This window comes from Oxyura jamaicensis, chromosome 5, assembly GCF_011077185.1.
Source record: "Oxyura jamaicensis isolate SHBP4307 breed ruddy duck chromosome 5, BPBGC_Ojam_1.0, whole genome shotgun sequence".
Classification (NCBI taxonomy): Eukaryota; Metazoa; Chordata; class Aves; order Anseriformes; family Anatidae; genus Oxyura; species Oxyura jamaicensis.
Genome location: NC_048897.1, coordinates 44,242,325 through 44,312,534, shown reverse-complemented (window position 1 = coordinate 44,312,534; position 70,210 = coordinate 44,242,325). Strand labels below are relative to the sequence as shown.

Genomic DNA, 70,210 nt, shown 5'->3' with positions numbered 1-70,210 from the left:
TATACTTCTGATTTAACTACATCTAAGTTCTGCTCTGAAGTGTCTTCTTAAGGCAAGTTAATGTGCACTTAACTCTGGACAGAAAAATGCAGTCACCCCCTCCCTATGATTGGCTAAGCTCAACATCATTATCTCAGTTCTGCTACATAAAGAGCAACTAACCTGAAGCCCTACCTACCTACCACTAATGGTAAGTTACCTTGGCAATCAGACGGGGCATTTTGTAGCGATAGAACTGATCTGAAACACTGCGGTTGACGTTGACAGACATTTTGCCTTATTAGTAGCTTTATCAATAAGATGAAGAGATCTTTGATTGCAGTTTTTTGGTATCTTCTGTCTGGAGAAGACGGGATGACATAAACGACTGCAAGAGTTCTCGGTCTCTGACATGAAAAAGTTTTCGCCACTGAGGCTGTAAGGTTCTTGCTTGTATGCTATGTTTCCCCAATACAGGTACCAGTGGCTGCGCAACAGCTCTGCAAGTGTTAATAAACAGAAAAAAAAGTTAAATTTATCTTTATGTACACCAATAAAATCTCACTACAAAGCTATATATAGGGACTTTCTGGGAAGGGGAAGTAGAGTTCGTTATGCTGTGGCTTTCATCAACTTGTGAAGCGTAAGACAATAGCCTTGAATTGTACTGCCAAGCTGCTTTGCCTCACCTACACCAAAAAGCTTTCCACCCTCTCCTTTCTTACGACCCCAAATCCACTGAACAGCTTAAGAATATTGTCTGCACAATTAACTCCTGAAGGAGTGCCATGATCAATAAGGAAGGGAAAGAACACTGCTCAATTTACAAAGACCAATGGCTCTTGCACTGAAAGGGTCACGTGGTATGTTTCAGGCTGCAGGGGAGAGAGAAGTGGGAGAAAAATCTGGAATGGTTTCAGATTTCACATCATAGCATGAGCCTGTTACATAAACCAAAGCCTGTCAATGTTGAGAAATGTCAGTAAGATGAAGCAGCAGCAATCTGTAGCCCAATATAATTTTTACATGGCTTACCAGTTTTTTGGATCGGAGTAGAAAAGAGTTGAAAATTAGGTAATTCTCCCTCTCACTTATGGATTCTCATAGCAGCTTCTGTTGAGTTTTGACTTAACAATAAGCCTGATAAAGTCTGACATAAGTTGCTTCACTGTAGAAAGCCTAGCAATGCAGAGGTACAGAGCAGTGCAGCAGCTTTTCCAGTTGATTTTTTTCTTGGGGGAAGGGGGGGGAGGAAGGGGAAGGAGGATGAATCCTATTATTAAAGTTGCCTTAAGCAGTATTTACATATTTAAATTAACATGTGTCCCTATAATCAGATCTAACATTACGTAAACCACAACTGGTTAAGTTGACTAGACAGGCAGCCCTGACTACAGCATGGTTATTCTGACACGTCATCACATTATCATTAATGGCAGATGTGTTGACACATGAAAATAGCCTCCTTAGTATTTAATGGGTCAGAGCATGCCTATCGATTCCACGCAGTCCAAGTCCCTCTGGGCAGGTTTACAAATCCTTCCACAAGAAGCATGCTTTGTGTATGCCATGTATTCTACATTAACCCTGATGCAGCTTTACCCTTCAGCAAAAACTGCACCCCAGACTTCGTTCCAAGCACAAGGCTTCCTTCCACAAGACGTCTAAAAATGAGCCACCATGTGATGAGACCACGTGCTTGCAGAGGCATTGAGGAAGCAGGTATCTTGGTGAATGAGCATGAGGTTTTCAGAATGCGGGGTTTCCCCTCCTTCCACATTACAGCTTTTGTCTGTCTGCTGTAGACTAAAGCTCCCTCTCCTGGTCTCTAAGCCTCCTCATCCCAGCATCCCCCCCCCATATTTATTGTGCAGAGACCAAGAAGCGGGAAGGCAGACAGCCTCCCAGCTTCAAAGCCCCGTTTCCCCGCCCCGCTCAGGCCCGCGATGACTCATAAATGCAGCAATTAAGCACTGAGTCAGCCCCGGAGAAGATCGGGGGGGGGGGGGGGGGGGGGGGTCACCTCCAGCCACGCATGCGCTCCCTAGGAAAAAAGGGAAGCTCCCTGGCCGCCCCCCAGCCTCCCTCCCCTTCCCAAGGGCTAACCCTTGCCGATCGGGCGCCCCCTGCCCCCGCCGCGGGGCTGTAACTGCGGCACAGCCTCCCCAAAACGAGCCGCCCCCCCCCCCATCCCCGCCCCACCCCCCAAGCACGGGGAGGCGCGGCCCAGCCGCCGCCATTTTGTCTCGTCGCATGGCGCGGGGAGCTGGGGGGGTGGCACCGTCAAAGGAATAATCCGCCCCATAAATATAAAAAATACGAAATAAAAAATATAAGGGGCGAGCAATCGCTGTTTAAGATACCCCTTCTTTCCTTCTATGAAAGTATCGCGTATTTCGTTATATAAATCCGCCCCCCGTCAACAACGCGGCGCCCCAGCCCGCCCGCTCCCTGCCTTGCCCCGCACCGACACCGTCCTTCCAACCGCCTTCCCCCGCTCCTCCTCACCCTGAACGCTCACCGTTTTCGTCCAATAAAGACATAAACCCAACGCTGCTCGCCCCGGGCTGCGACGAAGCCGAGTGTGCGAGGAGAACGAGGCCGTGGGGGCGCTTATATCCAGCCGGAGGAGGAGGCGGAGGCGGACGCCGCAGCCTCCGGGTCCGGGCGTCCTGAGGCGGGCGTTATCAGCAGGGACAGCAGTGCCGGACAATCTGCGGGCAAGACACAACCAGGGTCATCGTTAGCAGCGGCACCTGTGAGGAGAGGGGGGAGGAGGAGGGGGGAGAAGAGGGAAGGGGGGAGGGAGCTGCGGCGGCCGGCGCGCAGCTCAGGCAGAAGGGGGCGGCTGACGGGACCCCGGCAATGGCTGCCCCGTACTCACCTCTAGAATGTTCTCGCTCTGACTGAACAACGCCAAAGCTGGGATCAATCAGCCAGCGGCGCGCCCCGCCCCCCAGGCCCCTCCATTGGCTCGCCGCTCGCTCCGGGGAGAAATTATTGGCTCGGGGCTCGGCGTGCCCTTCGCCCAGTGGTTAAGACCGCCGTCAATCAAGCCGCCCCTCGCTTTGCTGCCGTCCTCCCTTCCTCCCCCCCGCCAAATGCCCCAAAGGACATCGCGTCTACGCGACGCGGCTCTCGCGAGACTTCGCTGAGGGGTGGCGGGCGCGGGCTGAGGCGGGGAGGCCCCGGGTCTCCCCCGGCTCCTTCCCCCCGTTGGGCTGTGGGGCGCCATTACACGCGTCCCCCGCAAGCACCCCCCAGAGACACACAGACCGCTTCGGGAAGGGCCCTAGTCCCTTTCTCGCTTCTGTTTCCCCACGAAAACGTCGCCGGCCCTCGTGGCAGGGTGCACTGACCAGGCCTGGCCGTGGTTTGAAAGCACCACCTGCAATGCTGGAGGAATGAAAATTCGGGGGGGTGCAGCTCGTCATAGGCCGGCAGCAGCCGAATGCTTGGCATCGCAGCAGCTAATTTGTGTTACAAACACTTTTAAAACAATTAAAATGCTGATTATGTTGTGTTTTTCCTGTATGGCCTGCTTTTGTGTGCAGGAAAAGGCCTATTTATTGTCCCTGTCATAGCGACTCAGCTTTGGATACCTCTGGGTGCTGGGGCTACCTTTGTCTCTTACAAAGGATAATTCAAATCCCTGTGTGCACCTAGTTTCAGTTCTTTACATAAAATGTTGCCAGTCCTCCTTAGCTTAATCGGCACACTAGATAAAGCAACTTTGGATTTACATGTTTAAAAGCAGGAACATTGTGCTCTGTTCTTTCCCCATCTTCCCTCTTCAGCCCTCCAATATGACAGGATTACATACTTTGGATGTTTTAGATCACTAATAATGTTGGCAAAGAGCCTTTTTAAACTTTACCAGTCAAGTGATCAGTCAATTCTCTTACCTCTTTCTGCCAGGCAGAACAAGAAGACTCCAGTTCCTGTCACTGGCTTAATGAACAATGTTGGGAAGCCTCTTGATGGCTATGTGGGTGTATAGGGAAAAAGAGGGAACGAAGATAAAAATGAGTAGAGACATTATATAATGTCATATACTCTAAGTTTCTCCCTAAGTTAGTTCTGAAACATAGGTTTCCCAGTTGACTTTGATGGCATTTTGGCATGGTCAGAGGAAACCCCTTATATTGAGCCTTTAAGTATGCCTTGAACATTTTTGGTCTGATATGCAGAAACACTGCATTTGAGTACTAAGGTGACTGATAAATGAGATTTTCCTAGAAATCATAAAAGAAAACCTGGGCTATTGTTATGGGCACTTTCTGTGACACACAATAATAAAAAACTTGTTCTTTCAGCTAGAGCAGCAGAGCAACAAACCTGGAAGAAATAAATGTGTGTATCCCTCAATACTTTCTAACAAGACCCTCTACATCATCGCTGCTGCTCTAGTTGATGTTTTTCAGCCCATGGAATAACAAGTCTTTGTAGCCAGGATGTCGTCTTGTAAAACATCATATTAAGTCTGTCTTGGGCTTCACTATCTGCATTTGAAAAAGTTAAAAATCATGATATTTTAAATGCCTCCTTGCCTACTTCAATGCCAAGGGTGGCATCCCTGCCCATGGCAGGGGGTTGGAACTGGGTGATCTTTAAGGTCTCTTCCAACCCAAACCATTCTATGATTCCATGATTGATAAATACACAGCAACACTTTTTAAACATGAGACAGTGTTAGCACAAAATAAGGAAGTATCTCCCCAAAGTATGCGATGCTTGGAAGTTATCATGAGGGAGAGAAAATAATCATAAAAAAGTGGGAGGCAAGCAAAGCACAGCAGGAACTGCTTTGCTGTAAAAATATGCAGCATGTATAATTTGCTAAATGCCTCCTTTCTGTGGCTTTAGTTTCATGCTACAACACCTCTGAGGTTAATAAATTACAAGTGTTAAAGCATACTGCTGCCAACACCACTTTATTGAACAGAAAAAGGGAAACGAGCCCCTGGATTTGGTGCTATTTGACATAATGAGTAACTCTGAAGATTTATGATTAGTAGTACAGCGAAGGATTTTTTAAAGTTTTATAGTATATAAATTGACATTGAGTTAAGAGTAACCTTTTTAGCTAGTCTTCCTTCTTCAAACAACAAGTCCCAAAAACAACAAGATGAAGTCAGAAGATACTCTCTCACATTATACAAAATAGACTAAAATTGTGGATTATTGTCTCCTTAGTCCCTAGTTGTTTTTCTCACCGGAAAAAATCATTGATACTTGATGTTGGATCCCAGATACTTTTACTGAATCATAATATTTATGGTTTGTTCACTTTAGTATCTGGTGGCTTGGACAAGACAAAATCTCCTCCTCCCACTCTAAAATGTCATGGTTTCATGAATCCTGAAGTTCGTAGTTCACATCGCTTTTGTGACCTTCAAAATACAACCGCTGGTGTGCTTTGCATTTCACAGATGAAAACTAAGCAGCTTTTATATCTAACCCTCCCTTGTAAAGACATTTTAAATGGCATGAGTATGTCAGGTTTTGGAAGTGGCCTAATGTCTGAGCATAGGAAGTTTTCGGCAGTGGGTCTTACAGTGTGTTTCCTTATCACAGGAATGCTTTATTATGGTTCAGTTCAGCCTTGGGCTATTCAAGTTATTTCTATGTTGCCTTAGTTTTTATTAAAAATATTTTTTATTAAAAAATAACAAAGAGTTAGTGTCTGTGATAAGGCAGCAAAACCAACATTCAATAATTAATATGTCTATATTTAAAATGTAAATCTTCAGAAATTGGCATTTAATCACGGGCATTTATATTTTCACATAGACAACTGTGCATTCTGTCTGCAGTTTGTTCTTCAACTAGTTTGTCATTGTGATGAGGTTGGCTATAAACGTTACCCCCTTTCAATACTCAGCTGGTAACCTTGGTCTTGAAAAATATTTTTTTCTCTGCTGTAAGCTGTGTATGTTCTCTTCCAGTGGCTGGTTCAGAGCTGATACTTTTTCCAGGGTGGGCAGGAACCCCTAGCAGCCGAGGACATGATTCCTCATTGTGCCATCTTCACAGCTGTTGCTGCTGCAGGATGCCCGGCACACGGTGCTGCCTCTGCTGTGGGTTCTGCTGTGCCCTATGTCTCTGGGCTCCCCGTGCTCCTGCAGCAGGGCCCCTGAAGGCACTGAAATACAGCCTGTCAGGGCGATGTGGCTGCCTTCAAATGTGGCTGATTCCTGACAGTGAAGAGGACTGCTACGTGAAAGCAACTCAGACATGCTACTGCTATGTAGCATGTATCTATAGGGATTTCAGAAGATGGAAGGCCAAGATGATGTACAGTTACACTGAACCCTGAATAGCAATACCCCTCCTTCTGCCTGTCTTGGAAATGTGTAGAGAATGTTTAATTATTTACATGCCAGATTTGAATATGCAACCTCTGTGGAATCACAAGTCCAAATTCCTTCAGGATTGGTATTTGGAAGATAAATACATTGAATAGCTGTGACCTTACTGTTCAGCAGTCATTCCTGCTTTTGAGCAGAATTGGACCCTGATCAGTGGCAAGGGCAGAGGTTTGTTCTGTTCTTACTGCTCAGGAGCTCTGCAATAATTGCTGCCCTGCAGCAAGCACACTGTTTGTCTTTTGTGCAGACTCACTTCATAAAATGCCTTCCTTTCCATGCTCTGTAACATTATGGTTAGCTATTCGCATTAGTAGATCAGGAATTAGTAAACAGAGAAGAAAAAAAAACAAACAAACAACGATGAGAGCAAGATGCACATACAGCCATTGTTTTCCAGTAGTTATTTTTGTTGCTTCTATATCTATGCAGAATTGCTAAAATACCCCAGCTCGTGTTTGGGTCTGAGTGCTCTAGAAGGGCTCGGTGTTCAGCTGGCAGCATGAGGCAGGCTCTGCCCCAAATCTGTTGTTATTATTTCAGAAGACACCATGAAGCTCCCTCCTGCCCTCCCTCTTTCTCTTGCAGCGTGTGGCTGTGCGTGTAAGGGAGGCCCCTCAGCAAAGAGAAGCAGCCAGCCTTCTCTGCAGAATATAAACTAGTGTTTGAGAGCTGTAAACGTTGAGGGAAATGGACTTTTTTTCTGTATCCCATTGTTTCCTATTAGGGTGCAATGAGAGGTACGAATACAAGGGAGGGGAGCAGTGCTAAGGGATGGTGAGCCTTCCCCTGACTCTCCAGCTAACACTGCTCAGTGTGAGACCCACACACTGGGTTACTGCTGAGGAGCACTGCCTACCTGTACCAAAACTATTCAAAAGCAAGTGCAGTTCACCGTGCTGTGTTAAACAGAATAGGGAGTGGCTTCCAAGGGCATTGTTAAATCTAAACCTAAACCTAAATCTAAATCTAAACCTAAACCTAAATCTAAATTGGGCAGAGAATATCCTGACTCCATCTGGATGTTTGTTTGCTGGAATGCCCTTTCCTAAATAACAGTACTAATAGATCTTTTCTTAGACCAACTGATGGATCTGGAAAACTAGCAAGCTTCCTGAAGAGATTATAAAAATACATTTGTGTGTGCTGAGAGACGGGCTAAGGGCTGTCATGGGGTGACCACTGGGTATTCCTCATGGACATTCTCTGCGCAAGTATGAATTTTCTAACAAAAGCCACGAGCAATAATACAGTGCCTGGGGATTGGCAGCTCCCCCACGTTGTTAAGCACACATTTCTGGATTTTAAGCAGCACATGCCTTCAGCAATGCATTAGGAAAGAGGGTGTTTGAGCTACGTGTACTCAATGGCTATCAGAGTGGTCTTGCTGTCTTTGCTGGCTACAATAACATAGATTTTCACCGTGGTATTCCTTTGTTTGTTAACATGTATGTGCCTGCTTTGCTTCGCTTGTTATTTTTACCATTCCTGATTTTTCAGTCGTGTACCTTTACCTTTGGCATTGCGCTTGGCTGGTTCTTTGTCTGGGGGAGGAGTCTGTTGGGAATTTTACAGACAGTAGTTCTTCGGAGGACAGGACAAAATAAACTATCCTTTTGAGCAAATAAAACCAGATTGTGTTTAAAGAGGCAAATAAATGAGGATAAACTCACAGAAATGAATGGGAGTGCAAGTGGAGTGGATGTTCAATTAAGAGGTGAATTCAGCACAGTTTGGAAGTCTGTGAAAGAGGAATGCCCTGGCCAGGAGAGCTTCCTTTTATCCAGGTGTCTTAGCAATCGGCGGAAGTGTTGGTGATGGGAGTCAGAGAAGCCAAGTATCCTTGGCTTGTCCAGGTAGCAGCTTTGGCTACAGGCCTACCTGGCAAATACTAGCATTATCCAGCAGCTGCATGCTTGTGGTTGACAAATCTGCCAGCAACATTTATATGGTTGCTGAAAGAAGTGGATGTGGAAGATAAGGAGTCCTTGAGGAATATAGCTTCCAGCTGAGAACCTGCTGTCAGAGCTGCCTGCCTGTTCATTATGCTCATTAGCAGCCGCTGCATTTGCATTTCCATGCTACTTGTCATAGTCGGCCTCAGACATCAAAATCTGTGTGTTTGTGAGTTAAGTTAAAGCTCTCTTCCAGTAGCATTTAGTGATTTACACTTTTATTTCCATTTCATTAAACAAATTGCTCGGGTCCTCCTCAGCTGTCATGTGCTTTGCCATCACCTCCACATATAGATCTTCTCCCACCCTTTTCCTTTGGTCTCTGAGCCTCTGGCAACCAGTGCTGTGATTATCAGTATTGATTTCCCAGCAGATGTTGACTCTTAAGTAGTAAAAAAGGGTAATGAGTGCTTTGAGTTACCTATTGGCTTTCCATTTTTCCCAAGAGGAGTGTGTGGTTGCCTCTGATATTGAGACTATATCTCCAGAAACTCTTCCCAATCTGGGGACACTTTTGAGATCTTAAGTGCTCTTAATCCCTTCCCTTGTGTTCAGAAACGTGTGGCTGCTGAGCTAGTTTTCAGGGGTCCGCACTACAAATCACATCTTCCTTTGCTGTTCTGTTCTGCTCATTCAAACACGGAGGAGCGTCTGCTTTAAAATAATATGAGCACGTTGCTGGGAGAGTTGGAGTTTGGAGGCAGTGCTGAGGTACAGCTAGTGATTATGTTCATGCTTCTCCTGGCAGATCTGGTAGAGGAGAAGATATCCCTGATGCTTGTGCTGAAAGCAAAGAAAGGTCTGTTTTAAAGGCAAAGGAGAATCTCCGTGTTCTCCAGAACTAAGCCTTCAAAGGGGCTGTTTGGCTGGGAGGGCAGAGTCATGTATTTAGAAACAGACAGCTAGAGAGATAACAGAAAAAGTTTTGTCTCCAAAGTCTGGTTTTGTATCCCTTGCAGACTTGTCTGTATTGCAACATCAAAGGTGTTTTGCAGGGCACTGCAGGCTTTTAGGCGGATAATGCTGAATTTGTAGGCTGTAATTTAGAATTTGCTGCTTGTTTGGCATGTTTTGCCTTGAGCTTGAGTACAGCTGGTGCAGCTGCTTAATAAAAATACAGGGATTACCTTTTGTAATGAAGCAAATAATACATGGCTACGATGCAGTGCCAAAGTCTTTGAATGCTCTGGTGGCTTGCAGCTCAAATATTTATATTACTAATGTAAATTATTTGCCAAAGTGGGGAAAAAAAAAAGGAGTGGTACTCAAAATAAGAAAATAGAGGCAGAAACTGTGTTCTATGGTTTGCACATGCCAAGTGTTATGCATGCTAAGGCTATTACTCAGACCAGTAACAATATGAATACAGCTGATAACACACAGGGTTTCCAAGAGTGGTGGAGTGAATTAAGGCTGGCATTGGCCCACGTGGATTCTGTGATGGCTAATTAAAGCTCGCTTGAAGCACTGATGATGTCTCACTGTACCCAGCTACCTGTGCCTCACATACCTGGGTGTCAGTGCGTTTGGAAGTGCCCGCTGGGCTCAGGAACGGGTAGATGGGACTGAAGAGACAGGCAGGTGTGCGCACGCCTGCAAACACAGGCACAGAATGCAGTCACTTAAATCTTCCTTATTTAAGAAACCAGGCTGAAAATGCCCTTGAACGTGAATCCACGTCAATGGTTTTATTGACCTTATGTAGATTTTTCTTTTTGAGAATAACCCAGGGGACACACTGAAGGCCGAAGTTTCTTACAGGAATATTACTGCCTTGAACTGTTTCTCCAAATCAGTTTTTGAAAGCTCTTAACACACACAGTGAGGTCAGTGAGTGTTCAATGCATAATGGAGGCAGAATTCTATCTTGAAGCTGTAGGATGTTATTTTATGTTTCTTTAGGAAACAAATTTGTCCATATTGATCGTTTTGGAACTTTTTACCTGAAATGGTTGTAGGAAACAAACTTCAAAAACATTTCCTGAAATAGGCCTTTTCATAGAGTCAAAGGGATCTAAAATAAATGGTAGTAACATGATTTGTGACGAGTGTCTCTGTTCACACCGATCTAGGAAACTAGAGCATCAACAACTCCATTAGATTAGGTGGTGTTTGTGAACGCTGTGGTGCAGTAACTCTTTCAGGGCTTGATTTAAGGATTCCAAAATGATCGTGTGCATATTAGAGAGATCACTAGTGTATAACATTATTCAGCCCCAGGGAGTCTAATTTGTTCTTCTCTCACTAGTGCCCTTGACGTGCCAGCTAAGCCCTTTTTGCATTAGCAATTTCAAGCACGGTAGTTATTCTGCATCAGTTCCTGATGGAGTCATGGGGTGTGTGAATTAATGGTAACTTGCAGTCGTGCAGTTCTCCCTGGATTTTGTAGCTGGTACATCTTCCCTGCACTGGCCACAAAGTGGGACTTGTTAGGGTTGCTCACAGCCACTCCGCCCTCTGTAAGTGCAGAGGTACTCAGGAAGAATACACGAGCTGTTTCCAGGGTTGTTTGGCTGCACCTCACCCAGAGTTTGTTTTTAATCATTCTCATGAATGATTTACTGCTCCCTTTCTATCATGTTACTTTTTCATTGTTGTCTCCAGCAGGCAAAAGGCTTTCAAAGGGTTCTTTAGGGCTTAATGTATTGTTTGTCCTAGATATCGGGCATGACTTATTCAGAAATGTGTAATAAATACACAGCTCCTCTCATACCTGATTGTTTGCACAGTGGACAGATTAATGGATGACTGGGTGACGGATGAATACTCAGTTCAGAATATTTCTCCATTCTGGATTAAGTTAGGGAGGGTGTGTGGGTGCAGGTGGGATCTCTGAGGTCCCATGTAAACGTTTGTGAGCTCATTCAAGCCCACAGAGATGCACCGGTTAATGCCAGTGGATGATGGACCTGTTTAACTCAGACTTTACTTCTGGATAGTCTTTCCTGGCAGTCAATTTGTTCACTTATCCTGGATTATGCCATGTAGATATACTGCTCTGGTGTATCTGGAGAGGATATTTTTACCTTTTAGGTAACCGGTTCACTGGTTCTTTTGACTATTAGCACCTGCTGTGGCTAAAGAAGGCCCTTATTTTTCCTGCTTGTTTTTTCTTTCTCTTCTTTTTGTTTGTTTTCCTGGTGCACTGAGACGAGGAGTGCTGTGACAAGGACTTTTGATAGTTTAGTCTATCTGCTGCAAGGGCAAGCCTCTGTGAGAGTCAGTGCGCTCTGGATAATGTTTAGTCGTATACATTTGATAAAACTTCTTGCTTTATAGATAACTAATTTTGAATCTCAGTGCCAGTGCTGCTCCCACAGAGGCCTGCAGTGAGCAGCTCATTCACACAGATGAAGCTTTAAATATCTTCCCTTGCAGATGCAAGATTTGGATTGCCTTCTCTGCAGACAGTCCCGTGCAGACAGTCCCACCGCATTCTGCCCCCTGGAAGATGTTCGGGTGGGCAGGAGAGGGTGAATGATTTGGCCCATGCAGCTTGTCCGGCAGGGTGCTAATTCTGGTGCACGGGGAGGCATATGCTATGACGTGTGCAGGCAGATCGCTCACAGTTTGCTCAATTCCTGGAGCAGCAGGGAAACGGGCAAAGTAGCGCTGGGCTGCCAAGTCACAATCTGCTAGCTTGATTGCTTGAGAGCCAGCCCAAACCTCCTTATCCCCTGCTGCAGAGTAAACTGCTCAGTAACATTCTCTTTTCCTAGCAAAGGTCTTAAGAAGGCAGCTCTGCAGCTTACTGCAAGTTGTGCATATTTGCTGATTGTGATCCGGACCTGCAGTGGTGTGTTTGCCACAGTGACCTAACCTATACGGGGCTGCTGAGAGATCTTTGGAAAGCAGTATTGTGGAGGTCAGTCTCTGTACATACACGGACTCTGTACAGGAGTATTGTACAAGAGGCTGTGCAGTGTATTCCTCCCCAAAAACTGCTAACAGAAACGAGTGAATCAAAGGAGAGTTATTAGTCATGGGTTTCCCATAGCAGTCTCTTTAATGGATTGCTGATGGATGGCTGCTTGGCAAGAAATAAGCAAAAATATTGGACGAAATGAAGTCAAATTCTTAAGTCTTTACTCAGGACCAGCTAAACTTCAACTATTCACTCTGAGAACTTTGGAAAGCTTGGCATGCAGCAGTTGTATGAGAGAGCTGTGCCAGACCTGTGAAAAGCCCTGCTTGTCTTACCTCTTGTCCTGTGTCTTATATCCTCCCCATTTCCCACTTGCGTTAACTGTCTAAAGCTTTTCAGTGCTCTGACATCATCCACAGTCCATGCTAAGGCATTAAGGACAAACAACAGGATTCTGTTCTAAAATCCTGCTTTGAAAATCTCTTCATAATATGTCCCTGGAAGAAACTCCTTTGCTGTTTATTTTCATTTGTCCTTTGGCTGCGCCTGGACGCCTGGTCATTGCCCAGAATCTCGCTGGCTGAGGACCAACACGGAGCAATTTGCAGCTACATGTAAGCGACTTCGGTTCATTTTGGCCCTATCTCCACAGCATTTCCCAGAGCCAGTCATCTGTGTTTCAGCTGATCAGGGTGCAAACTGAACTCTGACTTGCCTGGCTGAGCCTGCCAAGAAAAGCATTAGCTAAGCAGAAACAGCTTGTAGCTGAGGGCAAAGGTGAGAATGCATTAAGTATCCACATCTTGACACAGAAAGGATGCAGCTACAGTCAAAACAGGGGAAAGGGGACTGGGCAGACACACAGCCGGCTTATGTGACCCGGGAGCACATGCCGCACTGCTTGCTGAGAAAGGCCTCTTTGTCTCTGAGCATTGTGCCTGCCTGTTTTGTCTGGGACGCAGGACAAATGCGAGAAACGCACCGATGTGGCCTTGATGACATTTTTTTCTGTTTCTTGGCACTGCTTTGTTGTGCTCAGAAAGGCCTTGACTATGTTAGGCTGTTGTGTATCTCTCTGCTCCACCCAAGCAGAGAGAGCTGTACAGCTGACTTTGCAGTTCCCTGCTCTAAAGTGCAGGCTAGAGGATAGAGAGGGTGGCTGAATGCTGCAGCGCCTTCCTAAAAAGAGAATTCACTGCTGAATCACAGATGGGAGACAGAATAAAGAGACTGAATTCTTGGTCTGTGTCTAGGAAGGAGAGGGGAGCAGAGGTGGGGGGGAGACCTTTAACCATCACTTGCCCCTTTAGTGCTGGCTGGTGTGGCTGCCTGATCCCATGTCATAAAGCATGAGGCTATTTGTGTTGCTGTCCTCTTCCCATTTAGATTAGATCTTGCCCAGTGTGACCTGCATTTCCAGACTTTATTTTGAACATTGCTGATGCAAGCCTTGCTTCAGCAGAAGCCCTGCTGTGTCCATGAGTACCCCTCAAAGACATCACTTCTTATCAGTTTTACAAGGAATGGTCTTATCAGAGTTCTCCAACTTCAGCTGGATTTGCACAATCCTTTCTTGTTCTGATGAGGCTTTACCACTTTGATGTATTCTGCCTAAGACATATCCCCTCAACCCACCCCATGGGCTACAGATGGCCTGATAAAATGGATTTGGCTTCCATTTACAAGTAGTTTTCTTTTCAGACTGTCTTTCATACCTGTTCCTGTGATGGCGAAGTGATCGGACTGTGGGTCTTGAAGCTGTAAGACTAAACATTACAGACACCAGTTCTATATTTCCCTGAATTTTGACAGCATTGGGAAGACTGGATTTATGGCTTGACCTCCATATCTACCAAATGTCTGTTTTACAAAGCAGTTTGCTAGGGTGACAGGCCCTGATTCTTGATTCAGCTGTATTTGGTGGGGCTGTTTTGTGGGAAAAGGTAGCTTTCTGGTCCTGCGGTGAACTGAGATCCAGCCAGCTGAGTGCTGAGTGTTGGCATAATGTCCTACAGTCCTTTAGCCGTCCTGGTTGCTGAGAGGCAGTTCTAGCAACAGAGAATGCCTGGAATGTAATGCTTATTTCCTTTCGTTGCCCCTTACCTCGGTGTCTAGCAGAGACAACCTCTGAGCCCGTTGGGATGACAGTAGCTTTGGTCACTTCTGGCAAGTTGGGACTCTGTGGGCTCAAAGCCACTCCCTTTGCATGGGAAGGCTGAGATAAGCCCCAAGAGTTAGCTCCAATCTTGTGCCTTAATTCAATACTTCCCATTTCCCATTAGCTGTGGGGCTTTAAAAGTTAAACGAGTCTCTTCTCTTTAGGTCCCCTTCTTCCTTTGTTGCTATCACATTAGTTCTCATTCCAGCTTCCTAAGGGGAAAACCAAATGTCATTTGCAGTTCATTGCTGCGTATTACATTTATTTCCTCCGTGTTTTCCTTCAGAGCATGAGCCCAGCCAACCAACTTCTTATCAGTTTGACAGGCTGTGACTGTTGTCCTGGTGACCGGAGGAGTTGCACTATCATCGTGTACAGAAGGCAGCGAAAGAGATGCCTTGACCTGTGGGTGTAGCTGTGTGTGCACATGATATGATAGTAAGTCGCTTGGATACATGAAGATAAGATCCAAGTCTTGGGCTATGTATGTGAAAGATGAAGCAAAAACAAAATGGAGAAGCATGCAAAGTTAAGAACTAGAAAAGAAGAAATGAGAATATGAGTAGGAGTTGCAAAATGCTCAGCTCTTCTTGGCATCTGGTCTGTGTTCCAGTCATTTAGTGCATTTGTATTTGAGAGATGCTTGCCTGCCAGCCTGCTGTCTCTTTGCCTTTTTGTCTTTTTCTACCCCCCTCCCACATTTCTCCCATTTCTTAGGTTTATGGACATGAAAAAGAGTAACGTTAGTAACACTTATGAGTCATGCTTTTCATCCAGGTGCACCGTGCTTAAAATCCATTCATATACACATTCCTGAACAACGTCAACTCCGATTCTCTAATTACTTGTTTAGGTGAGTTAATCAGACTGGTTTTGTGGAGCCCTGTCACAGATTAGCTCCTAGGTGGTGGGTGCTAGAAGAAAGCCCTGCTCCGAACAGCATGCAATCCGAGTGGAAGGCGAGGAACAACAGATGGAAGGAGAGAGATAAGGGAGCACAACGAAACAGTGAGACACCGTTACTCAGCACACAGGCCATGGTGTCAGCACACCAGCTGCCTGGCACTTGGGAACGTTTTTGCAGGCTACACAGCATGTTCTTGTTTTAGCGTAGTGGTATTGGCTGGTTCAATTAAAAACCGGCAGCTTTCAGCCATCAAAGATAATGTGGGGTGGGTAGCCTGGATAAAACCAAATCCTGGCTAGTACAGGCTTTATATTTGCTAGGGAAAAGAGCATATTCAGGTCTTCCACCTTTAAAAGGATCGTAAGGAGCCTGCTAGTTTCTGTGCTGAGCAGGGACAGCTTTAGGCTGCTGGTCCCCCAGTGGGATGTGGCCCTGAGGCTCGAGTACCCTGTGTCACATATGCCATGGCACTGTGTTGTAGCCATGCTTGCTCTGGGAAGTGTCCAGTTAATCCCAAACCCAGTTAATCTTCCATGGCTGAGAGCTGAATATGGTTGGTTATTGTAAAAGCTTGCCTCCCTGAACACGTATTACCAGACATAGCTCCACAGACATGATCAGAGTCCTGCACTAGACCCAAAATGGTGGGAAGGCTAGGCCTGCCCACCCTCAGCAGGTCTGAGCCCCCCAGAACAGCCTGCACTGGGGGATTTCTCTGGGAAGCATTGGCAGGGGGAGCTGATGCAGCAGATCCGTCTCCCAGGAAGGTCTCTAATGCAGCACTTCAGTTTGGGCTGAATTTCAGCGGTGGTTGGTGGGGAGAAGGGATGTGCTGGTGAACAACATGACCCAGCCCCATGCCAGGGCTCCCCGTGGGAGATACCACGTCTCATGGCTGCAGGATCAGAGCCCTGCTGACTAACATGGAGAGGCTGGAGGATGTTGGAGGATGGAGCTGCTGTCATGTAAAATTCATGGTGTTAGCAGGGCATCTTAAATAAAATATTACTGTCCCTGAAAAAGACATGAAGTCTTCATTTTGTGCTTGTAAAAAAGCAAAGAAAAATGATGTTTAAAGAACAAGGGAATTCAGGGCTGTCTTGTGCTAGTCTGGTGTGACCCTAAATCTACTCTCCCAGTAGTTTTGCACTGGAATGACCACCCATGTTGCCTGTAGGAAATGCAGCAGTGAGGGAACATTACTTTGGCTTAGAAGAGGACTCATGCTTTTTGATAAGCAGGAAAAAGAGCTGCATTTCTCACTGCTGCAGTAGCTACAGCCTCTGAGGCACCTAGATGAACTTCGGTGACATAGTGCGTGATGCTGGTGGATGGCCGAGCAGAAGTGGCCCAGCTCTCTTGTTACAGGACAGCTGATAACATGGCTCACGTTACATTTCTGCTTCTGCTTTTTGTTTGCCTGCCTGACTATGCCTATTGTCCTGCACTCATTAGCACTTCTTCTGTTACTAGGCTCAGACAGTTTTCCTTGTGATGTTCATAACTTTCCTGGGTATTGCGTATTACTGACATCTCTAAGGGATGTGTGAAAGTCCCGTGTACCTTGAGGTAGTGAGGAACAATTATGTGGCCCTTCCTTTGTGACATGAGTTCTTCCTTTCATGGTAAACCTGATTAAGAAGAAGCTATTGTTTGTTGTTGTTACGAAAGGCTCTTGTGATAAATGGGAATCTGGCACCAATAACTAACCGCGTAATTTCAGGAGGGTGAAACTGAAATAACTGCAAAGCAGTTTTTGCTATTAATGAATGCAGTGAGTTATTGTTGCACTCAGTTCTTTTTTCAAGGCAGGAATAATCTGCTGGTTTTAACATTAAGATAGAAAATGAATGTGTCAGTGACTGATAAAGTATGTTTTATTTTTGTATGAATTGATCCCAAAAGAGTACAGTTACAGAAAATTCAATGCAACTCATGTTTGTCTCCTGTAAGGTTATTCCCTGGATAGCAAGTTGCTCTGGCTAAGTCAGATAAGCATATGGCTTTAAGAAAAAAGATCTGAGCTCTTCAACTTGTTTTCTCCAGTGTTTTGGCCCGTATCAGACAGGTTGGACAGATGGGTCAAGATCTCTAAAGTATGAAAATTCTGACAAATTTTGTCAAAATCAGCTGCTGGAAGAGGAGATATTGTCTACTGCCCAGACTTATGAAACATCCAGTTGATAAGGCAGTTCTGAGCAGATTCCTGTTCTGTTCGGCTACTCAGTCTGCTGCTGGCTCCACAGTACGTACGATGTGTTGCAGGTGATAGGTAGTGGAAGTGACCCATGTACAAATCTTATGTGAAGGTGTAGGGAAAAAGGATGGTAAGTCTGGGGTAAAAGAAGACATCTTTATGATTTTTATCCCCAAACACTGGTTTTCCTGGGAGCAATGTTAGAATCATGTGGCATAGCAGCATTAGGTGCTGCTGCTGCAGTGCACGGCTAGCCCATCCTGCCAGCTTGTGTCACCCAGGCCATTCCAGCAAGTTTGCAGGATACGTCCCACGTTCTTAAAACACCCCTAAGCATCCCCGCATATGAGTCCCACTCACCCCTGGAACACAGAGTTGAGTTCCCAAGCTGTGCTATGTTTAGGTTGGCCTAGCACGAAGCCTGCATTTCCTCATTCATTTGTACCACTTCTGTTTGCAGGAAAATCTGCAGTTGCCTGCCCTGCGTGGAGAATGCAGCTTGTGTAGCTTTAGCTACAGCTCATACCTAATGCTCTGTGACGGCTTGGTCTTTGCTTGAGAAAGAAATGTTATTTGTAGCTTGGAAGTTGAGTTGGGTCTGGTCCAGTCGTCTTTGTCTCTGCCTACCTTGTTTCTTCTGAAGTTGTTTCTTCCGGGGGGAGACACCGAGATGGTACCAGCAGTTAGCTCAGGGAGGCAGGCTGACTGTGATGCAAGCTTCTGAGCTTGAGATGAATTAGTAAGGACAGAAGAAAACAGTTTTTTCCAAATTTAAGTGTACACAGTATGCTGGTGGAAGTGTCTAACTGAGGGGCTTGCAGTGCTCTGTTGGTTATGTTCACCATTTGATTTCTGCTTTGTAGGCGTATGTGCAGGCTGGTTGCTGCATGATGATTCCTCACTTAGAGAAGCTGGGGAAATTCAGAGCTTTAAGTTTGAACCCGCTGTTGGAAACATCCTGGTAATGGAAATAGCTACCTGGTTCCCCTCATTCTCATTCCAAACACAACATAGTTTTTCAAAGTCCCAGTCTTCTTGACAGTGCAGAGAGAGGGCTGATGCTGCTGTCTGGGGAAGAAGTGGGCAAACATTTCATGTTGATTTCTGGAATCTTGTAGTGAAAAATATCAGGAGCTCTTGTGTTACTAATCAAAGGAAGAATGGAAAGAAGGAACAAATAAGCACTTCTTTAGAGCAAAATCCAGTGACAGGAGGACAAAATGAACTGAGGACCCTGAAAGAAAACATTTCTGTAATTATCTGCATTATCTGTAAGCTTATTCAAGGAGTCTGGTTCACAAACAGGAAAGCATCAGGAAGAGCTCAAGTTGTTCATTAGAGCTACCTGAACTTTTGCAGTCTGGTGGGCAGATTTGCTTGATGCAAATGCAGAAATCACTGGAGGTAATATTAAGGAAGACTGAGAAAGACAGGTTCAATATCAGCATGACTCTTGTTTCCAAGGAAGAAAATAATTCTGAATGCTTATGGATGAGTGGTCTAACGTATAATGCAAGAGGCACAGTGACTGGTACCTGCTGCAGTCTGCAGGTCACTGCAGGGCCAGCTGCCAGCCCCTGAAGTGACATGTCCGCAGCTCCACTGCTGCTGCTGAAGTGGCCTGGGGAGTTCTAAAAAAGTATACACAGGAATTTCCTAGTTGAAAATGTGTCATAACCTGTTCAGTATTACACAGACTTCAGGCTGAGGAGGAGGCACTGATCGCTGATGAATGGGTGGTTGCTTAGATGCAGGTGCTTATTATGGTTACACGTAAACAAACAACGTGTGAACAAGGAACAGTGGACAGCACTGTATAGTCTTGATGTTTTAATTAGCTGCTTTCATAATGATGAAAAGCATGAGGTGGTTCAGGTGGCAGGAAGACCTTAAAGAGTAAATAGGCATGAAAAGTGAGAGCTGACTAAGAATATTTTAGTTTATGATCAAAAAACAACAAAGTGCAGAGAGGGTTGTGCTAATTTAAGTCCAGTCAAGCTACGTGGAGTGAAGTTATAAAAAATAAAACAAAGGCAAATTCTTACACATGAAACATGGGAAAAAGGTGATAGTAATGAATAAAACCCAATTGTTAAAACTGCAGAAGTCAGTAAGGAAAACCAAAGAACTTCCAAAGAAGTGTTTGGTCCATTGACTTAGGAGCTACAAGGGTAATGTTCAAAGTATATTAGATAGGCAAAGGCTTTGAGAACTGATAAAATTTCCAGATACCAGAAACTCTCAATGGATATTTCAATATTGAAGAAAAAAAAACAACAAAACAAAACAAAACAAAAAACAAACATAAAAAACAACCAAACAACAACAACAACAACAAAAAAAAAAACAACAACAAAAAACACACAAAGTGTTCAATAAATGAGGGAAAAGGCCAGAGGACACAACCATATAATAGTACACTAAAATCCTCTCCATCTAACAGTAATTCAGGATGTGCTAAATAACACCTGCTAAAGCCAGATGCTTTAAATTAGCAATAACTAATAGATTACATCAGCGATTTTAGGAAGACTAACTGAGTTTCTCAGCAGCTGAGCCAGATTTTTTAAATATCTTGAGAAACTTGCAAATTCTGCAGAGCTGGAGAATTATTTTTAAAAGCATTAACAGGACACTGAGGTAATTTGGTGCTTGATCTCAAATATAGCTAGGCAGATGATACACGCTTGATTAATAAAGAATTAGAGTGTGATAGAACCAATGCCAATTAATAAAGCTAGAAAGAGCGTGACAGAAGCAATGCCAATTAATGTGGGACTGCAAGTTCAGTTGGTAAAGCAATAAGTAGGTTGACACAAGACACTTTCTACCAGGCATTTGACTTAGAAAAAGAATGCTAAGTATTATAATCATAATGGCATTTCTGAAATAGAATACAACTGGGCTACTTTATCTCAAAATGCAATTAGAAATTATGAACTGTCATTAAGAAAGAACATTTTAGTGGGATCTCCCAGCAACTAAATGGCTTGACAAAGAACTTGAGGAGCTCAGTCTCATTAGCTATCAAGCTAATCTGTATCTTTTTGCTGGTTATAAAAGCAGACTAGATTATCAGCAATGATGAAGACTTCTTCACACTGGCCACATGAGGTTAGCAAAATGATTTGTGTCCCCAGGATGTGAATTGTTAGTTAGCTCACACACTGGATGGAGACTCTGGATTCCCCAACAGGCCGGGTGAAAACCAGGTGGAGATCAGACGCAGAGGGTCCCCGTTAGGCACTGGCCATATAACACAGGATGGGGATCTCCTGAGGACACATCCCTCATGGCTGATCCCTCCCACCCCATGGTGGTTGTCCTGTGGGTATCGGTTGGTGTTGTGACCACTCACCTCCTGAATGCAAAACTGGTGAAGGGTTTTGTTGCCTTGAGTTGTGTCACTTGGGGCAAGAAGATGAGAAGAGGCCATGGAAAATAAATGTGTACCTCTGGACAAGTTTTCTTTTGATAAGCTTGGATCTCCTGTTGACTTTTCTCAGGCTGCTGAGATCTTGGGCCTACCCTTGCAGGTGTTTTGAAGATCTAAGCGTGATGTTTTCTGTCATCTTTCACACTGCCTGATTCCCCACCTCCCCAAATCCCCTGGCATCTTTTCTGCTCCATATCCTTGCCTCTCATTGCCTGCACCAGTGCCTTGCCTTTTCGTAGTCCCTCGGTGCACTTGTCTGGTTTGCTTTGCTCACTGCTGCGTGCGCTGTGTTCATAGGCCACTAAGGCATGCGAACTGCGTGGTCTCCTGATTTAGTCTGACTTGCCTTTTAAAAAGAGGCCAAAGATCTCAGCAACAAATCCAAAGAACTGAAAAAACAAACCACCCCAAACAAGACAGGCAGGAAAATATACAGTGGATCTTTCTGCGCACTCATAAATAAAAGTCAGACGATCACATGGCTTTCTAAAAATAACACCCATAGCGAGTGTTTCAGTAGGAATAATACTGACCTAGTTTGCATGCTAACCACATGCAAAATATAAGATGGTGAGGAAAACCCAATTGCCTGATATTTGCAATTGTTGAACCAGATTTGATTTGAGAGGTGGTTAATTAGATGTTATATTCTCATCTGGTGGCCCCTCTGGAGGCTTCAGGGAAGAGGGGAAGGGTGGATGATTGCTGACAGGATGGCCCAGAGCAGTTCTTTCCTTGGGCTATAGGTCCATATTGTGCCTGGCTCTGAGAGCCTTGAGGGGCTGTTTGCTCTAGTCACTGAGGGTCCATATGAGCAGAAATCCTCTTCTGCAGACACAGTCCAGGATGTTCACACCTGAAGAAGAGGCAGAATATGTCTGTGGTCAGAGGGCACTATGTATTTGAAGTTAGCTTTATATCTCCATCCATGAGGCAGAGCCAGATGGAAACATTTTGTTAAAAGAGATGTTCTTTGGCTGCCCAGCTCCTAGCCTAGGGACTCGGTCCATGCTGCAACCCTTGTCCCCGTGGCCAGCACTGCAGCAAGGCCCTGTGGTGGGAGCTGTACGCTGTGGGGCTGAGAGAGGCCTGCACTGTGCCAGCCTGCCAGCTCCTTCTCACCCTTCCCAGGGGGTGCTGCTCGTGTGCTCATGGGCCTGGGGCTGCTCGCTGCAGGCAGCTCAGCATCAGTGACTGTAGCCACCGAGGGCTGGCATTGAGCTGCCAACCCTTGTGGCGACACACTCTCTGGGTCCCCTGAACACCAGTCTTACTGGTATTGTTGGTTACTATGAAAAGTTATCGGGATTTCAGTGAGATGAGGGGCAGTAGCAGCAAGAAAAGGACTCCTAAGGTCCTTACTCTGTGATTGACCATCCTTTCTCTGTCCCTCTTAGTCACATACCACAGTTACTACATTATTGAGTGCCACAAGACCTGCTTCCCTTCTCTTGGAGAACTGGGAGGTGGAAACCTGTCCCATGAGCTATGTAGGTATGACATAGCTTTGCCTTATCAAGGCCTCCCTAGCTTCCAGGGGGTGATGGATGTGTGCTGCGTGTGCAGCTGGATCCCATCAGGACCTGGCCGTGTTGGGCTCAGCAGATCTTGCAGGGTTATTTCCTCTTGGCATAGCATTAACCAGCAGTCCTTGAGCTGCCAGCCCAGGGACTGACTCTGAGCTGCCGGAAAGCTGCAGGTGGCTCAGGAACGGCAAGCTGGTCAGCCCGCTGTGCAGTCCTGTCCTCTACGACTTTGGCACATCTCTGCCTCTCCAAGGAGCCAGCGGCTGCCTAGCCTGCTGCATGTGCTGAAATGAGGGCTGTGGTCCTTCCCAGACTCCAAACTGAGAGCAGAAGCATGTCGGGTAGTGCTTTGTGCAGATGTGGATAAAGCTCTTTTATGACTAACTGATGCGGTTCCTTTCCCTTAAGATGATATCCTTTTTATTTTTTTCCTCTCTCATGATAAGTGGTACATGAATTTCTGACTCTCTGAGCAGCCTCAATGCTGGGAAATGCTCTCATTCAGGCAGAGAATCTAGGTCAGCTGTTCATAAGAATAGATCAAGCCTTCATTGAGCAGGGTGGATGGATCTCCAGCAGGACTGGATATTTTTCCTGGCTTGTTTTCTTCATAACAAGCCTCTAAAGTTGACAGGCATTTTGTGGACAGCAGCTATAGCTTCCTGTCAGCAGGTTAGATGCCGACATTACTGATTCAGTGCCATCACAGTGGAAAATCAATAATATGAAATATTAATTGTGACTTTTTTTTTTTTAAACCTAAGATGGGGCACTCAGTAATGAAAATCCCTACCTATGTTCAAGAGGATCTGATTCATGAGACAATACACTATGAGGACTGGACTTAAATTTTGCCTCTGATTCTGCACCTATAAATAACATACGCTCTTACATATGGCAACTAATTATGTAATTGCATATGCAGATTAGATAGTCATTTGCATGCTGTCATTAATGACAGCAACTAATAACACTGGCAGTTATTTCCAGGCACATATGGTAATGCCAAAGGTTTTAAATATCAGTCAGTACCTGCTATACAAACCAATATCTCTCTCCAACTCTTCTCTTCAAATAATGCTAGAATAAATTAATATCACAAGGTACATCTGCTTCCTGGAACAAGTTGTACCAAGGCAGATCTGTTGTGCTATATATTTTGTCTAAGACTACAGTCCAGCTTGGAGTTCCTGATATATGTGTGTGATGACCCCCCTGAAGCTGTGAAGCAAGGAGAAAGAAAATGTTTTTTTTTTTTCTCAGTCATGTTTATACATGCAAAGGTGGCGGGAGGCAATTGCTGACACAAAGGACCCAGGTCCCACTTGCGTTTGCGTGATCCATAGCTGTTTTGGTCCAGGAGATATTTCACAGCTTTTTGACTTTCTCTCTGCGTAGACCTAAATGGTTACCCACGATAAGGTTAATAGGAATCTGGTCTAGTGAGTGACCAGGTCATCTTCTTATCCTCATCAACCAAATCAGTGCCATCTTCTTTTTCCTGATGTGAAAAAGGTTTTGAGCACGAAATCTTAATTTTTTCTACCATTTTTTTCCACCAAAGTTGTATTTAGCTGTAAACAGTGTGGTAACAGCGAAGGAGACCTTAGTGAACACGTAACCACTACTGTGCCTGGAACCTCAACATTAAAAAATTGTGCAGAAAATACCAGTAAAACCCCAATCATTCAAGCAAACAAGCTCCAGACAGATGCCTTAAAATACAACAATTTAGTGCTGTATCAAGATCAGTTACATTAAATTGGTTTACAATTTGTGTGACTTTCAACGTCTCTGAGTTAGTTATTGTTATGTAGCCATGGAGCACATAAACACCTCTCCAGCCTGACTTCCTGCTCATTAAACAGATGTGTACAGCTAAAAGGCTGAATATTCTCTTTGAAACTAAAGGAAACAGTCATGCACTTAAATCCTTTGTTGGAATGTAGCCTTAATGCACTTTTATTAATTGAATTTCAAGAGTCAAATAACATGTGCTGGAGACCTCAGGTCACAACAACATGACGGATAACATGCTTGTGTAGGATGGGTTAAAAATGCCGATTATTTTTATTTTCTTGATAATTTAGAAACATCCTTAAAAAGGTTTTTAATCTTGGTTCCTTGAAGACCACATCTTTATTGCAGGGGAGAGCTCGCTGTGAGTGATGAAGGCCGGTGGTGGTGTTGTGATGAGCACAGCAGACGAACACTGCTCATGTGCTGGCAGTCGGTGACGTGCAGATCTTGGGAGCTGAGTTAGTGTTTCTGAGTCTTTATATAGCACTCTGTGCTTTGTGCAGAAGTAGGAAGCAGCAGAAAGATGGGATACATTCAGACACATTTTCTTTCCTTTACCTTTCCTGTATCTGATGCCTCCTCATAGCCCAAAAGTTTTGCCGACCTCTTGTTGTGTTGGTATTTATTTCTTTCCTGTAAGAGAAGAAGGGGTCATAATAAGTTGAAGACTCTCACAGAGCTTCCACATCATGCAGCAGTGCAGAATTTTCTAATGCCACATCTCCTCTAAATGCTTTTCTGATTGTGGAAGAAAACACAGCGGTGTAGTGTAAATGTTTTATCGCTATGCATTTGGGAAGCCTGCTTTATTCAGCCTGAACTCTTGCTGATAAAAGTTTAATGCTTCTCGTTGTGATCACGCAGACTTTCTCCGCAGTGGTTTCTGAGGATGATTAGCTCTCTCTTAGGACCGTTTTGGGTTCCTGTTGCAAACCCATCACTGTATCTTGCTTAAGTCCAATAGTTTAGAGATGAGAGAATACAGAAAATAGAGATTGCAAAAATATTTTTAAATTGACCTTTTTGCAGTGTGACATGACATCTTGTTTAATATCCTGAGCTCCATCAGGGCTGGCAGATAAACCAACTCCATGTTTACTGTTGGATGGGAGTGGAGTTCTTACACAGACTGTCCAGAAGTGACAGTGGGAAATGCTGGATGCTGAGCATTTCTGAAAATGTGAAAATATAACAACTTCTTTGGCAAGATGGAGATTTCCACATTCTGCCATTACTGCAGGTGTGTGGGCTGTTCCTCCCTGCTTCTGTAGCCAGAGATACCTCGTGAATGATGCATTCACAAACGATGAGTGTAGAGACACTTGAGTTCTGATCTTAAGTTACTATTAAGTTGTGCACAGCTCCTATCTGACAGGTTTCAGGATGTTCAGGAAACCAGTCTGTAGTTATGATTTTTAGCCTCCAGATGGTGTCTAACATATGTGCCTGTGGAGCCATGTCAGTACAGTGTTGGTGAAACACTAGAGAGTAGAAATTATAGAATCACTGGCCTCTTGTGGCAGCAGGAAAAACATGCAAATGACTTTGGAGTGTGTAAAGTGAATTTTCAGTTCCAAATCTCTGCATATGCCGCTCCATATAGGGCTGTGGCTGTAGCCATGCTTGGGAAGTTTCCTGCAAAATTGAACCTAGATTATTTACCACTGGCTCGGATCTATGGGAAAAAATGCACAGAGGAAGCCTGTCAATCTAAGCCAAAATAAAAGATTTGAATAAAATCATTTTAGGTTTGTCTCTGTCCAAATGGAGATAGAATATTCATAACACAAGCTTCTAAGAAGAGAAAAACCTCTGGATAAAATCATGGAACGTGGCTGAGATGATGCATTCTTTATCATGCTAGCAAACAATATCCATAATTCATTTTTTAAAAAAGCTCTTTCCAAGTAGCATTTACGTTGTAGTTTTCCTGTCTCAGACCTGCCCCTGGAGCATTCCTTGGATAACTCTTTGGCTGGCTTTTAGGATTACACTTTTCTGAGATTGGGATTAGAAACCAGGCTGGGTAGCTGGTCTTCTAGGGATGTGATCAGACTGACAGCCCTGCAGTTACTTCTGTAGCAGAAGTATTTTCTGAAACTGCTATTACAAGACCATTCAGGACTTGGGCTTTGCAAGTGCTGAAATAACAAGGGTGGACATTGAGTATTGGGAGATAAGGGGTGAGCTGACTTCTGTGGGTATTTTTTGTTCATGTTTTTCTGCTGCTATCTTAGGCAGAGAGGCCAGTTTGTCTGTCCTTCAAACCTCTCCTTGGTTTCTCCTGCAAAGTACACATACTTCACAATTTGACATGTGGTATATATTGTATGTATTGCTTATATAGAGGTATGTATGGTAGGAGAACAAGGTCAGACAGTATCTTGTCTCCACTTACTGCCCATGCAGGACTCTGGGGAAACAGAGACTTCGTCAGTCTGCCTCATGTTGTGGTCCTGATATTTTTCCTGTTGCTTTTCCTGATAATTATCATCTATCGAAAACTTGGGAAATTATCATCTATAGAGAACTTGGGAAATAGCCCTCAGAGCTTTACAGAAATGACAGTGTGCTCAGCCAACACTGCAGCAAGCAGCACAGGGCTTTTACCAAACCAGGCTGCCCTGCGGGGCCTGTGCGTCAAGGGAGGCAAGAAAACCCAAAGGCGAGGAGGAGGCTTTTATTCACAGGTTTTTAAGGCCACCACATGCCCTGAACATGCCGGCCTGCACAGGCTGAGGTGTGTTTCTGTCCTTCAGCTTGACACCGGCTCTGCCCCCTCTCTGACCCAGGGCTGCTGGCCCTCTCCTCTCCCCATGTCCCCTGCAGGTGCTAGTGCCACTCTAAGGGCTGCAGCCCTCTGTCCTCCCACACCAGTAATGCAAAACCAGACGCTGGCCTGTGTACAGAGGTGTGAGGGAGCATGGAAACCACCCCGTGCTCCTCCCTGTGTCTGCTATTTCTGCACCTCCCCACAGCTAAATATAGCCTAACTCCAAACAGGGCCTCGGGGTCTATCTCGGTGTATGAAACTTAACAAGTTTGCTTTGAATATTTTATTATCCCGGCATTTGGTTGAACCTAGCTGCTCATTTTTGTGGTCTGAAGAAACTGTTTTTTACCTAGCATGTGTTGTATGCTCTGTATCCTTTCTCATGGATAAATCTTTCTCCCTCTTCCACTGAAGGGAAGCAGAAGGAAGCTGCAATCACTGCAGTATGCTCAATCCTTGCTGGAGGTCTGTGGGGATAAATCAGGGTATGGGATTTCACAGCTTGGTACCAGTTTCTTTAGTGAAGACTAAACTGCTGCTTCTGGAAGTATTGCTTTACTCTCTTGCTGTGTGGGAAGGGTATTTGCAATGCAGGGATTGTTAGGGTCAGTTTGAACATCCCTATTGCTAGGCTTTCTACAGGTCATCTTTAAAATTTGGGGGATTGCATGATTTATTTATTTACTTATTAAATATTATTATTATTGTCAAAAGAGGAAACCTCTTCCTTAAAACCATGCTTGTCTGTTTCTGAAAAAAAAAAAAAATCAAAAAACCCCACAAAAAACACCAAAACAAACCAAAACAGAATGAGGCAAAGTCCCCAGGAATTAGCTAAAAATGTTTCAAAGGAACAGCAAACTAGGTTACTAATTAAGTGAAAATTGAGGTCAGTTTGGAATCAGGTCCTCACAATAATGAGGAAAATACAGGCAGTGCAAATTGTACATCACGTCCAAACTTGTTATGTTTCAGCATTCAGGGCAAGGGAAGGGGCAGTTTTCAATTCTGTGGACTGAATTTATTCTCAGGACTTCAGTGTTATTTTATAAGAGCATGAAACTACTGGAACCATGCTGCTGGCCTGTTTGCCTGTCAGTCCATCTGTCTGTTCCCTCCTGATAAATTGAATTCATCCAATTTCAGACAGATCTGGAGCTGGAGAGAAGCCTTAGATTAACTTCTGAAAGAGGTGATGAAAATCGGTGGCTGAGCCAGGAAGAGATACTCAAGTGAAAGCTCTCAGGAAGAGAAAGGAAGAAAGTTTGGCATTTCCCTTTTCCTCTGACCGTGGCTACCCAGCACTGCCCCTTGGCCAGCCGGGCAGCAGCAGCAGCTCCAAACTGGGGTGCAGCCCACGGGGAGGGGGCACAGCAGGGAAGCAGCTCCATTGCTTCTGCTGCTATGGGAAAGGTTGCTTGTGTTAAATATTTGTGTTGCTTTGTTTGCTCTAGCACACCTGCAAGTTCGGTGGAGAGTAAACAGGGAATTTGGTAAGCAATGGCAAGGAAACCAAGTCTGTGTGCTTAAGATGGAGCTGCTTGGGTAGAGTCTCGGATGTCTAGTAAAGGCTGAGTTCATGCTGTGTTTTGCTCCTTAGCAGGAGCAGTGAGAGCCTCTCTTCTCTCCTCAACAATGCATTTGCATGAAGTGTGTAAGGATGTATTTGTGCCAGCCACCCTCTGTCAGCTTTGTTAAAAATGACGTACCCACGAGTATGTTTGAGCAAGGGATCAGATGAACACAGAGAAGCATGCAACCTGCAGCTGCATAATGTCATTTCTTTAGGAAATAAGGATATCCTTAGGAAATAATAATAAGTGTGTGCTTTCATGGAATGATTAACCACTATTTTTGCACAATTAACAAAGCTGGCTCTTGCATAAGACCATGGTGGCAATGCCAGCTGCAATGTCAGACTAGAGGGGGAGCTTCTTGTTTATTTGACTCTCTCTCTCTCCAAAAAAAAAGCTTACCTTGCTTATACCACCGGCTGGCTGTTCTGTGATTGCTGAGGAAATCAAAGATAGTGTGTGTGGGTGGGGGAACACACCGTCAGGCTGCAGCATGGTTTCAGAAAGTGCTTTTGTGTGAATTTATATCCTAGGGAACCACCATCTTTCTGAACTACACTCTGTGTGTTTTATTACTGCAATTAATATTCTTTTCTGCCAGCTTTAATGCCTTTGTTTCAGAATGGTGGAGAGTACCAGCATGTTCTAGAAAAAAAAGATGGAAAAAAAAGATATTTCTTTTGCTCATTCTCTCTCTCTCTTTGCACATACTGCAGATCCAGCTCTCCTGTTAGGACTCGAGTGTACTTTATATAACAGATGCTACTGAGCACAGAGTTTCCATTGTACATGCCTCACTGTGTTCCTGCAGGATCCCTACAAAGCAAGCAGGAGCATCATTACATTGCTGGAGCTGGAATATTAATGTCATTGCAAAGTAATTTCATTTGAAGTGCTAATGGTCTGACTTCATCCAATTAGCATCCAGACCAAACACCCATTGTTCAAGTTGGGCGCACAACCCACTTATTATGAGGAGGTTTTTATTTTGTAGGCAAAAGAAATGGGAAGCAGCAAGATAAGGAGTTAAGTCAACAGAGAATCAATATAAAATGTATTCGAGATATCCACTTGCTTAGTGGAAGCTCCAAAGACAAAGGAGTTACAGATTTTACAAGACAGGCAGTGTCAGTGATGTGGGGAGGGTGTGGGCTTTTCCACGACCTCCAGGCAACAGGGTAAACTCCTGAGTGCTGGGGATGTTCCCAGAAGACAAATTCCCCTTCTTCAACAGTGAGCATTGCAAGGGTAAGGGCAGGAAGAAGAATGACCCCACAGAGAACGTCACACTGTAGATAAACAGAGGCATTGAAACACCAGGAACAAGGAGTGGGGGCACTGGGCTTCCAGGTAGTGCATTTTGAGGAAGAAGAAGGTCACTTGGTACGCCTAACAAAGGAGATTGTTCAGAAGCAGAACTGTGCTTGTTGTGGTGCCTTGTCCTTGTGGTTCTGCTACCTTTGTGCTTTGAAGGACTCCCCTTGGGTGAGGTGCTCATGAAACATAGACGGAAGGGGCAGGTGGAAGGTAGAATGCCCTAATTCACCTGTCAAAACAATGGCTTTGGGCAGCAGACAATTCCTCTGCGTTGTGTTAATGCTTGGTGAAAGACCTTTATTCTGGTGTTATTTTGACATGTGTCAGCTCCTCCATGGTAAAGGTATAGCCTCCCTGGGGGCTTTGCTTGCCAAGGCATAAAACCACTTGTGCGAGCACTGCAACGGAGGATATTCCCAAAAGTTTAGGCTTCAAATACTCATCTTTTAGCTCCAGAACTTTAGCCTGAACAGCAAAATAGCATTAGAGACAGAGGGGAGATATCTGCGCACCTCTTATGTGCTGCTACAGAAAAGCAAGCTGCTGGTGGCCTCTTGGCAGCACCCCCTCTCCCAGGGCCGCGCATTCCTGCTCACTGAGACCATTCTTCAACCCTCGCCTTTGGAAAAGAATTGCAGGCAGGGGTACCCAGAGCAGATGAAGATGAATTGCTGTTCCTGCCGCAGCAGGATGGACGGGGCACCACCTCATACAGCTGGCAGGGGCTCAGCACCCGCAGTCAGAAGGGCCATCCCCAACGTGCTGTGCCTTTGTAGGGTGTGCATTGCTGTTCCATTAGGCAACTGCTGCCTTTGCCTGTACACACACATCACCCCTGGGTTATGAAGCAGGTAAAGGTAGAGCAGCCAAGCTGTCTGTGTGGTTGGTGTTGCATTGCTCTGCTGGGGTGTACCCCGAGAGCACTTTCATCTTGGAGGGTGGCTGCCATAGCTTTGACCCAGTGGATCCAGTGGGTCATGGCTAAGAGGTCATCTAGCCTCAGTAAGTCTATCCATCTCTGCTCAGGAACTCCCCACTTTCCACAGGCTCATGTTTCACCCCCTTGAAAGAACGTTTCTGGGAAAATGCAGCAATTCCCATAGATCATGTTGCCCCAGTTTATGGCACGATCTGCAATTGTGCTGTATTCATTATTTGTATACTGCAAAGAATCATGCCCACAGGACTGGCACTTTGACATTCAATTTCCTTCCACAAAGAAGTCTAGGGCGATGATTTTTGTTAGAGCTGGCCTTGTTCGAAAATGCTGATGAAGTGAAACATAAACACATTGTGTTGGAATTTCCATGGGAAAATATTGCTGAAGGGTTTCAGCATGCTCAGAATGCTTCTCTTCTGTACTAACAGGGACTCGGTCGTGTATTAATATATACAGCAGCTATAATATTCCAAAGGAAACATTTTAACTTTATGCAAATAAACAGTAAGGTCAAATCTGAATGTACATAAAAACTTGGAGTTTGTGACTTCTCCACAATCAGGGAAAGCACTGTGTTTTGCAACCTCAGTATTTCCTACTGGCAACAGCTCAATAATATGACCACTACTGGAATTTCTGTTTATCCTTCTAAATCTAAGGTATTTATTTCCTCCTTCCTATTGTTAATAATGAATCTAATGACTGCGATAACATGCTAGTGAAATTAAGCACTGGGTAAAAGAGACAGAACAACATAATATTTACTTGGTTTCCAAGCAGGAAACTATTGGAATTTTACTGTCATGAAAATGTAGGAAGTCTTGGAAGAAACTGCAGGCATTAACCCCAGAAAGATGACTGCACATATTCTCATTAACCGAGACGCCCTATAAAAAAATTAACCCTTAAATTCATGCCCCCCCTCCCCATCATTATTGAATATTGTATTGTTTTGATTAAGTACAGCTTGTAATGGCTAATACAAGACTCTGTCCTCAGCTAATGAAGATTCTGAAGTTCTTGATGCCATTTTTGTATTAATGGAAAGGAAAAAATATATATAAAAACAAAAACAACAACAACCATTTGCAACTATCTAGCAAACAGCATGGTAAGGATAGCATTTCAGCTATATATATGTAAGTGTATTGTCTTTCTTGCAGCAGTTCTGGGGCTTTTAAAAGTATGTTTTAAATTTGAGCTCCCGGACTTATATGATATTTTTTGTAAAGGAATCTTTTCTGAGGATTATGGATCAGAACCTTTAAGAGCTCAGGACTTAACGATACGATCCTTGTAGTGGATGGGTGTTAATCTCCTTTGTCTTCTCTATGGATTGCTGCAATGGTATGCAAGCTATGTATGTGCATATAAAAATAAAATAATACTGTGTGTAGTTGCTGGAAAAATGTTAAATCCATAAGCTTGAGATCACTCTTATCTCCTCAGAAGGGTGCTGCTACACAAGAAACCCAACACATCTCATCTCCTCTGCAGGTTCGCTTCCCTCTTGGCTAACACCAGGCTTTCTGAGAGGTGGGGAAAAACCTGGCTCCAGAGCAAGGAGTGATGTCCTCGCTGAGGAACAGCTCATGTACAGTTGGCACACATGGTGTGTGTGGAGTGTGACGTGTGCTTCATAGAAGCTATTAATAATAAACTCTCTTAAACTGATAGGATTGTCATTGAAATAATTGGCAGCGGGCGGCGTGTTTTAGTCATTAGACAATGATTAAAATTCCACTGGCTTTCCCCCATTGCTGGTGGTTAGATCGTGTATGAGGTTTTTGACATTATTTTCCTAGAACAGAAAGATTACATAACAGGGCTGGCAGCCTATAAAAATTTCCTCACTCAACATGGGCAGGAAACAGGTTAGCTTTCTTAGAAGACAGTCAAAGGTTGGAGCCACGCAGAGAAAAAAATCTGGGGATAAATGACTTCTCTGGGAAGTAGCTGCTAAACCTCTACCTGAAACATCAGCTTGCACAGCGGAGTTGCTAACACTCTTCTCCGATAGTATTTCCAGTATCTGGATCTGCTTGGATCATGAGGAAGGCGATGTATTCCTGGGGAACCTTCACAGGAAGAGACAAGTGGGAGAAAGGGGCAGGTGAAAATGCAAGGATGCTTCCCAAGGCTGGGCATGAGGAAAGAACGAAGCAGGAAACAAAGAGGAGAAGAAAACTAAAAACCGTGGCAGGCAAATTACTAAAGGCTGTGGCTAGTGGGAAAGAGGCAGCAGCAAAGAAGGCTGAAAGTGAAAATGTGGCTGAGAATTTGCTGAAGATGGGAACAAATAGGAAGGAACCGGAGGGAGAGACGCCTGCAGGTAACCTTGAAGTTCTCTCTGTCTCCAGTCCTAGACCTTCTCAGCCTCCTCCAGCTCTGGAGACTCTTGTTTTCATTAGTTCCTGGAATAGCTGATATAAGTGTTCCTCCTAACCATCCTTCAACTAATTTGTTGTCCTTTTTGAGCTGTATGGTTTTTCCTCTGAAATTTCTGTGTTTCTTTCCCTTTGCCTCATGAGTATTTCTCTTTGCCATTCTTAGATTATCCCTGCAAAGACTCCTGATGTATCGTCTAAAAAAGATGGTGTACATTTGACTCGTACCCTGTAGGGTGTGACTGTGCTGTTCTTCCCCAGATGAGCAGGGGGAGGTGGGTTTTACCTGGGTTAATTGTACAAGGACACATTTTCTATGTGTTGCACGTATTGAGGCAGGATGCGTGCAGCTTGCTAGCCCCCTGCCTGCTGAGCAGCTTGCCCATTTCTTTGCTGCAGATCCTTGTATTAACCCTTCCCCATTTTGTGTCATGTTCCTCCTTTCAGCCCTGTTTAATTTAATTCTAGCTAATTCATGTTATTTCACAGAAGAAAGTTAGGATACATGCAAAAGATAATTGAAGCTAATACTCTTTCATGCTCTGCTCTAAGCACACCCAAAGCTGTATCCTGAGTTGATTACAGTGTCTCACTGCTTCTGTCCTGTCTTAACTTTCCATGGGTCCTCATCAAATTTAAGTTTTCTTCTGGGCTCTGCTCCAGTTGTCTTTGGGGAAGTCTTGTTAACACTTTGTTACTCAGCCTCATCATCTGTAAAAGGCACAGGTGAAGAAACTACTGCTTTGTGCAGCTGTTGTAGATTAGTTTAATTCTTAATGGCGGGTTGAGTGTGATGGTTAAGATACTTTGGAAGCAAGCAGCAGTGAAGAACTTCTCCCATCAATTTTCTGAACTTTAAAGATTTGTTACCTGTCTTGTCAGGGTGCCTGGTGATCAGAGAAGTGGCTCGGTCACCATGGCTTCTTGCAGGCACAGAAGTCATGAATTCCCATTACGAATGCAGTGCAGACAGCCCAACTTTTGATTTTCACCTTTGGACAAAACAGTGCACGCAGCTGTTTGGCCTAGTTCAAGAGCCCTGGTAAAGAGAGGTTCCTGGTCTGCATTGCTACGAGTGACACACTGTGCGTCCGCGGGAGGCTGTGAACAGGAGGGAGAGGCCTTACAAGAGAGTTTGCAGCATGTTGTCCTGCCAGGGTTTCTGCACAGAGGACAGAGGGTTCCTACTGGGCTTGACTTTTGGCTGTGTGCTTCTTCAGATGTCCTTTCTGTAATGCTTTTGTTCTGGCCCAAAGGTACTTTCCTTAATGAAAGATTGACGTTCATAAACCTGCATTGCCCACAAGAGGACCTGGGATGATCACAGAAAGATGCAGAAGATATGTCTGTAGGCTTAGATAGCCCCAAGGAGAAAGGAAGAGAGAAAGAGTGCTTGCCCTGAGGAAAGTGAGAGGTGCAAGTGCCTTAAGTAGGGGAGGTGACTTTTTATAGATTCTGAGGCTTCCTGGGATACCTGCAAACTATATACTTCAATATGTGGATATTAAAGCGATGGGTCCTACAGAGGAGTGAACAAACATCAAGCTGAGCTGTTACTCTCTCTATTGCAGAAGAAACCGTCTGTGAATTCATTGAGCAAGGAAAATTTTTTCAAGCTTGTAATTGTATTTCTGATCTGGAGCATTCTGGAAGCGATGCTGTGGGAAAGTCTGAGTCACTTTATATGCTGCTGGCCGAACGAATGTGGGCTGTGGTGGGAGAAGCACTCCGTGGAAGTGACCGAATGCTCCTGGAGCCACTGCAGTCGGTGGGAAAATCGCTGGAGTGGGAGAAGCAGAAGGAAGAGGAGTGGCTTGGCCGTGACCAGGAGATGGAGTCCGTTTCCACCTGGCACCCAAACTTCTGGAAGAAAGATCTGGAGGAGAAACTGATGCAGTACATGGCAGCCCAGATTCCCCACTTTGTTCCCACGAGTAACACCGACGAGGCTGCACTAAAACAGCACCTGAGTCAGTTGGAAGCAACATTTCTTACCAGCCTGGAACACAAAAGTGGTTTCTTCAAGGAAGCAGGACTGCTTGTCAGCTATGCCCAGTGCTGCCATGCCTCTCTGTCCTCTCACCTCTCCACCCTTACTGACAATAAGCACTGTACCTTCAGCCAGTGTCTTTTAGTTTATGAATGGTGCCTTAACATGTTCAAAAGGTATGTCTGAAGGACTTTCTTTACAGGTTTTCTTTGTCTCTTTAATCTTCAGTTCTGAGCAAAATCCCTGTTTCTTGTTAATGCAGTGATTTTTCAGGGCATAAAACCAGACAGATCTTGCTGAGCTTAGATTTGCCCATTGCCTGTTTTATCTTCTGTTCTCTCAGAACCAGAAGCTTCTTAGCTGTATTACTGCCTCTGTCTAAATCCCTTGTATTGGACTCAGGGTTTCCCCTGATGTATGCAGATAGGATTTCTCTGCTGGACTTCTGTTGGACATGTGTACAGAGTCCTCCTTTCCTGAGCAAGTTGATGGGAATTTCTTTTCTCTTATTGAGCCTTTTTTAGCAAACTCCAGAATGCTCCATTTACTCCAGAATAATTTACTTTTGCCTTGATGTCAGCATTATGCTCTGTGGACTTCTTTTGTTGTCTCCTTGGCTCGCTCGCTGTTTTATCTGGCTGGTAGTCTGACCAGTTCTTTCCATATTTCCTGCACTCGGACCACAGGAAAAAATACAGCAGATCATTTAATTCGTACCCAAGTTTGGGAAAATGGTTGTGGCTTACTCCGTGATTTGAAAGGAGAAGCAGCTCATCTGGGACCTTTTGGCCCAATGCAAATTCAAAGCTTTCCACCAAGAATTCCTGCAGGTGTCATTGAAGCCTGGAGCTACTTTGCTTTCTTGTGATTTCTTTTTGTATTGCAATGGTAGATGAGGTGTTTCATTCTCTGTGTTTGTGGTGACTTTGCTGCTTAACAGCTCCAATCTACTGATTTCCTACTAGTTTTCAATGCTTTGGCTTATTTGGCTGCTTCCATCCCCACCTAGAGCTTCTCTGTTCCTTGTGTTAATTGCATCCATAAACACTTGGTCAGCTGCTAATCAGTTCATCAGATGGACTCTTCCCCTAACCAACTCCTCAAGGAGGGGGACAGTGTGATGGGTACACATTGGTGCTTGTTGTCCTCAGAGACATGGGAAACATGAAACCAAGATGCATCCCTTCTACTGCTACTTTTATGGGTTTAAAATAGTAAAATTTTGGTTTTGGATAAGATTAATGGATTGATAAAATATCAAAAACTTACATGAACTTGGAGGTGAGTAATTACTTAATTTAAATATATAAAGAAAAGCTCAGAGACAGGAAAAATGTGTTATGCAAATGCTGAATTTCTTCAAGAAAAAAAAAAAAAAGGCAAGAGCAGCCTGTGACTGTGTTAGGGTCAGAAGACAGTGAAGAAAATGGAAATGAGGAGAGATGCCAGACTGACTTCAGGGAAAAACAACAACAACAAAAAAACAATTTGGATTCTTCTCTCTGAATATAGTTACAACCTTAGTTAATACTCATGTATAGAAGCAATTATCCTCATATATAGGTGCTTTTTATTATAGACCACTTTCCATTCAGGTGGAATATCTTACACTTGTAAAATTTGCATATATGGAAGCGGGTTTGTACAGCTGCGCCCAAGCCCAAGAAGGAATTCAGCAGCAGGAGAGGGGAGGGGAGAGGGAAACAGAGAGCAAAATGTATAATTTGGGCAGCAAGTTTAGGAAGAAGGAAAAGAAGCAACAAAAAGCATAGTCAGCAAAGGGTATGAAAGAGATGTTTAACCGTGTTGGGGCTGCTCCAGTGCTGCAAACACTGCTGGATGTTTGCAGGCGCCGGGTGAGCCAGGGGCACAAAGCAGGGGTGCCAGGTGGGAGAAGGGCTGTGAGTTACTGGGAAACTGAGCTCTTGTTTTCTGCACACAGCGGCAGTGGGACGTGCCTGAGACCCAGGCAGACCGTCCAGCACAGCCTTGCCCTTGATGTACAGAGTCTCGTGTGGATTATTTTGAAGACAGAGGAAAAGTTACTTGCAGTCACCCGGGTAAGAGCTCAGCAGTTTTACCCCAATCTGCCTGTTGTACTCACCCCCTCGCAGCCCCCTCCAGTCTGCTAGACTGGCACTGCTGAGGTTATAACAAAGATTAATTCCTGAGCCCAGCACAAAAAAAAAACAATGCAGCTGGTGCACAGGGGGCACAACCCTTCAATAAGGTCTGAGCAGGGCATCCTGCCCTGCAGTCCCACAGACGACCTCAGTTCAAGGGCTGCAGCATCTGCTTTTCTCAGCAAATCTCCCCCTCTGAGGAGTGCTGCCTAAGCACGTGGTGCACCAGCAAAGCAGGGGTGTTACAACAATGGGGAGTTCCAGAGGAAACCATGGTGTCTGGAAATTTCAGCAGGGCCTTTTAGATTCAGCCAAAGCCTAAATGCAACACCCGGAGTTACCACATGCATCTTCTCTCTCACTTTCCCTTTCTACTCTCCCCTGCCCCCCCCTCCCTGAGCAAAGGAGGGGAAACTCCACAGCAAACTGCTGAATAACTTGAGGGAGAGGGCTCTGAATTGCAGAGATTCTCCTCAAGTCCCTTTCCCACGAAGGTTTTCATAAACATGGGAGTAGAGGTGCCAGCTGGTGACAATATGCGTAAAACCTACTGCTTTCAGTGTTTGACATTAAGCATCTATGGGCTGTTTCAAATCATTACCCTGGGGAAAACCACATGTTCTTAAGGGCTGTTTTTAGCACGTATTTCAGTGAAGGAAATGACTACACTCGGGGTAGTGCCTGTGAGGTTGTCTCAGAGCATGCCACTGAGTCACTGACAAACCCTCAAAGCTACTGACTAAGTATGAAGGGATGAAGAATTTAAGTTTTTTTTTTTCCTTATGTAATGGCTGGAGGAAGCTTTTGTTTAACGTGGGCATTCTGCTTTCCTGGTACACCAGGCACTGAGATCACCTGGATCTGGCAGTGGCTCCGAGTGCTCGTGCCATGGTGCTCCAGGCTGGCTGCATTTTTCAGGCCTGCTTGGATCTGTAAGAGTTGCAGAGCTGGGATCGCTGTGGAGCACAGTACAGCACAGGTCCAGCTCAGCTCAAACCTGGCCAGCTTTGGACCAGCCCTGGGTTCAAGCTAATAAGCTTAAGCGGACCTGAGCTCACTTCATACGGAAAAGCTGTGTTTGTCTTTTCTCTCGGCTCAGTGGCATGGCTTACAAAACCTGCTTTATTCCTCTATTTCTTTTTCCAGGATAGTTCAACACCTCATTACTCCAAATATATAGGAAGCTGACATTGAGCAAATACCCTGAGTTATCTCTGAGTGATCATAATGTATAACTGTGACTGTAAATCATACAATGCTGGGTTTGCCACTTCAATGGATGACCACATTTTTCTAAATGGGAAGAGTCTGAACAGAATAAGCAATAGCCTACTTTGCTTGTGAATACCTGGCTTTGTCACTGGGAGCGCCAGCCCAGGACTTGTGCAAACTAAAAGCATTTTCAACAGAAGTGATGAAAGCTGTGACCACATCAGAGGGTGCTGGCTGCTCAAATGCCACGTGGGGTTCCAACCTCCTTCTGGGGGACACGGCCAGCTCTGGGTACTGGCAGCATTACCTCAGCACCGACACCTCTAGGGCAAGGGGCCTGTGTGCCTTTGAGGTTGCAAAGCTGGTGAACTGGAAATTACGGTGCCATTGACAGGGTTGTTGATGAGTCACCCCTGTCCTTATGTACTGGGGAATGTGGCCTGAGCCAGGGGCAAACCTTCCAGTGAGAAGTCAGGGTTCATTCTAATACTGAGAGGTGGAAAATGAACTTGTGTCCCCTGCTTGTGCGGCCTCAGCTCAAAACCGACTCCGTCCAAAACCAGAGATGGCAGGACCAGATACACAAACCTGGGCAAAAACTGGGTTTAGAATGACCTGCAAAGGATCACTTGGGTCAGTGTCTTCTTCCCATCCTCCTCCTGTTTTTTCAAGTAGACAGAAGGAGGACTGAGACATGCATGTGCTTTGGAGAATTTGGGCAAGGCCTTGCTGCAGCCCAAATGAACAAGACTGTGCAGTAGTTCTGTAGTAGGTACCACATCTTGGTCAGAAAGGGAGGACAAGGAAGAAGCTGGAGGTTATTTATGGGCCTGCTTGTTACATCAGAAGTTTTGGTCCTCTCCATGCTGGAGCTCTGGGTTGCCAGTGTCACCACAAGGGCTAAAAATGGGCAAGGTTGTGCTAATTCAGACACTGCCTGATCTGTCTCAACAAGTTATTGCCTTGCAGAGATCAACGAAATGTGTGCTTTGTCCCATTACAGAGTAAGACCTCCGTGTTGGCTTTAACTGACGCATTTTGCTTTGCAGCTGGAGCAAGCTAGAAATGTTTGTGCAGCCCAGCTGCTATCTGTTATCTCAGCACATCGCGTTCACACAATTGCCCACAGTCAGGTGGTAGCAGTGCTCTGGAAGAAAGGAATTTTCCTTTGGTTGTTTACAAATACTTATTTGCCTTTATTTAATGCTTTTTCAATGGATATGGCAGAGCAGTTGTTTTGAATATACTTCTGATGGAATTCTTAAGTGACAGTCACAAATTTCCTAATTCATCAGCCAGAAAAGAACAAAGACACAAGGGGAATGTCAGACTTTTCTTTCTATTTCTTTGGCAAAAGATGCAGAAATGAATGAGTATATGAGCCTGGCTTTTGAGTTTAAAGCTTCTATGAAGGTCAGATCATGTTTTAAGCAATGAGCCCTTTCTCTGCAGCATTAGTTTTGTTTTTATAGTCTATTCAAAATAACACAAGCCAGCCAAGTCTTGGGAAATTTCCCATCCTGCAGCCTCATGGAGCTCATCTCTCTGTGACAGTAGCTCTAAACACCAACCTGACTCCTATTTGCACTCACACGTCCCTGGCTCAAGTGAAGGAATGCTTTTAATTAGTACTGGCTGGTTCATGTGGGTGCTGGCTGGAGCTAGGAAGGGTGGAAAATCTCAGCTACAGTAGCTGGCAGTGCAGCACTGTGTCTAAATGTTGTTTTGCTGTGTGGGTGCCTTCATTTGAGCTAAGCTAACTAGGGAAAGCTGTAGATAACCCGAGCTGACACAGGGATGAAAGGAAGCTGCAAATCTTTTAAACTCAAACAAACAACACAGAACAAAGCAGAACAATGTTATTAGGTCAGCTGGAAAATCGCCAGGCTTTGAGTTAAATGAGACAGCCAAAAAATAGAGGCAGAAATTCATCTAGTCCAAATGCATAATGAGAGGCTGGGAAACCTAACTCGTTATAAATACCATTGTATCTCAACTGCTTTTTTTTTTTTTTTTTTCCCCTTAATATATTTATGTATTTAGAAGGAAGTAGGGAAAGCCCTGGAAGAAGCTTTCAACATTGGGAAAACCCCTTGTGCAGATGCTGCGGTCATTCAGGTAAACTGGGGGGTAATTGAGAAGCTCACATCCTTTGGGGCAGTCACGCTGTGGCACACAACTCTGTAGGTATTTGGCTAGATCTAGTTTTGCTTGTCTTGGTCTAAGCTCAGTGTGTAACAAGCCTGCAAGTTAGCTGCCATATTTAAACTGCATCTCTTTACCCCCAAACCTGTTTTTCTCTTGTGCACGTATAAGGAAACCTAAACTAAGGAACGGATGAGTCTGAGATTAGCTGATTCATGCTGAAGCTGCATTATACCTGGATTTCCATTTAACCCTGCAGAAAATGGTGGTGTAAGTTAGCCAGTCTGCCCTCTGTGAGTTCTTCACCGAAGCAGAGTGCTGTTATAAAACAAGTGGGAGCTGCTGAGTTGTGGCAGATCCCCTCATCTGGCAATGCAAATGCAGGCAGTGTGTTTGTTCCCTGCTGCCCCAACTGGTTAGGTAGAGCATAACAAAATTGGCTGCTCAAAGGGCATCGCAGAAGCATACTGCAGACTTATGAACAGAGGGCATTTGGATCAAGACCTGCAGGAGGCTTCAAATAAATCCTGGAGTTTAATTGTGGACTCAAGTGATGCTAGATGGAGATCAGGGCCAGCTGACATGGCCCTCATATCAGCTGATACTTTGTGGATATCGTCCTCGTATCTCCGACATCTGGCCATGTCTCAGCACGGATGGCTTTGCTGTGTTGTGTACATAGCTGGCAGTTTCGAATGCTCTGGAGCAGGTGATGAAAAAGCCTGATTAAATTGGCAACTGTTATGAAATTGCCGCCTCCTCAGTTTTCTCAGGCTGACACCTAAAGATCAGATAGCAAATGAACAAGGTGATGTGGAAACTCATCATCCATGGTTTCCTGACACGCTGGGGAACTGTGTTTTATCCCGTCCCTTTTGGTGAACTTTTACATCTGTTGTGAGCAGTGGAAAAAAACGTTCCCAATGTGAGTCACCCTTTGTCTCTCGCTGATGCTTCCCAGAGCATCGGGAAAGCACAGCACACAAGTCCATCTGGCTCCCTTTATCCATCTGGCTCTCTTCCCCTTGCAAGCTTTTGTTTCCACGGAGCAACTAATGGACGGCGTTAAGCTGCCACTTGCTCGAGCCTGCCCGCTGTGGGATGGGTTGGGAGCTGTCTGGCACAGCCCACCTGCTGCACCGGACGGGGTCAGAGGGGCGAGACAGGCACTGCGGGGCTTAAAGCACGGCGCTGTGTCAGGCCTGAGGGCTAGAGCTGGGCACCGGGCACCTGCCTTGTTCAGACATCCCCGACAGAGGCCCTGGGCACACCGTTTGGGCTGCCTAACCTTTTCTGGTGGCTGCACCCAAATTTATCTGTGAGGGTGAGCCGCACAGACCTGCCGGTGTCCCCACGGGCAGCAGATCTTTGTGTGGTCTGAGCTGCAATGCTGGACGTGGCAGAGAGCGTTTGTAGGGACAGACTTTCTGCCGAGCACAGGACTTTACACCACCCTGTTCACTGCAGAAAAAGCAGTGGTGGCAAAGTTGTAGGGTCAGGTATTAAAATCAGACTCCTAAAAATACTTTCAGTCACACAAAGCTGAAAAAGTTGTTCCCTAGAAGGCAGAGGGATTTGCGGCAGAGTAAAGGATGGGGTGCATTCCTGTTCACTGTATAAGGAAAAAATAGCTTTGGCCCGTTCTCCTTTCCTGCCTTCAATCCACAGATATTCAAACAGAAGATAGAGGCTGCCCAGAACATCAGCGAGAGCCTAAGTGAGAAGGTGGAAGCTGTGTGCCTGGAGGAGTGCCTGAGCTTCCTGCAGAGGTAAGGGGGGTGCTATTTTCCTCATTGGCATGTCCTCAGAGCTCACAAGAAAGAAATACTGATGAAGCAACTTGTGTTTCTGTGTCCACCTCGCTCTGCCATCACCCCTCTTACATTTTATGGCTGTTTCCCAGAAAGAGGGGCAGCCACGTGGCTGATGGCCAGGCACAGTATTTTCACCTGGCTCCCTGTAAGGGGGAGACCTCTGCTCCATCGTGTTTCTCATAAGACACATACCTTGTTCTCATCCTCTGCCTTCTCACCATTTCTTCTGGCTCCCTTCATCTGCATTTTAGTCTTAGGCATCTCCCTCCCTTTGTATCGTGCAAGGCAGAAAATGCTAATAAATACTGCTGGTTGTGGATGAAGCATTTCAGATGGAGATGAGATTTAAGATCTTTGCTCTGCACATTATAATGGGAAGGAAATTCCTGTAAATCAGAATTATCCAGGAGCCGTTTGTGGGCCTGAAGATGTGAGGACATGGCCAATAGATGTGGGTTGTGCATGCATGCTGAGGCTTTTACTGTTCTGCAGCTTTATCAGCAACGGCTGAGTTGCTTCCCAGGAGCGAGTGTTGCAGCAACAGCAATGATAAGACGAATCTCCTGCTCCTAAATCCATAGACATGGCACCCAGGCAGCTCGAGGGCTGTCCCCATCCCATCATATTGCTCTCTTTCCTCACCAGCTGGGCAGGACAGAGATCATCTTTGTCTTGTTCTAGGTCCCCCCTCAGGGACTGAAACCATGTGCAATAAAAATACAAGTAACCACAGAATATTTCTCCTTGGCTGCTAGGATAATGCTGTTAGATGTGTTGCAGAGCATGCCAGCTTAAAAATATGTCTTTCTTTTTTTTAATTTAGCTATGAAAATGAAGTAAGAAACTTTCTCCAGATTGATGTCTGCCCTGGGATCTCCAGCAGCTTACGGATCCTCGAGAACTGCTGCATTCTCAGGTTAGAAACCAGACCCCAGTGGCACACGAGGCAAAATGAATTTTCTGAATTTTCTGTGGGGACATCGTCCTGGCCAGCCCTGCCGGGTGCTGTGTTGTGGTTCCCTTCCCATGCCTGATTCTCCCTCATTAGGAAAGCCTCATAAATATTGTGCTGAGACTCATGTGCTTACGTACTTCAAGGTAAGCCCAAGCTTAAGTGCTTTGCTGAATGAAACCCTGCCGAACGCACCAGGCTTTCCCCGGGGTTGTTAGGAAGGAGGGAAGCAATAAAGCACAGAAGGCTGGGGGAGGCTGTTTGCACCTACAAGCTAATTTCAGAAGTGCTTGCAGTAATGGAGAAAACAAGGTTGCTTCTGTTCTTCCTGTGTAAAATTATCTGAGGATCTCTGGAGTCAGCAAAATGCCCAGACCCACCATATGCACAGTGCTTCCTCGACACTGGAATGCTGCACTGAGCCTCGGTAGCTGTTTTGTTTGATGTATGTGCACATTGCTGCTGCTGGATCCCTAACTGAATACTTATGAGACTCTTCTATGTAATTTTTCACAGAGATACTGAAGATGAAGTTACACAATGAGCTTTTCCAGAAAGTAAAATGTCTGGTTTCAAACTGGTGATCATTTTAACAGGGTTTTGCTGACTTAAAGACTGTTCTGATGGAATACAATTGTTCATCTTGTATTTGCAGGGTGTCAAAGGCATACAGGGTGATCACCAACCCTCTGTTTGTCAAGACCACTTAACGCCTTCTCGTTTTTTGAAAATCCTAGCACTTTTACTCATCTAAGCACACTAGTGATGGGAACAAGTGGCCTTTTTATGCTTTTGAGCTTTCAAATCCTTGTGACAGCATCTTAATGTGAGCTATGTGTATAGCTCTATGTGTAGGTATCTGTGGGTCACTGAGACCCTGAGCTAGCCCTACATCCCAGCACATGTCAAATATCCAAATATCCAGGCAGTCACTCTGGTTGTAGTGGGAAGAGTTTTGATCTGAGAGAACAGCCTGATGTGATCTGATCAATTGTTTCCATATTGCTTTTTGTTTTGGTACAGAACTGCCTGGTGCAAGCTAACTTACATTTGCAGTGCCAGCACTGGTCAGGATGCCAAGGTAAAAGCATTTCTATACAGGATGGAAGATGAGATTACAGAGCATTTTCTGCAGACAGTCACTTCTAAAGTCAAGGTATGGGACACCCATGTTGGCACTGCTGGGCAAGCACCCCCTTCACTTTCATGTCCTGATTTGGAAAGGATTAAAACAAGGTGTGATCTGCAGGCCCAAACAAGGATTAAAGCAAAGTTTGATCTTCAGGCCCTCCTCTGCCTTGTCTCAAGATGTGTATTGACAGCTTCATCTTTTCCAGTTCCACTTGGTTGTAGTACTTACTGTTGTGCTAGTAATAGGTACCCCATGCTTCCCCTGGGGACCCAGGCCCCAGGGGCTGAGCTCCACCTGATGCCTATTCATCCCCTGCAGCTGGGTGTCTTCCTGGAGCAGTGATAATTCAGAGCTAATATCACAGAGATAAGTTTTACCCAGGATTAGAGCCACTGCCACCCATTTTTCATAATTTTAGATCTTCTAGATTTGGGCTTGAGAACTTAATACACCTTTCCTGATTTTGTATTGTTTCTGTCTTTCATGTTTTGCTTTTCTTTGACATGAAGGAACAGGATGCTGCAGCTTGCGGAGGAGTCTGCTTCTGAGAGCAGAAGGAGCGGAAGCACAGTAATCCATGTCTACAGCCTCTGTGGTGTCTCCACATGTGCACCCTTTGACTCTGTCTGTCCCTTTTCCTCAGGAAACACTGAAGGATCACTTCAAAAAATGTGACAGTGGTTTCAACCACATCCTTGAATCCTTAAAGCAAAGCTTTTTGGCATTTGGGAAGAAAAAAACAGACATATATGAGGTAAGGAACAACAATAAAGAAATAAATAAGAAAGTAGGAACGAGATATTATTCAGCAAATTACTAAAAAATGAACCTCCAAATTACATAGTATTTTGACATTAAATGAAACTACCATTTTGTCTATCATTAAAAGGGCTTTCCAATATCTAGTGGTCTCAGTCCAGTTCCTCAGAGTTGGATAACTACTTCACCATGACAGCTAGGACGTTCCTGTAATCCCAGCAGAGAAAGCAAGACATGAAGGAAGAAGGAAACTGAATGGGGGAACATAGGGCTGTCTGGCACTTCCATTGCCCCAGCAGCATTATATTGGGAATCCTGTCAGTTTCTAACGTGCTTCAACCTCGGTAGTAAGGAACATTTATCCCTTTGGTAGAATGGACCTATGGATTGGTGAGAAGTCCACATCCCCAGAAGATGTAGTCTCTCAGGAGGAGTTAAATATGTCAGGGTTAGCAAAGTACAACTGCACAGAGTACCTACTTTTTTTTCACTTTTACAGTAGCCTGAACAACTAACTTGTCTAGTGTCTCACAACACACTAGAGTTTGGCTCTTCAGCAGTCAGATTGGTACCTGGAGTACCCTCTTGTGCACAAAGTTTGAATTCACTGCTGCTGTGCTATATATGGACCACTAGGCATTGGCTCCCTTTCTCTTACCCTCTAAGGTCTGCAGGCTTTTTGCTAGTGCTGATCTTAATTAACATTTTGAAATGCGGAAAAAGGTAATGGAACAGAAAAATCAGGAGCTATTCGGATGCTGCTCAGAGCCTGGCACTGGATGTTGTGTCACATTAGTGCTGGGGTAAGCAGCAGCTCAGTGCTGGAGCGCTATGCCAGAGCTGTCTGTCCCTTGCTTTGTTTTGGGCAGGGCTGGGGATTTCCTGTACCCTCGGACTGCAGCCTAAAAACGATCTGATTTCCATTGCTATTGAAAAGGGCTTTTCTGTGCAGTAGCCTCTCTCCTCTTAGAGACATTCACTGTGCCTCCCTCTTCAGTTACTGCATGGCCTTAGCACTGAGGAGGTTTCTTAGCAGGTTGTGGGTGGCTCAGAAGTGCTCCCGGGACTTCTCTGTGCCCAGCCACAGATGCGTGCCCTGGGATGTGTCCAGCAGGGATGCTCCAGGGAGGCTGGAAAGATCCAGCTTTGTAGTCCATCCCAAAGCTATGTGATTGTTAGCTCGGGGCCAAGCTAAGTATTACTTTGCTTCTCTGGAGCATGAGTGTGACCTCTGGCTCTGCCACCTGGTCCCATTGCTTTCATTCGGATGTCTCCACACTTATCAGTGTCATCCACATACAGCTTGGAATTACTGCATGTGTTAGACCAGGCATTTTGAAAGGATACTTAAGCAGAGAAATGGGACACCCATCTGCATGGGCCATTTGTCATCTGCCTACGCTACCCAGAGTCCTATAGGTATGGTCTGCTGCTTGCTCACTGTCCTGCTCAGTACAGGGAAGTTAATTTGGGCTTCTTTGCTCTGGAACAGGCCCTTGTCAAGTCTGTGAACATCATCATTATTACAGAATATGTGCAAGCCCTCCTGACCACTTCCAGGAAACCATCTTCTGTGCAGAGGAAGAGGATTGTCAGCAAGATAGAAGAAGATCACAGGACGCTGCAAACCATTTTTAAAGAGTGCTTAGTAAGTCTTTGATATGGTCATGGGTATGCTCTCTGTCATCAAGATCAGTACCAGAAGAGGAAAAGCCTGTGAAGGCAAAAGAAAAGCTTAAGAGGTCTTACCACAGTGGCATCTAGCTTCACAGAAATGAAAGTCAGATGTGCTGGAAGACAGCCCTTCCTATCTGCCAGAAGCTGTTACTTTATAGTTTTGAAATGTGTGACTAGAGCAGGCAAGATTCACACTCCTGACACTGAAATAAGAATGAGCCACATTTCTCTAAGCTGGTAAGATAGCTTCAAAGCTGTCAGCTCCCCCAGGCAAGCCCTTTGTGCCTTGGCGTGTGTATGCAGAAGAGGAATGTGCATGCACATCCCAAGAGCTGTGTTCCCCCCTCGTGCTTTCCCTTGAGCCTCTGGGATGATGAAATGAATCAGCTGCTCCACAGCTTCAGGGGCTTCACCTTCTCTGTGGATTGCCCCATACGGCTACTCCTCCTCGGGCATGGGATATGTGTGTTGTTACCTGTCCCTCCGGCCTCTTCCTCCCTGCAGACCCTTCCATGGACTCCTCTGTCCCAGCCTCCCAGAGCTGGGCTGACCAGTGCATGAGCCATTTCTGTGTGCTACGGGGTTTTTTCCTCAAGGGTAGAAACACAATGCTGTTGTGGTTGGTCATGGTTGCAGGGAGGCGTGAACCTTCATGTCGAGGTGAACACCTCACACCATTATGAGGTAAAGATGTGTTGCAAAAGGGATAGGTAGGGTATAAAGTATATCCACACCTTTGAAGAAAAATTGTGGGAAAAAAAACAAAACAAAACAGTAGGTCTGAATCACAGAAGCAATTTTGGAAGCCCGAGAAAGGCTCCTTACTTAATTCACAGTCCTGTGTAACTGGCAGTTCCCCACACCGTGCTGTCACATGCTTGCTTCTCCAAGGGCCGGCACTGCAACACCAACAGCCTGCTCTGCGGCTGCTCCAGCAGGAGGATTGGCTGCCGTGCAGCACCCCTCTGGCACAGCTCTTGTGCAAATGCAGGCTGCGAGTGCCCAGGCATGGCACTTCATAGGAAAGCTGAACTGTGCACTGCAGTAACAATTGCAAAGGTAGTCAGGTAACAGGACTTAGTTGTAACAGAGCTGATAATATTTCTTGGCTTTATTGGTTCTAGTAATTCCACAAATTCTGACTCATTCTGATGATTTGTGAATTCAAGTGCTAGGGACTAGAAATCTGTTTTCTCCCATGAGACCCGCAAGTCAGCTGTCAGAAATTCTGACTTTGTCCAAGTAATGAAATGAAATCAAAATGATAATTTGTAGGCTTCTCTAAAAACCTCTCAGACTCATTACAATTAATCCATTAGTTTCATGGCAGAAAGCTGGAAGCTACTGGTGCTTTTAGCTGCAAACCTGCCTTTCCTAGAGTGATCAAGCACAGACACGTCAGTGCCTTGAGAAATCAGGGCATCGGGAACAGCAGGAGAATTTTTTTAATGTTAACTCTGAAGTTTACCAGTAATGCTGTGCTCAGCATCAGCTGTGGTTGATATGTGCAAGGACAGCTGGTTTTATAATGTAAACGAGATATGAGAAATCTAATTATCTAAGGAAACCCTATGTTCTGCTTTGGTGCAAAAAGTCTGCATCTATTAGTGCCGTTCCCCTTGTGTCTCTGCTCTGTCCTCTTTCTTACTTGATGTAGAAGCACTGAAAATCTCGGGGAGGAAATACATAAGCAATTTGCAGGGGACAGCCTGATACTCAGTCAAATGAGGTATATGGTTACGCATGCAAAATATGTGCTCTTCTGCAGACTGAATTTGTTGTGCAGTTGCTGCACAGGCTGCACCTGCTCCCTGCCCTGCTCTGCCCTCTCTTCAGGCTCTTCCTTCCACTCTGTCCTCAAAACACATTAGCAAACACTTTGCTTCTTTCCTAAGAGCAGTGCATGTCAAAGGCACCTAGACACTGCTGACAAAACACCTCTTCTTTGTCTTTTTAGATTGCATGCTGTTTACCTCAGACCTTTCCTGTCTATATTGTGCTTAACAAAATCTGACACCTTCTAATTAATTAGCATTTTGTAATAGTGAGCTTGCCAAGTATGAAGCCTTACAGTACTGGTGCATTAGGAGCTGAGTACAGCCTGTGCACTGTGCAGAGCTAGACATGCTGTGTGCCTGCAGTGCGGAGGAAGAGAGAGAAGGCTGAGGCTGTCTTCACATATTACTTTTTTTTGTGTGTGTGTGATTTATGTTCGATGCAGAGATGAGCTGCACGGAGAATCCAGCCTGCTGTTTCTGATGCCCCATGGAGATCAGGGGAACCTGGGCTGTTTCTGTCCTAGTTTGGCAGCCCATGCTCCAGGTTTGCTTTGTCACGGTGTCTCTGTTGACGTGACGGCAAAAATAATTCAGAGAAGCAATTTAATTGTATTACCACACCAATGAAAAATGTGAATGAGACCTGAAGCTCTCTCTCGGCAATTCATCCACATTCTGTTTTCTCCAGCTTCGCTACAAATGATGTGCATTTCTTGCTAGATTTATGAGGCTTTTTTTTTTTTTTTTTTTTTTTTTCCATGTGCTCTGGTTTAGAGGGAGCTGGCCAGACACAGCATCTACCATCCATACTCACACCCTTCACAGGCTCCAGCCTTGCTTCCCGTTGTTTTTCTGCTACAGGATCAGTGACGCCTCACCTGCTCACCAAGGTCACTTTCTGCCCCTGGGCTTGTTCCAGGGCAGCAGAAATGCTGCCAGGTGCTGGCCAGCAGAGCTTGTTGTCATGCAGCTACAGGGCTGTAGTTACCTGCTGATGGAAAACCATTTCCCAAAGAGTGAGACAGGCTTTGAGAGGACAGGAGATGTAGGGAAAGGCCTGCTTTGGAAAAGGAACTGCAGAAGGGAATTCTGTGCCGCTGCAGGTAGTCACTGAGCCACCCTGGGAGCAGCCTGTGGTTTCTTTTCTCTTAAATGGGAGGGAAAACATGCAGACAGTCCTGCAAAGCTCTTAACGCATGGAGTGAGATCCCAAGTCTGATGTGAGGCCACCTTTTAACACTGTATTTTGCTTCCCTTGTCCTGAACCCTCCTCTGCTTCTCTCCCCAGGGTCCCGCAGCTGGTGCCCTCAAGGATCCCATAAAAGCAATTTTAGAACTTATTCAAACTTCTGATGCTGAGGGCATGAAAATAGCCCTCCTGCCCATTCTCCAAGAATTTCCTGACCTAAGGTAAGGTGTTTTACAGGTTGGTTAATTTTGTTTCTGAATGATTACTTGCCACCAGAAGATCTATAGCAATATTAGTCCAGTGGGGCTTTCTTATTGCAGCATTCTGGGCCAGGCACAAAGCTTATCTTTGGATGAGCTCAGTGCTCCCTATTTGCTGATGCAACTTAACATGGTTTTTAATCTTGCCAGGCATTAACCACTGGAGTTGAGATGTCCATCCTTAAAAGTATGGATGAAATTTCTATCAACAAAACAGGAACTCTGTGGAAAAATGCTAGCTGAATGGAAAACTTGCAGGCTGCATTGGTGCATTTTACAGCACTGGCACGTGTGGGCCAAAGATAGAAATCTTGTTGATTTCAAGACCATCCTTAACTTGTGCGTTTCATAACTTCCAAGCACTTGGTGTTTGGCTTTAACACTTCACCAGTCCTCTTCTAGGTATAACTATTTCCACATAATCCTAGGTGTATTCAGCAAAAATACACACTGCCATTTCTCTCAGGAAACTGTTAACAGAAATGAAACCCAACTTTTATTAGGAAGATGAGATTTTAGCTAACTGCATTTGTTTCAAATTCTGTTGTTTATCACATCCATCTTGAGCTCTGATGTCTTCTGCTAGTGACTGCATTTTTCAAGTTAACACGATTACAGTGTAGAGCTCTCTGTCACAGGATGCCGTAAAGGCCAAATGTGTGAATAGCTTCAAACAGGGAGCAGGCAATTTGTGGTAGATAATTGTCTCAGCGCCTATTCAATGTGACAGTCATGATATAACCCCCAGCAAAGGAAGTCCCTTAACTGCAGACTGCCAGAAATGAAAAAAGGAAGACAAAGAGATCGTGTTATGCTTGGCCTGTTTTCTATAGTCTTTTCCTAAGCGTTTGCTTCTTTTGAAGATGAGATATTGAGCTAAAAAGATACTTATCTGATGCAGCAGAACAGTTTGTATTCTCTTACTATATATATGTCTGTGTGTATACTTACTATGTGTACGTATGTGCAAAGGAAATAGAATAGTATTGTTTTGTTCCAATTCTTAGTGGAGACCATTTTGGTGTGAGTAGATGCACTGCTCTTGATTTCGGTAGATGCCTGTATGTTTAAAACAGTGTTTGGTGTGGACACATTTGCCCTGCTTGTTAATCATATTAATAAGTTGTGGCCCGGCTCAGCAAAGCCATGCTATGTAGAACAAAAATCCTAAAGCCCTCCAGATAACCAAAAAGTAACTCCATTTGAGGTGAGAAAAGGTAATACGAGTACAAATAATACAAAGGATGTCAAAAAGCAGTTTGAGCAGATTCTAAGTGTTGGTCTGGCCCAGAAATACCAGGTGATAGGGAGCAAGCTTTTTTTCCTTGACTCTTTCACTGACCTGTCCTTTTATCCTTTGGAAAAGGGAAGAACATCTGAGTGCCGTCTTGGATATCAAAGACTCGCTCAGCCGAGAAGACAGAGCTGCTCTCTTGAAGGCATTTCATGATAATTGTGGGGAAACAGAAACAGAAGCAACCTTGCTTTTTGCAGATATAGAAGTAAAACCTAGAAAATATGGACTCTGTGGCTGCTTCTGTTGTTAACAAAGGTAGGTGTGTGTGTGTGTGCTTGTGGGTAACATGCATACGTGCATAGGCATAGGCATTCCTACATATGGGGAGGTGGAATGCCTATGGCTATAACATCACCTCCCTGAGCTCCTTGTTGCTATATACACTGGTTATACTTTCCTCTTTCTAGCTGCAAATTTCCACGTCGTGAAGCATCACGCTGTAGGCAGTGCAGGGAACTGAATGCTCAGACATGTGATTCAGGTTACAGCAGGGACAAAGGAGAAGACAGGGCTCTTCCTCCTCATTCTTCCCTCCTGTCCATGCTGCCCTGCAGCAGTGCTCCTCTGCAGCATCCCCTCCCTCCCAGCCTGTGACAATATGTGCATGTGCAGGGTCAGCCAGGCAAGCGCTGGTGCCTGGGAGGGGAACTCAAAGGGGTTTTCCCCTCAGAGGTTCCCCTGCTCCTGTCCCTGGTGCAGAGCAGGGGGGGTATGTCAGCCCCACTGCTGTCCCCACTCCGTGAGAGCTCTGTTAATCAAACTGGGCTCCATCCTGCCCAGATGGCTGTGCTGTGCTGCCGGCACTAGAGGCAAGTGTGCTCCCTTGGCTCTGAGAGCAGCAGCCGATGGCAGAAGGCAGAAGGGATAGAGGTCAGAGGCATGACTGTCTCTGTAATGTCTTAAATTGCCTCAGTGTGAACTGCTGGGCTCATCTGGAGCACCTGCAACCTCTTCTATACATTCTATATGTACAGTCTGTTCTGTGTCCAGTACATAGATCTCCAAATCACCAGGCACCTTTAAAGGCCATTATGTCAGTCTTTTGAGTTTCCCAAGTGATTCTTTCACATTCACAAATTGTTTTTTTAGGTGGCAAGCTGCATCAGATCTTGAAGCTAAACAGGTCCTTGTGGTTTAAAAATAGCTTTTAGTGGAGAGCAAGCAGCCATTTGCTTCACTTTAAATAATCTGTAGCTTTTTTTTAGTCTGAATTTGCCTAGCTCCAGCTCAGAGCAAGAGAATTTTGTTTAATCTTTGCCAGGCCAGAGCCCTCCCATATCAGAAATCTCCCTCAGTTAATATTTACAGATTGTTATCAGTCACCTCCTGTTGGATAAGCTGAATACACTGAGTACCTCAGGCTGGAAAACACAGTCCCTTTCCACCTCCTCCTCTGCTCTCCAGTGTCACCATTTATTTATAGTTGCCACGTTAGCAGATCAAGGATGAGTTACACAGAGCTCCGACCTGGGGCCTCCAGGCACAAGCAGACAGCAGGTTACCCTGTTAGCCGGGAGAGAAAGCAATTAGAGAAACAATAAGCAAGCGCACTTTCCCTTCCTAATGAAAACTGGTTCTGATATAATTAACTGGCTATCAGCCACCCACTTGTATATCCTCCTTGAAAGAAATTACCCATAGCACCACCTTTGCTTTAGAAAAGATACTCAGTAACATGTTTTTAAAACACTGTAAATCACTTAATCTGCTATTTGCTGAAATCCTCTGGGTAAATAGGCCCCTAAATCCCAGAACTGGCTGTGCTGCAGTGCGGTGGAAGCATATTTGCAGCACAGGTTGGTAGTCTCAGCCAGGCTCACAGGTAGCAGTACTAGTGAACTGCTGGAGGGATCTGCCTAAAGGAAGGTCACCTTCCTCCCTCCATCCTGTCCCTTTCCATCCTGTCCCCTCTATTTTGTGGCCGTGCACTGGGGTACGACCTGCAGGTACACCAGCCCCTAAAAATCATCTGCTTTTTCCCAGTCAGGCATGCAATAGTTGTGTGTATTTGTCCCTTCTGTAGACAGAGGTGGGAGGACTTTGGGAACTTGTTATCTTTGGTTGTTTGGTGTTAGCATGAAATGACCTCCCAGAAGAGGAGTGAGGTTTGACTAGTGTGGACAGAGAGACACAGGGATGCTGCCAACAGCTGTGGGCCCACAGATTGCATTAGCCAGAGCAGCCAAGGAACTGGAGATTTTCAACTCATAAACATTGATACAGCTTCATTCAGAAGCCTGTGACTAGGAGGGATGTTTTTGCCATTTGACTATTGCAAGTGTTCTGATAAGTGCTATTTAATTACACAGCTTTTTTCTTGCTTCCATTCAGGCCCCCTGTGAGAAACACGAGGTTCTCCCTCCCATGTGGCAGCATCTGCAATCACAGCTCCTTGAAAGCCTTGGGGACTTGTGCAGCCGGATGCACGAAGATGCCTGGCAGCTATGGAAGACAGAATTCCTGCACTCCTGCAGGAAAACCACACAGCCCAAATCCTACTGTTCTATGCAAAGTCCAGAAGGTGATTGGGGTGTAGCAGAAAGACATTCCTTCAAAATTGCCTAGAAATTGCTGCTTAGCCAAGTCCTGGTGGTTATTCCAGGCTGTGGCACCATGGTGTGCAGAGGAGAAAAGTTCCCCTCTGCCAAATTTTCATTTTCCCTCCCTTGTTTCACACAGACTCAAACGTAATGAGGGACTGCTGCACCATGCAGTGTCCTAGCAGGTTACGTGGCATTGCAACCTGCCTCCGTGACCCAGGACCGTCTGTCAGGATGTCCTGCCTAGCCTACGGGAGCACAGAACAGCCGTGGACATAGGGCAGGCTGGGGCTGTGGGCTTGGGCACGTGGATCCTGCACCTGTAAGCCTGAGGGGGCTGCCCCCTTCCCTCACTCCAGACATATGAAGGCTGCAATCTGCTTTAGGGGCAGATAGCCTGGGGGAAATGCAGCCTTTCCCGGCTTACACCAAGGCTGCAAGCCCCAAGAGTAGGAGGAGACAGCACTTGGTCTTGCATTGTTTCTTGTTGGGCTGTAGGTTGTGTGCAGCCTGCCATGGCTCATGGCAGCCTCCCTGCTGTGCTGGCTGTGGGATGGGGAGCTCATCTCCTATGAGTTTCACAGCTGGCTCTGGAGCAGAGTTTTGCATTCATTTTTATACCTCAGTTTCTGGAAATTTCCTCTAGCCGTGGAAAGCAGCTCCTTTGGGGAGGGAGTAGAAAGCTTCATGGGAAGTGGGCAGTGAAAGGAGTTGTTTGTCCCAGCCTCTGGGCAAGGTCTGTGCTGTTTTGAGATGTAAATAGGCAGTTCCTCTGGGGAAAACACTAAGTTTTCTTTCTAGTTATCTATGGGCTGGCCACAACCTCTGAGCTGGATTTGGTTCAAGGCCCTCCTTTGCTATTGTGTTAATTTAGGTCATTACTGTCCTGCTCTTCTCTGGCCATGTAAACAAGAGAAAAAGCTCTGCTACCTCAGATGTGCTGGTGCTTTTCTGAGCAGCTATTCCTGTTCAGATATGTTTTCTCCCCCTCATCTCCTGGCACCAAAACAGGCTCTTGCTTAACAAGAAAAGGGGCTAGTTTGTTGCATAACCTACAAGGTTGTGAGCCTGGGGACGTGTCCAGCTTGGGGACTAAGGGACAGTGCAGGCCTGTGTGGGTACTACCACGCTTTGCAGAGCCATGCCATGCGAACAGCCCCTTTGGATGCACCAGCAATGAAGCCACATGGGCTGGGGAGTGTTGGGTGTCACGCAGCCTGTGTCTCATATGGGGTTCCCATGGGGCCGTCAGTCAGCTGGCTTTGACGTGCTGCCCTGGGGATGTGCATGTCCTGCACCCCAGGCAGCTCCTCCGCCCAGGGCCCTTACAACAGACAGGGTCCATGGCCTGTGAACTTGAGGGAGCAGGAGCAGGTTTCTGATTGTCATTAGCATTGCTTCTGGCACAGCGCGGAGTGTGTGAGTCACAGGGACCAGGAACGAACAGGCTGTTTAATCACCAGGAAGCACTGCGGGCTCTCAGAGCGCAGGGGCACTTGGGCGTCGTGGTAATCCATCATTAAAGGCAGGGCAAAAGCGTTGGGTAGACGCCCATGGCCTGCCTCTCCTTCCTGACTGCACATCTGCTTCTAAGGCCCAGCTGAGGCATCCCTTGTGTTTTATAACTACCCGGCACAGTTCAGTTACACATTTCCAGGACATGGAAAGGCTCGGTAAGGCTGGCAAGGAGCTGCAGCCTGGCAGGGTGGGTGCGGGAGGGCTTTGTGGGGCGGTGGGTGCCTGTCACCATGTGCAGCACTGCACTCGGAGCGCTGACGGCCCTGTCAGGCATGCCGGGTCATTCATCCTCCTGTGCTGCCTAATTGCACATTTTTTCAAGGGCAGGAAGTGATTACAGCCCCAACTTTGTGGCAACAGGATTAGAGTCAGCCTCTGTTTATTGGAATTTCAATCAACGAACCTTCCAGAGGAAATAAATAAAAACCCCTCTGACATTTTGATCGTGTCTGGTCTAAAAATAATTCCACCGCACTTGAAAGATTCCTGCCACAGACGTTTTGATTGCTGCATGCATCTCCTCAGTTTGACATTCACAGACACCAAAGGGTATTTTCCTCTGCCTGGCAGGGGCTGGGAGTCCTCGGGGATGCCTGGCTTTCCACTGGTGACCCGCAGTGAAATGGCCAAGGACAAGCCCCACGCAGTGGCATCTGTTTCACAGCTGCTGCTGTGCCTGTCCTTGCTGGGTGTGTGGTGACCAGGTGGCATCTTCTGCTCTGCCCGCGTGTGTAGGATGAACACCCCTTTCCGTGAGGTTTTCTAATGGCGAATTTCTCCACCCTGTGCATGGCATCAAGTCGTGGACAGGGCAAATAAAGGCTTGGGTTCAGAAAAGCAACCTGGGGCGAGGAGATTTGTGCACGAGGTTGAGCTCTGGTGGCATGTGGGAGGTTTCCTTGACCTGGGGCGCTCTCTGGGGAGGGGATGAGGGGGGCCCAGCAGATGGTGAGGGAGGAATATCCTCGGCCACCCGCAAGCCTCCGGGGGCGAGCAGATGGTGTGTGGGGAGGCTCCTGGGGGTCCTGGGAGGGGAGGCAGCGGGGGGTCCTGGGTTGCACAGGAGGCGAGAGCAGAGGGGAAACTGCCTGGGGAGGTCAGGCAGGAAAGGGAAGGCTGTGGGGAGGGGGACTGAGTGATTTCTTTTGTGTTGTGGGGATTTTAACCCGCTTTGCTGTGGGCCCTGACATTCCCAAATGAATGTCATGCTGCTCCCGGTGGTTTGATGCTCCAGCTTCTCTGGGAGTTGCTCGCCATCATTGCCTCTCTGCTCCAGCCCAAAAGGTGAGCAATAATTTCTCACGCAAGCCCCCACACCACTCCGGGCTGGGGTTTGGCCGCTTTGAAGTGCTGCACGCAGGAGAGCCTCGCCAGCCACCCCCGTCATTTGAGATCCCGTCTCAAAGGGTCACCTTCCGCGCTTGATGCTGAAGCCAGTGGAAAACAAACACTCTTTAATTACGCTGCAAGGTCTAGGGAAAGGCCTGACATTTGCTGAGGTGCCACCTGTGCTTCCCCAGTTTACCACGCAGCTTTGCCAAGGGTGTGTGATGCTGCAGGGAGGGCTTGATGGTGAAAAAGCAGGTAGGGCTGAGGATTTGCGACATGCCGGCTTCTGTTGCATAGCAAATGTGCACAACAAGAATAAATCCCCCAAACCATGATACAGAGTTGCTTGCCGGTTGCAAAATTTTATAGTAAATTGGGTTTTATTCCATTGCCTGTGCCCTCCCAAGGTAAGTCTGATAATGCTGGAGACTCATGCAGTGACCAACACAGGCCAGAATACCCTGTACCCGTCTTCGGGGCTGTCCAGCACCCAGCTGGGGAGCAGTGCCAGACCCACACCTGGGGACGGGGACACACGAGGGAGCACAGCAAAATCCACCCTGCCTAATTCCCCCGTGGAAATAGCTGGCACATCGCTGAAGCTCACTCAGCCTGGCTTCAAGGAACCCCTTAAACGTTTGCCTTCACCCCAGCACACCCACGGGTGTGAGGGCAGCAGGAGGCTGCAGAGGCATTTGCTGAGGCCTCTCGAGCTGCACGAAGGGGCTGGGGGGGCGGCCTCCCCCAGTGCCCTGGGGACAGCCCGGGCTGGAAGGGCACACGGCTGGTGCCATCTAGTGGCCTTCGGAGCCACTCGGCTTCATAAAGGCCGCTGGAGGCCCTGGGAGCTGAGGGAGCCCGAGAGGAGCCCGCAGGGTGCAAGGAGGCCGAGCTGTTTTGGGGTGCATTTCTCCCCCTGGCAGCCGTCGGGGCTCCTGCTGCAGGCGGGGGCTTTGGGATGGGGTTTCACGCTCGGCTTCACCTGGTCTAGGGCCGTATCGGCACCAAAAGACACATTCCTACCTCCACCCCGTGTGTCTTCCCACCACCTCCATCACATGGTGCTGGGTGTTGTGAAGGGCTATTGGTTTGTGAGCATTTAAAATAAACGGAGCAGTTTGTTGTATCACAGAGCCTCACAGGGTTTTGTAAAAAATATAAAGCAAATCTTGGCTAACAAATGAGTATCAGATTTTTTATTTTTATTTTATTTTATTTTATTTTATTTTATTTTTTGTTCCTTTTGCTGGATTATATCCACTGATCTTTTGTGTCTCCTAATAAGATGGGCTTGTGCTGTGCCAAATGATGTCATTTTCTTCCCCATCGGCCTGCCCAGTGTCGAGAAAGATTTGATTCTCCATTTCCAGCTGCTGCAGTTCCTGTTTTGGGGAGGATGAAAAGTGGGGATAACACCTTGAGGAGGCTGCTTGCAGCGCGGGGTGTGTGGTTCGAAGGGAAGCACAGCCGCGTGGTGATGGTGGTGGTGCTGTTCCTTCCTCCATGCAAAACCATTTAGAAAAACCCCAAGTCTCTGCAGCTCAAACCCCCCTCACTATCCGGAGGGCTGGAGCAGGAGGCGGCTTTGCCCGGGTGCTGGCAGGGAGCAGGGGGGATGTTTGATGCTGGGGTGTGTGGATGCAGCCATGCTGTCTGTGGCCCATTTTGCTCACTGGTGGCTGGGACCTAATCCAGCACAACCTAAATGTGGAAGAAAAAGCTGGGCCAGCCAGCTATGGCTCCAGGCAAGGCGGTTTCAGGGCTACCAGGCTGTTTCGGGGCTGGTCTGTCCGTGCAGCCCATGGGTCTGGGGGCTGCTGGCCACTGCTGTGGCCAGGCGGTGACGATGTGCCTGGCTGCGAGGCCAAAGCACACGCCACAACGGGCCGGACACGGCCACCATGGGGACAGGAGGGTGCCAGTCCCCTGCTACCCCTCCGTGACACCCGAAACCCACCAAACCCACCCTGGGCACGCTCCACCGCGCTGCCCTCCGCTCACAGCAGCACCGAGCCCCGTGGCTCCGAGGCCACGCGTGTTTCGTGGCGCTTCTTGCAGGATGTCCCCCAGGTGGGGCCACCTGCCGGGATGTCCCCCCGCAGCCGGGCGCTCTGCTGTCCCCCGGTGTCGCGGCGAGGCTGGGAGCAGCCGCTAGGTGGGGGTAAGACCTGCGGGAACCCGCCGAGCCCGGCGGGCTGGGGCTGCTCCCTGCCTGCCCCTAAATGCCAGGGGCAAGGGGAGAAGTGCCATGTGAAACACGCTGCAGTGAGCCAAAGCCCTAACCTACAGCAGTTTCTTTATTAGACAGATGTCCCTGGCCATTAGGGATGTAACGGGGAGCTTTCTCTTCTGCTTCGTGCCCCCCATGGTCATTAATATGATGCTAATATGACGAGCCAGCCCAGTTGGTGGCTCCTTCTCAGCAAATTATTAAACAAAACAAGCACAGAGAGGCATTCAGGCTACAAAATTAAAAACTGTATCTGGGAAATATTTTCCCCAAGACAGCAAGATGACCACGTGGGCCAGGATAGTTCTGTGGCTGCAGTTCATGCCTATCCAACACTTTTTGCAGGGAGGAAGGTGAGTTTGGGCACAGCGACTGCAGGAGTGAAGTCTCCACATCCTCAGGATGTGAGGATCCTCATCTGCCTCCCAGGGGTGAAGTGTCCACATCCTCAGGACATGAAGATCCTTATCTCCCTCCCACAGCAGGACCCATCCAACAGACCCCTGGTGCTGAGTCCCCCTGCGAGGTGGGTGCTGGGGAGCTCCTGCCCCTTGTGAGATGAACACCAGGAGTGGAGGTGAGAGCTGTTGGTGTGGCAGCCACAGCCCTGCTGGGGAGAGCTGCATGTCTGGGCTGTAGGTGTGACACGTGCGGTGCTGGAAATATGTGGGTATTTGCTAGTACTGACTGGTGTACGTAACTATGGACCGGCAGGGACCAAACAGATGGACCCAGAAGGGGTCTTCAGAAATTATAAAGTTTCTCCGTGATGCAACACAGGATCAATTCTCTTGGTGAAATATTTTTATAGCCTGATATTAAATATTTCCAAAGACCCCAGTCTGTCCCACCTGATTGCCTTGCCTTTCCTTGCCTTCCCTGTACCTCAGCCTATTGCATTCCCTCCTAGATACATTTTTTTACCTTCTTAAGGGCCAACATCTTGTCTCCTGTCCCCATATTTCCTCAGTTAAGCTATGTTGCTTCTTTCAATGTTTTCTCAGGCATCACTGTTCCTGGACAGTCAGTTTTCCTCTCTATTTTCCTTTAGACTCTGGAGGTGGATTGCCCAGACCGGACACTGTACAGTAGCTCATCCTTGATGATGACAGCTAGAGCAGGAGAGTTACTTTCCATGCTGTGAAGGTGTCAACTTGTTTTTGCAAGTCCCAGCTAGAGATTTCCTTTTTTCACAGCAATGTGTTGACACAACCCATTCATGACCCTTTATTACTCCAGAGTGTTTGGATTTTTTGCAGAACAGGCAATTTCCTCCCGTTACTTGTGCAGTTGTTTACGTCTGTGTCATTGTACTGAGCTGTACTTGTTCTGGTTGAATTGTATCCTATTGATTTTTTTTCATAGATAACTTCAAGATTAAATCCTGTCCCTACCCCCTGTCACCCTGCTTGCAGTCCCTGAAGTTTTCATGAGCATCCTCTGCAATTTGGCACCCAAATGCTGAACAAACTTGGCTTGGAGCAGACTCCTGTGGCCCCACACTCAACACCTCCGTGCTGTTTTGCTCTCTGACTGTGAGTCTCCATCCAGGTTTGTGTTGGCATGGAAGTCCCAGTTTTCCTTCTCCGAAAGCCTCCGGTTTATTTAGGCTGCAGTTGGATGCACAGTTTGTTAGCATTATCTTATTTCATTTACTTTTTGGCAGCACAGCTGGCATAAGCAGCCCTCTCTTCTCCCCCTCCCTGTGCTGGAGCAGCCGTGGGGGCAGAGCCCAGGGCTGCGTGTACTGCAGGGGGCTGAGCAGGGGGCAGCAGAGCTGGGTGGGGGGGGGCACAGCCTGCTTAAACCACGGCTGCTGCTGGAGCAGATGCACCTCTGAGCACTTACAGCTGTGTCCCGTGGTGCTTTTCCATCCCTTGATAATGGTATCTGTGCTTTGGCTTTCCAGTTGCTCCCCAGATGCTCGTGCCACAGTTTGACGTGAATCCACTGGAATTTAAATAACTGTTGTTTTTTCTGTAATTCCCTCTTAAAGTTCAGGGGATTAAAGAATTTATGAGTCAGCTGAATTCCCATCACACTCCACATCCCTCTGCTGCACTGGGAGATTTCTTCATGCCTTCAATATTATTTCCTGAGGAGCTGCCAGCTCCCCCAAATTCCACTTTCTCCTTAGACTGACCTGCCCCAGGGTGTCTCATCTGTTTCAGCTGAAACCTACCCCCGCTGACTTCATTGTTCCCAGCTCCTCCCATCCTAGGGAGCTTTTTCCATCCTGGTCCCTAACTCACCATGCATCATCTCGCCTTCACCCTGTCCCTGGCAGCTGGTCCAGAAGGGGGTCGGGAAGTGGGTGCTGAGCCCTGTGTGCTCTGTGCAGGGGTGAGGAGCACATCCTGAAGTGTCCGTGGACAAGCCTCTATGGAAGGGGGCTCCAGATCAGGGGGGGCTGGAGGGAAAGGCAGAGGGAGTCTCCACAAAAGTGAGCTGGGGTGTAAAAAGAGATCTGAGAAGGAGGAGAGCGCAGAGTTGGAGGGCAAACAGGCTGCCTGATGCAGCCTCCATGTGGGGGGACACAAAAAAGGGGAAGGAGAGGCTGGAGGCTGCAAATGAGGTGAGGTGTGGGCAGCACAGGGCTGTTTTGGGAATGGGAGCCACCCTGAGCAGGTGAACTTCAGATAAATCCATTTGGCGGCTGAGCTTTGGGTCAAGAAGTCTGCGGGATGCTCTAGGAGGCTGGTGGCTGGCTCGGCACGCATGGCCCTGGGAAGAGCTGCTGGAGGGCAGCACTACTGCAGCTTCCATCTTACAGCTGTGGCCCTGCTGCTCCGTGCCCTGCCACATCTTGTTGTGCTTGTCCAAGCAGTAGAAAGCTGCAGGGGTGTTGTTTGTCCTGTCTTGCTGTAAGGCCATGCAGGTAAACCAAAATTGCTGTCTAGCCTGGTCTTCAGTGGAGGCTGAAATGCCAGACCCATTTGGGCTGAGGTGTGTGCTTAGGGCTTTCCCTCTCCAGCCCCAGCAGAAAGCTCTAGGCTGGATTTAAGGGCTGCCAGGGCTGGAAGGCTACAGGAAAAGCAGCGATTCTGGGAAACCACGTGGTCCTCTCACGCTTTTGGAAGCAATCAACGCTGCCAGCCATGATGCAAGCTCAGATTTCTGCATGCTTTAGGGGGCCGTGTGAAGGCTGTAGCTACTGCAGAAGGCAGATCATGACAGAGTCATTTGTTTGGAAAAGTCGTGCCCTTCCCCAGGGAGAGCCTCCATCCACGGAGAAATGACAGACAGCTGCCTGGGGGGAGCAGCACTCTGGTTTCGCTCAGACACTGCCTGATTTTTCTTCTGTGTAAATGCAGAGATGTTCATGTTAGCCTCTGATGTTTTGCACAATACTGGATTCCTAAGGTTTCAGCATTGCTGAAATCCTCTTTTTAACCCAGAAATGTTTCAGCTGGCTACTCCCCTCTTGGCCACAAGTGAGGCTGAGGATAAGCTCCGTGGCTGGCCCAGGTTCCCTGGGGCTGCTGCACCTCCGAGCTGCTGAACTCCGAGCTCTGTGCTGTGCAGAGGGAATTTATCATGAAATGAAGCAGTCAGAAGGTATTGCCGCATCCTTTTCTGTTGTCTGTTTCTGGGTAGCTCCGCTCTCAGCATTGCAGGAGAAGCTTCATCTCCTGCAGGGCAACCGGTGGTGGCGTGGCTGTGCCTCGCCCCTCAGCATCAGGATCCTCACCTGTGAGCCTGGCAGCCCTTGGAGATCTTCCAGCAGGCTCTTTGGCACTTTTTCCAGGTCTGGCCACCATGCAGGAGCCACCCACCTTATTCTTCTGAGGAGGAGGCAGCTGGAGAGCAAGCTCACAGCTGGCCTCTTGGCTTGGACAAGGCAGCACATCTGCAGGGCTGACTGAGGAGCAGCTGCGGGCCAAAGCCAGCCCCATGCGTGTGAGTAAGGGGCACAAGCACTTTTGGTCACATGTGGTTTGCCTTGAAGAGCAGCTGTTGGTGGAAGACAGGCTCTGGCTGAGGCTGTGAGAACCTCTGTTCATAACTTTTCCTGTTAGCGAAGAGTCACTGCAGGTCAATGGCAGCAGCCTTCTTCTCCAAGTGTTGCAACATCTCCTGCTGCACCCTGATGCAGCTCTCTTTTGCTTCTGAGAGGCGAAGGGCTCTCTAAAAACACCCAGAGCAAAGGCTGTCCTCCACCTGGACTGATGCCTCCAGCATCTCCCTCAGGCTGTGCTGTGAGCTGTCAGGGGGGCTTGGAGGCAGGGGCAGCAGCCTGTCCTCATGGAAAACCGCCGCTGCTGGCCAGAAGGATCCCCACCAAAGTCTTTCATGTCTCATTTGCTGACAACACATGCAGGAGAGAGTTGTCCCAGTAATGGACATATTGCCAGCGAGATGGTCCCGTGGAGGGGTCCGGAGCATATGGCTGATGAACAGAGGCTGCAGGAGCTGGGCTTGCTTATCCTGGCAGAGGAGGATAGAGGATAACTTGATAGCAACTTGTTTGGAGAGTGCTTGCAATGGTGACAGAGCTAAACACGCCTCAGAAGCAGCAGGTGGTATGCCTGGGGGGAATGGGCACAGGTTAGGTGGAAACTTCATGTTCAACATCAGGGAATAAAAGCTTCCCTAGGGGTTCATGCAGCCCAGAGGGGTGGTGGACTCTCCACGTGGAGGGTTTCAAGGTTTTGCTATGCAAAACCATGGGCTGACCTGAGCTTGTACTGCAGATGGTCCTTTGTTGAATGGGAAGGGGGACTGGAAGGTCCCAGAGCTACCTTCCAGTGGTGCCATCATCCTGCAAACTCTTTGACCAGGCAGAGCTCACTTAGAGCTTGTCTGAGGGCTGATGATAGTACCATTGCTTCTCAGCCACCTGGAAAGAAGCGGGAGGAGAAGGCTCTGTGGCCTTTGTCTGAAGCATTGCTTTCCCAAGCATGAAGCAACAGGGAGGCTGATGGAGCTGAGAGCTGGGGTCAAAAACACTCTTATCCTTCCGTACATTGTAAACATTGACCTATTGCACTAAGGGAAAGGGCAAAGAGAGGGAAAACATAAATAAGAGTGGACCAGAGAGGTTTGCAGCTCCTCGCAGTCACAATTCAGTTTTCTTCACCACACGCCATGGTGGGATGGGACCAGAAGGGACAGCCAAAGTCGCAGCCAGGGACCAGACAAGAGCACGATGGAAGGACAGGAATTTACTTGTGCCACTGGATGGCCCTCCCCACTCTGAAGCCTGTTGGTGTCAAGGACCCACATTTTTGTATCACTTAGTGGGAAGCGAGGCCTCCCAAGAGCCTGCGGCAAGGGTGGAATTTCTCACAAGGCCCTGGTTTCTTAGGGCATCGAACCAGGAAGAGATGCTTGCTCGGGATGTTTGTTCTTGTTGATAGGGCTGGAGCATAAACACATGTCCTAGCTGCAACCAGGGACATGAGGCAGGCTCCAGGCTCGCATGAAACCAGAACTCCACAGTGAAAAGATTTGAGTGAGCTAAAGTTGACCTGAATTTGTAGAAGTTCCTTTCTTGTAAATACGTTTTCTATATTTAATATAGTATTAGCCATGTTTTGTTTTCCCACTGGGTGACAAGAAGAAAGAGCACAGAAGATAATTTTGGGGAAGAGCCATGAAGGGACTGATTTACCAATCTGAGTTCCCAGACTTCTTTTGAGCTCGCAGCTGAGTGTAATTGAGGTTTGGCAGGGTCTGTATTTAAATAGCAGTATCTGTATTTAAAAGCACTTGATGTTGTTTTGTTCCTGTTGCTCCCTCTCCATCCTTGGCTTTCTGAGTATAGTTCAGCTTTTAGCAACCACAGCATCCTACACTGGGGAGCTGCTGCAGTCTAATTACATACTCTGTGAGAAAACACTTCATTTTTTCTGGCTTTGGGTCTTGCGCCTACTACCTTCATCTGATACTTCATGTGTAGGAAGAGACAGTTTTTCTCTTTCCACCCTCTCTAGTCCTCATTTATTTTGCAGACCTTCATTCTCATTTGTCCCATTTCCAGCCTAGAGGATCCTGTCCAGAGCTCTGTCATCCCTCTGCTAACCCCATACCTCTGCTCTGGACCTTTTCCACTTCTGCTGCCACCTCTTTGAGATGGAGGGACCCAAACTGCACACAGCCCTTGAGCTGGGGCTGCCCTGACTTTGTGTTGTGGCATAATTTCTTGTTCCCAATGTGTTCACTTTTTCCTCTGTTAGTAACTCCTACCATTTAATTTAAGGTTTCTGCTCACTTCCTTGTCTTAGGTATCATTTCCACAGAGCTGTCTGCCCAGGATGTCATTCTGCTGCCCTGTTTTGTATGTAAAATAAGGATTTTGCATCCTGTTGCCTGGATCTCCTCTGTCACCTGCCATTTGAACACCTGCTTGCTCAGGCTCATAAGGCCACCTGCCAAGAATCAGCTGGTATCACCTGCGGTGCTGTCACCTGCCTGTCCGCCCCTGTACAGGTTCCTGCAGAGATCCCAGCACAACCCCAGTGTGAAAGTGCTCCTTATTCCTAACTTTGTTCTGTTGCTTGTCCCTGTGAGGACTTTCTGCTCCCTGCGAAGCAGGGCTGGCTTCTCCTGGTGCATCACTGCTATCTCTATGTCCACTGACTCCATCTTCAGTGTTCATTCCCTGGGTGCATGACCGAGAATGGAGAAGGCAGCAGGGGACAAAGACTCCTGCCAGGTGCCAGCACCACCCAAGGGAGGCGACACGGCCCCAGCTGATGTGCATTGACAAGTGTGGTCAGCGTGGGGACAGACAAGGCTCCCGAAGCCTCTGGGAGGTCTGTCTGTGCACGTCCCATTCACAACTCGGCTTATCTCCTTGTTTTCAAGCAGGAATGGTATTTCTGGGCCATGACGTTCCTGTGGCAGAAGGGATTGGAGGCTGTCCTGCATGTCCTGTGTGTCAGACACATTGTCCCTCCAGCACCAGCCTCACCGCCAGAGGACACAGGGGGCCTTTCTCCATCCCCACACTACACTGGACCATTGGATCTCAGGGTGTGAGGATCCTCCTTCTTGTCTCCAAGGGTACGAGAAAGGGTTTCTTCATAAAAAAAACAAGGCAGGCAGGAAGCACGTCTGTGGAAGGGACACACAAATGGCAACCAAGCAAAAAACTCAGATGCTCTTGTGGAGTTGCTTCATGGTGAAAACTGTTATTCTGGTTTCTAGGGGGAAATGGCCCAACTGTGAGTGGGAGGAGGTGCACATGGCTGGGGATGCCACTCACATGGCAGTCAGCCTCTGCTGCTGTGCCCCACGTGAGGATGACCTCTGGGAGCTGCTGCTCACAGCACGGCAGAGCCCAAAGGCCTGGGGGACCCTGCAGGGCAAGATGTGGTCAGCTTTGGTCCAAGAAAGTGATTTAAAATGTCAGATTGCCTTAAGCCCCTAGAGGCGAAATTGCCCCCACATGGTAAAGTTTCTTCAGTTGGGTCTCTGGGGCCTGGGTAGGTGTGGGGTGCAGCTTGGGCTCTTCCCCTCAGGCTGCCCCGCATGGCTTGGCTGATCTGTTTTCCTTGGCTGAGGAGACACTGACTTTTCTCTGCCCTTTCCTCGCTATCCAACCCTCAACCACAGTGACCCCTTACTAGAATACACCAAAGTGCGCCAAGAGGAAAATTGTGCCCCCAAACACATTAACTGTCTGGAGTTCGTTTTCTGAAGAAAAAGAGTGTTTTGAGACCTAGTGGTCTACAGACAGAAGCACCCTTTCTGCCTCATCCTCGGTCCAGCTGCCATGATCGGTGGCACAGGGACACCGGCACCAAAGGCTCTACTGGGGGAAGACCTTCACGCCGAGCTCCAGAAAGCACCCAAAGGGCTGAAGTGCCAGCTCTTCCCCTTTCAGAAGTTACTTCGCACTCTGGCCCAGATGTGTTCTCTGGTGTTTGAGCATTTGGGGACCTGGGTATTTGGCAAAGGAGAGCTGAATTCTTTCATGGGCTTCCTGGTCTTCTGTGTTTCAGTCTCAAAAGGGAATCAGAGGACAAATCCTCTTTGGTACCTACTTGTGCTTATGTGTACTGACAAAGTTTGTAAACCTGGCCCTCAGGAACCTATATTTCTGTAAAATCAATGAGACTGAGACTCTAGAGAGACAGAACATGTGAGGGGAACCAGTTTGAGCTGAGATGGGTGTGTGTGCTGCAGACATCGTTGCTCAACATGAGGAGCACGGGGAAAAACAGACATGGCCAGGGAACATAGGAAACTTGCTGTTAAATGCTGTGATATTAGCTCACTGGTTTTCTTCAAGATTTCAGATAAAGAAGTGAAAAAAGTGAAATGGGTTGAGGCAGAAAATAGGGAAACTCAGATCTGCCATGCAGTCAGTGACAGTGACACAGGGAAAGTACCAGGGAAGTGAGCCATTGCAGTAGAGCTGTGGACCCGCTGCAGGAACACGATACTACAAGATCTCTGCGTGCCCTCTGACGTCTGTGTCCCTGGTTTCCATTACTCCCTGGACATGGCTGTCTCCAAGGGTGAAGCCTGGCTCTTCAGGAGCCTGCAGGCAGGGCCGGGGTGAAGGGCAGCAAGTGCAGAAGGAGATTGCTGTATGTGGGTCCTTCTGCAAGGGAAGTGGAGTGTGGTTGACCATGCAAGAGCATGGGCTGTGCCTTCAGGTTGACTCTCCATTTTGCATGCAGACCCCAATGTGCATCTGGTCACAGACGATGATAGAGGTGGTGCCACTGGATCCATCCCTGAAGTCTGTGAATAAACAAGTTCATATCATTCAGGAGGGATCCATTCCACATGCACACTGATACTTTTGCAGGCAGGTTTTGCAGCAGGTAAAGGAAAAAAAAAAAAGCCAACCACTGCTGCAAACAAAATTTCCATTTCCAATCTCCCTGCCTTAGCCTGGTTGAAAATCAAGGCTGGTCTGGTGGCTGAAAGGTGCACGGTGTCCTTCGGGGCTGGGCTCATTGCTGTCCTGCTGCAAGCTCACCATGTGTGCCCGGGGACAGGTCACATCTCCTGCTCTGCAAAAGGCAGCACAGCTCTTTTCCCTGGCATGCAGAGGGAATAATACTCAGCCCTGGGCTGCAATCCTGGACACAAGGGGCCATCCAAATAGATGTCTGTTCCAAGGGGGAACAAGGCCAAATATCTCCTTGCCCCAGTGAAGCATAATGGGATATCTACAGTGGTATTGCTAAGCATCTGGCCTGGCCTGAAAACAAAACTGCAAACTATTTATTTCTTCAAGAATTTTTTGGCTTGGCCCAATTCCACTTACATTTTGAACTGAAGCACACTTTAATGGCTGCAGGGAAGTGCCTTGTGCTGGAGGGAAAAATCAGACTGTGTGTTGTAGGAAAGGCTTCTCATCCCAGTCCTGTCCAGTTTATCTGTATGCTTAAATCCATGCAGAAGAACACGACTCAAAAATCACTTCTATGGTTACAGCTCGGTATAGGCGTAGCAATGTGGACTGTGTTATTTTGACTGAACTATGCAGGCTGTTCAGGGCTGATTTCTCTCAGCCGTTGTTTGCCCAATGAGACTTGAGATGACCGAAAGTTCTCTTGCCAATACTTTCCTGTAATGAGGGAGAAATTAAAGCAAACAAACACAAAACAAAGCAAACATAATTCAACTGTGTGGAGGAGGGCCAATAAAAATAACTCCTCATGCCCTCATTTTTTTGCTCAAAGCAGGCTGACCCTGTGGATGCACGCTGTGGCTGTGTTAGCAGGACAGTGGCATTGCGAAGTCTGTGTGCGTGGCTCTGCCGTGCTGCTGGAGACACTTGGCAGCTCCACTTAAATTTGAAAAGTGGGTCTCACTAGGCACCCGGCCAGCCTCGCACAATGGCATCTCTTCCCCAAAGAGTTACAGGCTAAAACCTGTGTTGGACAGGGAAGAGAGCAGAGGGCAGAGGAAATACGATACTGAGGGCACAGGCTATGCGCATTCCTGGGCTGATGAAATTGCCGTCTGTCTGGCGTCTGTACTCTTGCAGTTTTTATAACGCTGGTGGCTGCAGTCAGCCCTCAGCACCCAGAGACAAAACGCTGGCTTTGTTTCCCATCAAATTCCCGGCACTCCTTCAGGAATAACAGGGCACAGCAGCAGCTGGATCTGCTGCAGTGCAGAGGCTTGGGTTGTGGCTGGGCAGGAGCAGTTTGAGCCAAAGGTGCAACCTGGTGTACAGCCACAGGGGTTTCCTCCTCTTCACAGTGAGCACCCACACTGGGGATGTCAAAAGCTCACACGCTGCTGAAAAATTACCCATCTCCTCTAGGTGATAAGCAAGAAAAGACCAGTCTGTTTTCCAGACCTACCACATCCCCTCTGAGCCTGACGCCATTTCCTTGATGCCTGGTTTCAGCAGACAGCTTTGTGTAAATGTCTTCTTCTTGCTAAGTACAAATACCTTCTTCATGTAGCGAGGCCTTCAGCATCATCTCAAACCTCTGTGAGAAGATCCCTGAGCTCCCCATGGGCAGCTTGCCATGCCCATTTTCTTTTCCCTCCTGGCTCAGCAGGCTGTTGCTTGAGGTAAGGGACACAGCTGTGTCCACCAGGGCTGGGTGAGGATAAAAGTAGCTGACTGATGCTCCATCAGCTGGTGCTGCACATGCTTGATGGCCAACCCATGGATGAACGCCCGCTGGCAACAGCAGTCACAGCTCAGCACGTTCCTGGCCTGGTGCAAGTCAGGGGCACTTCTGTTCCTTGGCTCCAGCATTGTGCAATGCGTGTGAGTGCTCTTGTGTTTTGTGGTCAGCTCCCCCTCCTCCCTGCCCTCCCCTTTACTGATCCGTGCGTTACTCAGTATTTAGTCTGTCTAGAGAAGACAGCGAGTGATGTTTGATGACATTTAGTAATGGCATTTCTTGAGTTCAGCCGGATGAAGGAGGGACAGTTAAGGGAGAGCAGACACATGCACACTCCTCTGCAAAATGACAGTGCCTTGATCTGGGCAGCTGAAATCAGGGCTAAAGAGCGCTCTGGCCATGCAGCTCAGGAAGGGCCCCTTTTGTCCTGGAAGCTGTGGTTGAATACAGGGCTGAGTTTAGGACCAGTTTCTGGTGCGTGTGAGACTGGTCTTACAGATTGGTCAAGGTGCATCTGCAGGGCTGTGGTC

At 46.8% G+C, this 70,210-nt stretch overlaps 2 protein-coding genes across 6 annotated transcripts in view; one reads left to right on the top strand and one right to left on the bottom strand.

The window, feature by feature from the left end:
- The window catches only part of EIF5 (eukaryotic translation initiation factor 5), a 7,509-nt gene extending 4,531 nt beyond the window's left edge, over positions 1 to 2,978 (bottom strand). Inside the window, exons 1-3 of one of the 3 annotated variants that reach the window (XM_035327915.1) lie at positions 2,864 to 2,978; positions 2,501 to 2,693; positions 200 to 479 (exon numbers count right to left, since the gene is read on the bottom strand). In XM_035327915.1, coding sequence (XP_035183806.1) covers positions 200 to 271 — 72 coding nt within the window. In that variant the 5' untranslated portion in view covers positions 272 to 479; positions 2,501 to 2,693; positions 2,864 to 2,978. Of the gene's footprint in view, positions 1 to 199; positions 480 to 1,014; positions 1,163 to 2,500; positions 2,787 to 2,863 lie in introns of those variants that run through there. The other 2 variants (XM_035327914.1, XM_035327916.1) reach the window with 2 other exon arrangements.
- Positions 2,979 to 32,528: 29,550 nt separating this feature from the next.
- Positions 32,529 to 55,041, top strand: LOC118167925. Of its 3 annotated transcripts, none has more exons than XM_035327912.1 (12): positions 32,542 to 33,127; positions 34,754 to 35,348; positions 37,118 to 37,232; positions 40,551 to 40,625; positions 42,321 to 42,421; positions 43,290 to 43,382; positions 44,442 to 44,574; positions 45,194 to 45,304; positions 46,802 to 46,957; positions 50,053 to 50,174; positions 51,580 to 51,765; positions 53,842 to 55,041. In XM_035327912.1, exons 1-11 carry the CDS (start codon positions 32,845 to 32,847, stop codon positions 51,758 to 51,760), a joined length of 1,965 nt encoding a protein of 654 aa, XP_035183803.1. In that variant the 5' UTR covers positions 32,542 to 32,844; the 3' UTR covers positions 51,761 to 51,765; positions 53,842 to 55,041. The 3 variants fall into 3 exon arrangements, with proteins under 3 accessions (XP_035183804.1, XP_035183803.1, XP_035183802.1); XM_035327911.1 differs by having other exon boundaries at positions 37,115 to 37,232; XM_035327913.1 differs by lacking the exons at positions 45,194 to 45,304; positions 46,802 to 46,957; positions 50,053 to 50,174; positions 51,580 to 51,765; positions 53,842 to 55,041 and adding an exon at positions 44,705 to 45,187 and having other exon boundaries at positions 32,529 to 33,127; positions 37,115 to 37,232; positions 44,442 to 44,674.
- The last annotated feature ends 15,169 nt before the right edge of the window (positions 55,042 to 70,210 follow it).

What these genes read in the sequence shown, in the direction of transcription:
- LOC118167925 (XM_035327911.1), top strand. Translation starts at nt 32,845, where the DNA reads ATGAGGAAGGCGATGTATTCCTGGGGAACCTTCACAGGAAGAGACAAG. An exon ending in GGAGGGAGAGACGCCTGCAG is followed by an intron (nt 33,128 to 34,753) that starts GTAACCTTGAAG and finishes TCTCTATTGCAG; the next exon opens with AAGAAACCGTCTGTGAATTC. An exon ending in CCATTTTTAAAGAGTGCTTA is followed by an intron (nt 46,958 to 50,052) that starts GTAAGTCTTTGA and finishes TTCTCTCCCCAG; the next exon opens with GGTCCCGCAGCTGGTGCCCT.